Source organism: Passer montanus, unplaced genomic scaffold (genome assembly GCF_014805655.1).
Source record: "Passer montanus isolate IOZ18808 unplaced genomic scaffold, ASM1480565v1 scaffold38, whole genome shotgun sequence".
In the NCBI taxonomy this organism is placed as follows: Eukaryota; Metazoa; Chordata; class Aves; order Passeriformes; family Passeridae; genus Passer; species Passer montanus.
Genome location: NW_024368596.1, coordinates 8,193,355 through 8,264,017, shown reverse-complemented (window position 1 = coordinate 8,264,017; position 70,663 = coordinate 8,193,355). Strand labels below are relative to the sequence as shown.

General features: G+C 45.6%; 1 protein-coding gene across 3 annotated transcripts; it reads left to right on the top strand.

Annotated features, from left to right (window-relative positions):
* The first annotated feature begins 17,974 nt into the window (after positions 1-17,974).
* Positions 17,975-68,140, top strand: PLS3 (plastin 3). 3 transcript variants are annotated; one of them, XM_039717300.1, is made up of 16 exons: positions 17,975-18,035; positions 46,848-46,934; positions 54,205-54,368; positions 56,696-56,825; positions 57,259-57,391; positions 58,694-58,775; positions 59,427-59,592; positions 60,642-60,784; positions 62,134-62,229; positions 62,743-62,938; positions 63,579-63,657; positions 63,928-64,042; positions 64,162-64,295; positions 65,145-65,268; positions 65,840-65,964; positions 66,834-68,140. In XM_039717300.1, exons 2-16 carry the CDS (start codon positions 46,868-46,870, stop codon positions 66,964-66,966), a joined length of 1,887 nt encoding a protein of 628 aa, XP_039573234.1. In that variant the 5' UTR covers positions 17,975-18,035; positions 46,848-46,867; the 3' UTR covers positions 66,967-68,140. The 3 variants fall into 3 exon arrangements, with proteins under 3 accessions (XP_039573234.1, XP_039573235.1, XP_039573233.1); XM_039717301.1 differs by lacking the exon at positions 17,975-18,035 and adding an exon at positions 24,307-24,440; XM_039717299.1 differs by lacking the exon at positions 17,975-18,035 and adding an exon at positions 36,195-36,324.
* The last annotated feature ends 2,523 nt before the right edge of the window (positions 68,141-70,663 follow it).

Sequence of the window (70,663 nt, the reverse complement as noted above, 5' to 3'; positions counted from 1 at the left end):
AAGAACACAAGAGGAGAAAGAAGTGGGGAGGAAACATGAGATGGCATCCAGCAGGGTGGCTCAGCCTGTGAGGGCTGCCTGCACTGCTGGGGCTGCCTGCCTCCTGCTCTCCACCTGGAACACCTCTGGCAGTGTGGAGGGAAAGGCTGTGCAGGGAATGGGCAAGGAAAGGCATCTGGGGAACTGTTAGTCCAGCCTAGTTTGGTCAGCTGAGCTCAATTTAGTAACCTGTAATCATAGCACATCATGAATGACACAGGGCATCGCCCCATGAGCAGCTTGGCTTGTGCTCCCACCCCAGACTGGACAGGGTTTGGTCTCCTAAATTTATATGTTTGGTAAGGAAGGAAAGCTCACCCCCTGCCATCCTTCCACAGAGGCCTGAAAATGCAAATCCTATTTGCTTTTAGGGTATGAAAGGTTTTCCAGAGCAAGCCCTCAGGAGGGCTGTGATGTCTCCATCCCTAAATATGGCTCTGCAGTTGGACTCTGAGCCTGCATCCTTGGTCTGGCTGTTGTCACATTCTTTCTATCACACCATGCGGGCATTTCCAGGCAAACTCTGCCTAACTTGAAAAGTTCTTGCCTGCCTGGAGGTTATTATTTACAATGGCTGCTGCAGAAAGCTGGATGTGAAAGGCAATGCCCCAGGGAGCATCCTTCCTCAGCTGCTTTCTGCTCCGGGCTGCACACAACATCACCACAGCCACACGCCAGGGAACAACCTCGGGAGATGTCTGGAGATACCTGCATGGAAATGCCCTGTTCCCCCTGCATTTAGGTGCCCAAATGCAGCAGTCAGAGCTGCTTTTGGGCTCACATAGAGACACACAGCTCATATAGTGACAGATTCCCGAGGCTGCTCTGATTCCCTTCCATATATACCTGCATCCCTCTGCTCCCAATTTAGCAGGTCATCTACAGCCTGCTGCCTGGAGCAGGCAGGATACAGGAGCAGTCTGATTCTCAGCTTATCCCTCATTTGTCCAGCAGAAAACAAGAAGAATATTTTTATTTTATTTTTTTTTTTTTAGTTTCAAGAACTTTGAAAGAGACAATTCCTTTGCCCTTCACAGCAGCATGACTGTGACTCATGGCTGGGGAGCTGTAGCCAGAGCAGAAGCTGTCCTTTAGGACAGCCAACAGCACAGCTGAACTCCACAGCCAGGGCTTCTTGGAGCTTCTTGGCTCAACAGCAAATCCATAAGCAATGAATAATTATTTCTGCATCAGAATATGACGGCTATTATAATATTTTCATTGCACATTTTTCTTTTTTGAAGTCAGCAATGCTGACATATAAATGAAAACTTCTCTTCTGTTGGAGAAAGGATGGTGGTGTCCAGTGTCTCTGCACGTTTATCTGCCCCTGCCCCTTCCCCAGCTTCTTCCATGGTCGTTATTTCTGTGAGTTATCTGCTTGTGCCATTAAAAACTTCTGTTGAAGAAAGGATGGTGGTGTCCAGTGTCTCTGCACGTTTATCTGCCCCTGCCCCTTCCCCAGCTTCTTCCACAGTCGTTATTTCTGTGAGTTATCTGCTTGTGCCATTTGTCAGCAGGAAAGGTCGCAGGGTTTCCCTGCTGGGTGGGACCATGTGTGGGCTCCTGCAAACCCCTTCCCTGGTGTCCTTGTGGCACATATCTTATGAAGTAGTACAAAAATAGTCAGCAGACAACTCTTATAACACACTGGTCTCTTTTCAGAAAAACTCAAGATGTGTTTGAGAGGAAGAGATCCTCCTGTGAGCCTCCTCCCTTTGCAAAAACTGCTCCTTTGAATGACTTCCTGAAACATCCACGTGGCTCCAGGGAAAGTTCCATAATTCTGAATTAGAGACGCTTTGCTCTGCAATCAAGACTTCAAACATTGTCATTTAGCCGCCTTCTAAAATAGAGTATTTTAGTGTCTTTTGCTCTTCTCACAATAGCAGTAATGTGAGGAAATCTCACCAGCACAGCTGCTCTAAATAGTGACGTGTATGAAATAAAACAGACTTCTTGGGCCTGGTACATACATCCTGCTGCTCTAGATGATTTCTAAACACAGGACACAATGAGCATGGATTGACAGCTCATAAACTATTGAAAAGGGATGCTGGGCTATTTCGGAACAGTGTGCACTGTCTGAAGAAAATGAGAAAGAATAGACTTAACCCTGTGTTAATGAAAATGTACAAACAGCCCAAGCTCAGAAGGGCTCAGTGAATTCTTTAAGTGGGAGAAAAAGGAGACAATCTATGGCTCTGAATCTGGAGGAGGGTTCACTCTCTGCTCTTTTTTCACCCCCCATGGACCCCCTTTCCTGTGCAGTGGCTGTAGATGGCTGCAGAGTCTGCAGAGACTGACTGTGTGTGCTCCAGGCCCTGGACTCCTGCATGCCCCATATGCATAATCCCTAAAAATTAGAACATTAAACCCAGGGGATCAGCCCTGAGCCATTTCTGACAGGAGTTAATAGATGGCACAAGATCTGCTAAGGGACAGGGGCTAACAGGCTCATTTGTCATCCTGTCCAGAGCAGTTGTCTTCTTTGTCTTTGGGATATATTTCAGCATCTCAAATATTTTGCAAGCTGCTAGCCCAGACAACAGCACTAAATTCTTACAGACACCACTGTGGTGGCTTCACTCTGTGTCAAGAGGCCACATTGTGCTGCCACACTGTAAACCTGGCACTGGGGCACACGCTGGAGGGTTTTGTCCACATAAGCAAGAGCAACATGAGATATTCACTGACCTACTGAAATCAACAGATCTGCTGATACATTGGACACTGTAGGTGGGGACATCAGCTGTTTGTTTTTAGAAAGATAGAATCCACCAAGAAATAAAAGAGACTGTGAAAGTCTCTGATAAGGAAGAAACCCTTGTTATAGTGGCAAAGTCCTGGTTAGAAGATCATCTGAATCCAGATACCAGGATCAGCAAAACTAAAGAGAGTATTGGAACAGCATTTAATGATACTTCTCTATGTAGGGATTCAAAGAGACAGCACAGTGGAAAAATATGCATTTCCTTGAGATGTGCCAAGAAAACACTGTGCATATTCCTGGTGTGACTGTGCCAAGCACGAGGTGTGGGTACCTGCCTTGGGCACAGAGAGTCTTGGCAAGCCAGGGCACCTTCGATGATCAAATTGTCGGGAAGAGATTTCTCCATTCAGAGCAAGAGTTCACTCACTTCTTTCAATGTTTTGCCTCTCACCGGAATATTCCTGGCAGCAAACTTGTTTGTTTGGACATTTGTATAAGCTGAATCATAAAAAAGGAATCACAGCTGAAACAGGCTGCTGCTCAGTCCTTGTTCTGCAGCTCATTTTTAAAGAATGCCACTGATTTACTGTGATTGACATCCAAAATCCTACATATGAATCAGGCCTTTCCTTCTCAGGTACATGAGTTTGATTTTTCTGGCTATGCTGAGTAATGAGGAGGTTATTATTTAAATGGAAACAATAAGTACAAAGTAAAGAAAAGAAAGCAAAAGGGAGAGAGCCTCATGACTGCTGTGAGACCTTCAGCATTGGTAGCACAAAAGTTGTGTGGCCTTTCTGCAGAGTATTAGGCCAAGCAGTGCTGCTGGACCTCCAGTTTTCTCTGTCATGCTGTGGGAGACCTTTGCAGGGTTAGAGAGAAGGCAGCACTCACCAGCTCTCACCCCCAGCCCAGGGGGGTCCCTGTTGTGCTGTAAGACTGATGCTGGCTGCTGGTGATGCTCTGAGTAGGCTCTGGACAGGTTCCTGGTACTGTGGCCCACGTCCAAAGAACACAATGGCATCAGGCTACAATTGAACTGGAATCTACACCTACTGTCTGGCAGCATCAGGATGTGATACAGCAAAAACTGCAAACAGCTAATCTGTTTCGGTTTTGGTGCTATGGAGAGTGATGCTCCCCTGTATTTCTAGTCCAAAACCCAACCTGCATTACCAGGAAGATCCACCTTAAACAGCACAGGGTGCACCCTTATTTGTCTGCAGATGCATGTTGCTTGGGGATCAGATGCTTTGGTTACAAGAGAAGCCATGGTGCCTGCCTTCTATAGAGTGAAGGAGGGACACGGCAGAAAAGCTTCTCAGGCTGCACTGGGGGGAGCTGGGTGGCTGTTCTAGGGCTGTGTCACAGGTTTGTGCCGGTACTGGATGCTGAGGGCCAGCTGCCCAGCAGCAGTACAGGGGTGTGGGAGCTCCCCAGGGCATGGGAGCTGGCCCGTGGGCTGTGCTCCAGGATTGCTGTGTCAGACAGGGAGGAGGGACAGAGGTGATTTCTCCTCTCTGTCACCTCACTGCCATGTGCAGGAGTTTGCCCTCCCATGGAATGGTGTTGTTGAAACTGAAGGATAATGGTTCAAAGAACTTCTGGCATTTAGCATAAGGTAACTTAAAATCTTATCAGGATCAAAACGCCTCTGATACAAAAAGCCATTACAAAGTTGTTTTTAAGTTTTAACTTCCTTTGCCCTGCAGTGGATACAGTCCAAGGTAAAGTCCAAATTGAGAGTAGCTGAGGGACACATTTTTCCTAATGCTGACACTGCTTTTCTAACACATCTGAAGCTTTGCTGCAGGGTAGATGCTATCTCTGAAAGCTGCCAGTGCAGGGTGGGACGCCTTTCCCCACCAGGCACCATGATCCTTAGGATGAATGACTACCAGGGGTGATGCCCCTGGGAAGGGAAGGAGAAAAAGCCTGTTTGTGCCAGGATCTGCTGTGCTGGAGCTCTGTACACACTCATGCTTGCCCTTCTCATCCATACTCTACATAATCAACTCATGAATTTAAAACTGCTCTCCAAAACTCTTAATAACCAAAGATCCCTCTTAATTCAGTTGTTTGCTTCATGTTTTAGCTGTTGAAAAAAATATCTTTTTTTTTTTCAGAATGGGGGCAAAGTACTATACAATGAGTTCCAAGTGCTCCCAAAGAGGGATATGAAAAAACAAAAGTCTGCAGGCTGGGGGGTGTCCTGGCAGGGAGAGAGAAAGGAAAGGTGCCACTGTCACACCCTTTGTCCCTCACCACCTCCCTGGGGCTGAGCTGCTTTGCAAGTGCTAAAGGGCAAGTCCCACCTAAACACTCAGAGGGAGGTAAGGCCCCAGGTGTGTGTGGCACCATTCTACCCTAAAAAACATAGAAACCCAAAACCCCGGGCTCCCTTGCTTGGCATATCCTTGTTTCCTCCTGGTACCAAGAGCCTCTGAGCTGCTGAGCCTCTCTTGCTCCATGGCAAAGAGGCTCTGCTTTCTCATCCCTGCCTCCAGATCTGGATAGTCCAAAAGCTAAGCCAGAGGGGTTTATTGGGGATGAGCCCTTGCCAGATGCAAAGGTTGATGAACTCTGGCACCCACAGCTATTTGCAGGTGGGTGATTATATGTTGATAATAAATATGCCATCAGTTCAGGGCGGTCAGGAACTTGTTTCATTGTGAGCACACTCAGGCACAGGTACAGGCTTGAGCTGCCTCCTTCCTCTTAAGATCTATAATGATTTTTTTTTTCCACCTAGATAGTCTCAGAGTTGCTGCCCATGAGTAGTTCTGGCATCTCCCCTTCACAAAATGAGTACAAAAAGGCATTTGGGAAGAACAAAAAGTACTCAAGATTTGACAACAACTACTGCTGAAAAACATGTTTGATTCAACATGTTCTGGTTTTCCCTTTGTTTCACCTGAGGACCTCTGTAACTATTTGAATTTCCAATGAAAGATTTTTAAATGCATTTTTTCCATTACAAGTAACCTTAAGTATAAGGGGAGTTAAATATAGAGTTAGGAAACACAGGAATGTTCAGGTTGAATGAAATGCTTCTGATTGCTCAAGATTAAATATTTTTCTCCTCCCTGTCTTGCTAACCCAGACATGTTCTCTTTCTGGTTTGTTTTGACCTCTGAGCTGACAAATGCTCCCTCCTCTGTGCCTGCTCGAGGGTACAGTAGGTGCACCTTTAGTTAGATTCTTGTTTTTTTCCCCCGGCGTTCTCATTTGCCTTGAGCTCTTTGAATTACAAACCTTTATCTCTGCTTTCCAGCACATTTTCTGCCCTGCCAGCTGAGAAAAGGCAAGCTCAGCAGTGTGATGGTGGAGACAGCCACGCTGAGCCCTGTGGCAAGCTGGGCTGTGGCAGAGCAGGCTGATGGAGCTGTGGAAACCCATGGTCTCCTGAATGCCAGCACTGAGGTTTATTTTAGGAGAAAGGGAGCACACTTATACTTTCCCTTCATGGATTATTTTCCTTGTAAAAGAGCCAATTTGACCTTAGCAGGTCTTCTTGCACCTTGGGCAGAGCCAAGGCCATGGACCTGCATTACCTTTTATACCTTTCTTGTAAGTACTTGCATGGCAGGTGGGGTCACAGTCCTCCCTTATAATGAGTTTCACATCACCTACAAATCTGCTAGATCAGAGAACCTATTCTGCCAGCCTGACTGGGTGGGCAGCAGAGGAGGAGACCCCATCCCCATCCTCCCACATGGAGGGTGAGCATGGGAGCAGCTCCAGCTCATCCTCAGCAAGTGGGAGGCTGTCTTGCTGCACCAGTGGCTGCATGGGTGTCCCTTGCCGTATTGCAGACCAACTCTCACTCCTGAAAGCATCCTCAACTTGGAAAGACATCAGGGTTCAGAGGATTCTGAGCTCATAAAAGCATTTTGGAGATACATCCTGTCACAATAAGATTCCTTACTTTGTGGCTCACTTCCTGCCCTTTGATGGATTCCTGACATTTTTACTCCAGGATGGGTGGTTATGACACACTTAAAGCCTCTCTCCAGATCATCAGGGACAGCCAAAAGTGGCAGCAAAAAGATACAGCCCAGCAGGCTGATGTGTGGAAGTTTCAACATCTACATTTGTGGCTTGTCTAATTCTTACTCTCAATTCCTCATCAGGGAGTATTGCCACCCCTGATCCTCCTGCTATCCCTGATCCTCCTGGCAATGCCTCCTTAGGGTACACAAATGCCATGGAAGAGTCCTTGTTGACAAAACCATAAACACGGGCAGTTTTTCAGGAGAGCTGGTGTATTACACATTCAGCAGATAATTGTGCTGCTAGGACAGAGATAGCACAGGCAATAAAAAGTAAACAGAGAGTGTTTGCCCAGCAGCTTGTGCACTCACTGCAGGCTGTGGAGGAAGCAGGGAGCAGCTCAGATCAACTACTTCATGGTCAAGGCCAAGAAGCAGTAAAGGAGATCCTGGGGAGGATCTGCTGACAGCTGGGTTGATCTGCATTTGTGGTCCTTTACAGACAGCTGCAGCCTCTGGTCTCAGCCATCCTGCTAAAACAGGCTGTAGTCTGACCACGTGGGACTTCTCCCACTGCCTGTTTCCTTCCCACTGTGTGAGGAAAAGGGGAGAGAAGGCAAACAGTATCATGGACTGTCCCCAGCTGAATCATGATTTTCATACAGCAAGTGAGGGAGCACTACACTCTTGCATGAGTAAATTATGCTTTTAATAATAAATGAAAAATCAGTTTTGCATACACGTGGGTGTGCAAGAGGGCTGAGAGGAGCAGCCCCCCATGCAGCAGGTGATTCTGTAAGCCACCCTGGCTGTACAAGCAGCTGCCTGTGTCCAGGGCCAGCCCACCCAGCTGTTGTCCCAGCAGCTGTGTCATCCTAATCCCCTACCACGTGCCAGCATTCCCTTGGCATTCCCAGAGCTGCCAGCCATGGCTGCAGCTCCATGGCCAGAGCAGCTGGGGAAGGGTGGCCTCCAAGAAGTCTTTATTTTCATGCTGATCAAGATCAAAGTTTTTCTCTCCAGGGTTTGGCAGCAGTTCCCACTCTGGAGGAATGCTCACTTGGGAACTGAGTGGTCTGTCCTGGGGTGGGGGCAGTGGCCACACGACAAAGCAGAGCTGCAGGTGATGCCAAGGGCAAATCTGAAAGGGCAGCCTGGGACAGAGGTGCTGGCAAATCCATGGCCAGAAGGAAAAGCTGTCATTAAAATCATTAAAGGCCACGCAGATCACAGCATAGTTGTCACCCAGGGGCAGAAAACAGGGATTTATATTGCCACGACCCTCCTCTGCCCCTCAGTGATGCCACCACTGCTCCATAATCATGGTTCTGAGAATCCTCAGTGTGGATCAGCACCCATTCTGCTAGATGGCCCATGGCCAGGGGACATGATCATCACTATCCCAAATTATCTAAATACACTGAATAAAGAGTGAAAGGTGGCAGGCAGACACACAGTGGTGGATTCAAGGAGGTGGCACTGCTCAAGAAGAGGTCAAATTTTTAAAAATCATGCAAAATATTGCAAGTCTTAACAGAAAATATTGGGCTGTGCCAAGAAGAATATCCAACCCAGAGGTTGTAAGGACTAAGAAGCTGGGTGGCTTTAGCTAGGCTGGAACTTGATAAGGGAAGAATTAATAATTCTGTTTTGCTCACTTGGAGATTACTAACATGATGAGAAGAAGATGCCAGGGTCTCAAGCTGACATTTAAACCTGAGGAACTGTGAATGCACCAGAAAGCTGCATGGATGTGGAAAAACCTTCCTCCCAGCTGGGGATGTAAAACCATTACAGGCTTGTTTGAACTGCAGGGCAAAGGTTTTATTTACTGTGTGCTACACAGCACATCTTCCAGCTCCCAGGTCGGTGAGGCTGGTCCCCAGTGGGGAAGTTAGATTATTTTTCCCAGTTACAGGATGGGAAAATCACGGTTTGGCTGGCAAAACAAAACAGGAGAAGGATAAATTGTAGCTGGAGTGAAAATAAATAACTCATTTTGTATCAACTTGAAGATTTTCAACACCTGCGGCCTTCTTTAAGTATTTAACATCACATTCAAAAACAAGTGATGGTGCTTTGAAATATTGCACTTGAATCTGCGGTTAGAATTTGTATTCCCCGGGATTTGGGGTGATTTGCTGAGTTTGAGCTGACTCCACACTTTCTGTCATTCACCTGGAGCAGCCTCTTCCTGAAGGTCTCAGGAAGTTTTTGATGAAGTGCAGTCCATCAGGACCTCTCACAATGTGTGATTTCCACCTCTTTGTGAACAAATCTTTCAAGATAATCCTTGAGTAGTTGCATTAATACAGGAATTAAATCCACAGGTAACACAGATCTTTACAATCACTTGTAAACAAGGTCAGGTTTTTCAAGCTGCCTTTGTGGCTAGCAGACCTGAGAAAACCATCAGACAGTACTGATGTCATCAGCACCAGAAATGGTGTGTTTCAAAAGATAAAACAAATATGAGCCACTTAGCAGCTATGTGACAGAGAAAGTTACCCCAGATTTTCTTCCAGTACCAATTTGATGGACCATAAGCATATAATGATTGGAAAAAACTCTTTTCACAGATCAGGAGGGGATATTTAGTGGCTGAAAAATGTTTTTGTGTGTAAATGCCTTTGGCAGTGCTTCATTCTCAAATTTCTTATGAGATACATGTGTGAACAAAAAAACTAAGTCAATTGTAAAAGTGTTTGGGATAAAATCAAAACTAAAGCCAAATGTTGCTTGTCCTAGTTCTAGAAGAAAGCTTTTTATTCATAGCTGTCACAGCAGTTGATGTTGGTCTGGATGGAACATCAAAAATATGAAAAGCGAGGACAGATAATGCTAAAACAACAACAAAAAGCAGGAAGAAATCAAAACTCTTCCCACTGCCAAGCTGAAAATGAGGTGAGATCTCTGTGGGACAGATACATGTTGCTGTGTCCATCAGAGGAGTGCCCTGCTCTCTCTGGGCACTCGGTGCTGGCAGCTCTTAACCCTGATTTGTCTCCATGTGGAGCACAGGAGGTGCTGAGGTTGGAGCTGGGCTGCACCTCTCCTGCAAGAGTGGCCCATGGTGAAGTCTTGGACAACATAGCCCTTGTCAAAAAGCTGCATTTCTAAAGAAATAGAGCTTTGGGCTCTTCTGCTGGGGTGGCTGCTGAGGCAGGGACCCAAAAGAGGTCCCCTTAAACACTGAGGTGATAAAATGCCTGGGGCAGAGGGTTTGGGGAATGTCCTTGGCTGGGTGTGGCTGAGAGCAGGGGCACAGTGCCCTTCTGAGAACCAGTCTGTCCTTTCTCTACGGGTCAGTATGGCCAGGGCCTGGTCATTTCAGGTATCCTCCACAAGGGAGTCAAGGGCCTCTCACTGCTCCCATCTGCCACTCGTGAAAAGACTGTCAGTACCTGCTGCAGAAGCAGGAGGACAGGGAATGCCCTTGCTTGAGGACAACACAGCCTGTTTTCTAATTCTGCCTGCGCCCAGCCCACTAGAGAGCCTTTTTTCCCCCCACAAGAGTATTATTTTCTTCTGTTTTTAAGCCATGTCACAGCTCTGAATTCCCTTTGATACAGCACGCCCTATCAGCTCTAACAAAGGGAGCAAGAGGGGCTCCTGGGAGGAATTTCTGCCTGCAGCTGATGCTGAGAAACACTTTTTATAAGCTGTTTACTGTCCTTTTCCAGTAAATTACTTTTTTTATAGAGCACGTTGGTCAAAACCTGCGGACTGTTGTTGGGCTGGAATGTGAAATGCCAGGACAGTGTCCAGTTAAAAGTTCTGTGATGCAAATTACATGAATGCAGAAGATGAAGTTTGTGCTCACCCATCTCACTTGGCACAAATGTTCTTCAATGCTGTGAAAGCAAATATCCATGCAAAACACGTTTTGTTATGACTTCAGAAAAAATTATGTCCAAGTGAATTTTTAACTTTATGCATCTTCTTCATTGCTGAGCCCTCTCACCTCAGCCAGGGTGAGGTACAATGCTGCTCTGGCCAAAGAGGATTTTTTGGGGCACAGAAGGTTTCTGTGATCTCCTTTTACAGACTGTCCCAAGGCTGCACACTCCTCAGAGGGGCTGAAGCACTCCCTGCAGGACTGAGCTTGCTTTCAGAGGTGGGGACTGCTTTTGGAGAAAAGTTTTATGTTTTCTACAGTCCTCACCACAGTAGAGCTGTTGGTTTGTCCTCATCTCCTCCTGCCTAGCAGACATTAAACACTAGCTACAGACTACTGGCTGAAGTGGAGGCATATGGAAAAGGCTTTCTGCACTACTGGAAATAAATGTGGTAATGATTCCAGAATGCAGAGCAGAGGGAAATTGAGCTGGGCTCTTGACGCATGAAGGCCAATCATTTTACAACATGGAATTGCATTTTCTTGTTCTCTTTGAATAAAATACTCCTTGTTTTTAAAAGGAAGCTTGCAGGAGTTTTGATGCTGGTTAGTCATCAGAGGTGGGTATTTAGTGGGTTACCAGCCCAGAGCCCAATGCAAATGATTTCAGCAGCTGACAGTCACAGACTGCAGTGACCCAGCTATCTAATAACCTTGCCTAGAGTCAGGCACCAAGAGAAAAATTAATTTTAACACGTCTAGATCAGCAAAAACTAGAACAGCAAGAGCTAAGCACAGGGAGTACAGTGGTGGGGTCAGGAAGGCAAAAGCGTTGCTGCCAGCTGGATGTAACATTCCACACACTGCCTGGAGGACTGATCCATGCTCCTGTGCCAGGGGGATGGAGCTGAGCACCACTTATGGGGCTGGAAATGAGGTTAACACTCCATTGTACACCCAGCTTGCAGCTGCTCCATGCACTGTGGCTGCACCCTCTCTGCTGCTCGGGATCCTGCACAGATGGATGGGAAAGGAAAGAAATCCCAGTGTGACCAGCAATAAAGTTTGTTTTCCTGCAACAAACAGGAGTGGCAATAGCAAGAGATAAGGCTGGAAGTGCCTTGGAGAGGGTAACTGGCCATATCCTACAGCAGTAGACATGAACCTGACCCACCCTAGGCTGATTTTTGTTTGCCCTGTCTCTGTAATTCCTTATGTTCTTCTTTTCTACACAAGGAGTTCCTTTGCTTTCTGCCCCATCCCACACACAATTACCACAAAAGTCACATTACTTTCCAGCAGTTCTCTTTCCTGCTGTGTCTTTGGCAATGAAGTTTAGGGAATGCAAAGCACAGATATATAAATGTGGGGTAATACACCAGCACCAATCCATACACCCACATATCCTGAGGAGCCTGGTACCCACCAGAGCCTTCTGGTTTTGATCAGCAGGATCAGCCCTGCCCCAGCACTCAGCTACCTGGAGATGCAACTCAGGGCAAAGCAGCTTCCCTGGATCTGCTCAGATCAGGGCACCTGGCCTGATCTCTGCTCTGCAGAGCACAGCAGAAGCAAACAAAGCCTTGCAGTTGCTGGACCTGTTAAAGAAGCTGCTCCACTGAGTCTGTCCCAGCCACTGCATTGGGTTTCATGTGTCCTGGGCCCAAGTGGAGCTACATGGGGTGTTTGGTTTGGCAGGTGTGGTGCAGCCTGGCCTCAGAGCTGGGAACAGCCACAGCCTGGGCAAAGACTGCAAAGGAACTTCTGTGCTGGGCAGGGTGGGAGGGAGCGAGGGTGTCACAGCCACACCTCACACAGGGCCCTGCTCCTGTCACCCAGGGCTCAGCTCCTGCACAAACACACACACGGCTGCAGAGAGAGCATTGCTTTTAAGGAAAACTTTCTTTTTTTCCCTGGGTAAATACCCTTATCCAAAATCAGCGTAAGAGAATTCTGTGAGCCTTATCTTGTTCTGCAATTTTCCTGCCTTACACAGTCACTAATAGTTCCCTATTTATTAGCACTGGCACACATCCACACCATCTCCCAGGTCCTGGGCTTGCAGGAATGTAGACAGCCCTGCTTCACCATAGATTTTGGAAGCTGTGGGATAACTGAGTTTTGTAGGAACTGAAGGAACTTAGTGCAAACATGATTAAAGGAAGGAGGAGGCAAAAGTTAGAGCCACAAAAAGTAAGAAAAATCAAGGAGAAAGTCCAGAGAAAATGAGAACAAAATATTCACAGATATGTTACAGACTAGAAGGACTAAAAAGCCCAAATTAGTTAGAATCACAGAATAATTTAGGTTGTAGAAGACTTTTAATCAGCATTAACCCAGAATTGCCTGCATAAGCAGCTGTTGTGCTTCCTGCCTCCAGTCTTGCCCCAATGCAAAACCAACTGCATGGAGTACTGATCCCCAGTATTGGCCTATCTTGCCAAACCACCAGGCTTTTCTCCCTTCAAGCTCCTCCTAAAAACATAATTCCAGGATAAAGTTGTCCAGCTCTGAGCACATTGCCAGGATTTAATAATAAGAAGCTGCATGCAGAACATCAGGCCCTGGTAATAACCAGGTTACTGCACACTAGAGTGTCACCCAAGATAAAAAATGACCAGCTGTCAGTTACACGTGGCAGAGACTGCATTTTCCAGTTTGCTGCTAACTCTGCTTGGTTCTTCTGCCCTAAGCTACCTGCATCTGACCTTCTGCATCTCATGTTCTCTGGAAACATGATTTTCTTTGTAAGCAGTTGCTTGTACCTTAGCTACAAGAAAGGAAATGTGAATTCAGTAACTCCTCGGGATCTGATCTTGATGGGTTGATAAATCAAGTAAAGAGAAGAGACAAAACCACTTTTTCATTGTCATGCTTTTTTGGTTTTTGGTCTACAATGGTGAAGGAGGGGCATTCACCCTGTTGATATGAACTGCAAATAAAATCTTCAATCACACATTCTCCCATGGGCTTTGAAGGTCAGTGAGTCCTCTATAAGCTCAGCCCATACAAACTGCAATTGAAGGCTGTACAAAGGCATCACATGTGTAACTGGCTTGCCACTGATGAGTTGGAACTGAAGAGCTCTTGTAATGCTTCATGGGCAATCCCTGAAAAACTCTCCTTGACAAGGAAGAATACAGTTTTAAACAAATAAAACATGCACTGCCGGGTAGAGACAACATGAGACTCTGGGCAGCTCCTTTGCCAAAGCAAGAGCAGATTAAATACAAGGCACTGGTGGTTTCACAACACAGTCTAGAATCCATGGGGTGATATATTATCTGGCAGCCAGGACAGAGAGAGGGAAGGCAGCCTGCCCACAGCCTGGCAGGCTGTTAACTTTGGTGGATAATCTGCACCCATGTGAGGAGTCTCAGAGACTTCTGCAGATTTTGAATAGGGGGTCCCTGTGCTGGACAAACTTAGTGGATAAACTTACTGATACTTATCTCACAAAAGTTGTTTTTAAGTAGAGAAGTGCCCAGAATTATTCGAGTAAATGTTTCTAGTGGGAGGTAAATTCAATTTTCTGTAGTTCAAAATATTATGCAGATTTCCATCTGCTTTCTTGCAATGGAAAAAGAATAGTTCCAGATTATTAATCTATTCACAGTACCACTCAGTTGTTCTCTTTGCTTGATGACAAGTGTTTTTGACATTAATGTCCTAGTTCTTATATTCTGTTAATGTTGTGGGTAAGTATTTGTAGAAAACAAAACAAAAGTCTAGTTGAGAACAGATGCCCTAATTCTAATGGAAGAATTTCACACCAACTCCTTAAAGGCCTCTTCTGAACCCACATGAACTCCTACAGTGTGTTTTGCAGTTTCTCTCTCTCCCTGGCATACTGTGCATCACAGACAAAAGTTTTTAGTTGCCCTGCCAGGCTTCCTTTCCTCCCTCTTGATTGCCACCACCCTCCCTTACAGTGTGTGATGATCTTTATCTTAGGGCAGCTATCTTACCATGGGATATCATCATTGTTCAATAACCCACCCAAGAGCAACGAATTAACTTTTATACAATGGAAAAGCAGTGCAGGAGAAGCATTGCTAAGCTGCCAGATAAGAAGCTTACATTTCAACAGAGATAGTAAAAATTCATTTCTGTTCTCTAGGCACAGAGTCACACTAACATTAACCTGGCAGTGGGGCCCATCCAGCTTCCACTGCAATCAGTAACAAAGTCATACTGGACACAGGGCTAACCCTCCATCTGCCTGCTGATTGTTATGGCAATAAATTGCATTTATAGAAATCTGTATCTTACAAATTAAAAAAAATCCAACAGGCAGTCTCCTTCCATTGTGGCTCTGTAGCCAGGACGTTTTCTAACACCTGTTAAATTCACTGTACTCTGCTGAAGAAGAGAATTAATGAAGCATTGTTTAAATAAGTCTTCAAAAAGTATGGCCTATTTCCTTCCTCCTACGTTTCTATGTGCTAGTAGTTGATAAAGTCAGAATCTTCTGCCTGCATATTTTCTACAAGAATATTGCATTATAACTTCATTTAAAAGTCATACTAAATAACACTAGTCCTATTGTAAGTCAGGTTGGAAATACCTGTCTCCTGCCTGGCCCTAAGTCCTCTGTTCTCATGGCACTGTGTGGAAAGTCCCTCTGTGCAAACAGTGCTCTTTGTAATTGCCTGAACTTTAAATTTTTATTTTAAATTAAAAAAAAATTAAAGCCCTTTAAAAATGCCCCAAATACAATTTCAGGAATTGGCCAACACCAATATTCCAGATCCACCCTGTGCTTCAGTCTCTGTTTAAAATCTCCATGGGACATTTCTTAAGGGGACTGATTTTCCCCTGTGACCTTTGGCAAAATTTCACCTCTCACCAGTTACATCACCTGTGGATGCAGTGAAATAAGAATCCCACTGCCTGCTGTCAGGTGATCTTGAAAAAGTCAGTCCACTCTTTCACAAAGCCCTGAGAAAGGGAAACCAGTATCTGTGTTAGAGTGTTTTTAATCATAAATAATCACCCAAGAATGTGCAGTTGTGTGCTTTTGCAAGCAAGGTGATCATTAGTTATGTGTAAATGAAACTCCACATTTTGACATCTTACTCAGAATATAGTAACTACATGGAGTACATAATAAAAATATTAAACCAAGCTTGATGACTATATCAGGGTACTAAGCAGTGGTAGCTGAGTGAATGGATGCTACTATAGCTCAACTTTCTTTGTGCAAGAAGACACGGGGAAATCCTAATAAAGAGGCAACTGGTAAATGTTCAATATGTTTAATACTTTACTCCCTCATTTAGAGAACAAAGAGTTGCCTGTTTCACAGTACTGGTTTGGACAAAAGCAGGGCACGGAAATGTGTAATCTGCATTTTCTGAATAGTCAAGATTCACAAAGATGATTTCATGTCTCCTGTTGTTTTTTGTTGGCATGCTAGCAGAAGGGGACAAGAAGAAAACCAGTGTATAATTTTTTTTGCAAAAATCCAGAATCAGAAATATTCCCAGCTCTGTTGTGTTTGTAATGCAGTGTGAGGCATTGGTCTAATCTAAACACAGGACTACCACCACAGAGCGTAAAATTGAACTAATCTTTTAAATCAGTCTAAAATTACCACTCCTATCTCCAAGACCCAGCCTAACAAACTGATGAATATGTAAGAGTGTCTGATATCCAATGAGAAACCCAACTGTATGAAAAGAATAAAAGAATGATGGGAAGAGAGTCTGATTTTTCTCAGAGATCTACATTTGCTAATGTGATGAGGAAACTCCCACTGTGAGCCATGTCGCTTCCATCATGTGGGACAACTTTATGAGACCGTGTCATTTTGTAGCTTTGGAAAAAACACTGCAAAGTGAATTTTTCTGGCAGTTTTGACAACAAAATGTGTTTTGCCTTATGTTATAATGATCAGACTGACAGCCTTTCTGTAAATCATTCATATAAAAATTCATAACATAGGACTATGCAATTCATATCCAGAAATGTGCACCTGTAACATTGCCAACACAGAGAACTAAGTACTCATTGCAATCAATTTCACTGGGCAGTTCTAGTTAAATATGTCCTACATTTATTTAAGTTTGAAAGAGAAGAGAAAGAATGACCTAATGCTGGTGTGTGCCTTATCTATTAATAGTCTGTTAGGTAACTGTCACCTTTTGGCAAGCTTAATTTTTCTGATACTGGTGGAAATAGTTAAACAGCAAAATATGAGATGTGCTTTTACATTATACAAGAGCTAGCAGCTTCCATTAGTGCTTCTGGTTGTTATATGAATTTATTGCTTTGTGCTGTTCTCATGTCCAGGCATGGGAATGTCTCATCTTTCCAGCCTGGAAAGGGATTTTTGTGCCTGAATGCGTATATGCTTTTCTCCTAAAACAGAAGTCATTAATATCTGAACCCATATTTTCTCCTGCTGGTGGATGTGCCAGCATCGGCCAAGAGTGTGAAGTTTCCAGTTTGGGGAAACAACTTCCCCTTTTTCTGCCCAGGTCTGAAGTGCAGGTGTGGCCCCATCTCCTTCCCTCTGTTCACCTCCCTCTTCAAAAACAGCAGGTTTTTGCTTTTTCTTTCTCTGTTCAAGGCCTGTTTGCATTAACTTCTGCTCTCCACCACTTTTACGCAAAAGCGTCCCTAAGGCCCTTGATTTCCTGAACCCTTCTAGCAATTTTCTGTGTGAATATCTGCGTAGCAAATGTAGAAATTAGGACAGTTATGAGGTCACCTATCCCAAATTGGACAGCTGGAAGCTGCGTGGGGAAAGGCCATGGCAACGGTCCCTGTCCAGGAGCACAGAATAACAGGGTGCAAGGGCCAGGCACCCGCACTCCTGGCTCTGCTCGGTGGCAAGCTCCCTGCCCGGCTTGCCCACCAGCCTCAGCCTTCCCTGCACGTCCCCAGCACCAGCCCGCAGGGTTGTTCCTGGGGGGACACGGGGGGTTTGCGAGAGAAGCCCAGAGCTGCTCTGTCTGCGTGGCAGGGCTGAGGCAGCCGGGGCTGCCTGTGTGTGGGAGACAGGACACAGTCCTGCGGGGGAGGAGGGACAGCGCGGCAGGAGGGGATGCCTGTACAGAAGAAAGAACGCCTGCTTGGAGGAGAGTCGCACACAGGAGAAGAATCGGGGAGCCTTGCCGGGCAGAGCGAGGCGCGCTCGGGGTCGGGGATACACTCGGGGCACGAGGATGGATGCAGCACGGGGGATGAAGGCAGGGAGCAGCGCGGCGCGAAGCCACGGCAGAGCAGTCCGACGGCGGCGGCGGCGGGGCCGAGGACGGGGCGTGCCCCGGCGGGAGCCCGGGCTCTGCCCTGCCCTGAGTGACTCCGCGGCCGCCCACTCGCAGCGCGGGGCACCGTGATGTGCGGGCGGGCGGCCCAATGGGGCCGGGGCGGCGGGGCCGGGGCGCGCCGAGCGCGGGCAGCGGGCGGGGCCGGCGCGGCGGGACGGCTCGGAGCGGCACGGACGGTGAGTGCTCCCGGGGCTCCTCCGGCGCGCCTCCAACTCGGGCGAAGTTGCGGCGCTCGCCCCGCCGCCGGACGGGCTCCATCCCGCGCGGAGCATCCCGGCGGCGGCGGCGGCAGCGGGGGAACACCGACCGGCCCCGGCGGCTCCACCGGGCCCGGCCCGGCCCTAGCCGGGGCGGCGGTGCCGGCGGGACGCGTCCGCCGGGCGCGCTGCCGCCGCCGCGCCCCGCGGCGATGAAAAGGCACTTGTCTGATTCATCCCCCTGGAAAACTTCACCCCCGGGCTGAGCCGGGGCGGGCCCGGGCCGGGGATGCGCTGCCCGCTGTGCTGCGCCGGGATGTTGCCCCGGGGGCGGCGGGCTCGGTGGGAGCCGGGATGGAGCCCCCGGTGCGGCAGGCTCGGTGGGAGCCGGGATGTTGCCCCGGGGGCGGCAGGCTCGGTGGGAGCCGGGATGTTGCCCCCGGTGCGGCGGGCTCGGGGCTTTGTGCGGGTCGGTGGGAGCAGAGCCCGGCCGAGGGCAGGGGAGGTGCCGCTTCCCGCTGCGGGTTCCCGCAGAGCGGCGCTGGAAAGGGGCTCGGTTTGTATTTCGCTTTTATCTTTTGTGCAGGGTGGTATTCCCAAAGCGGAGAGTGTGAGGAAATGGGAACGACTTCTCATCTAATTGAAGCGGGGTGAAATAAAGTGAAGTCGTGGGACAGCTGTGTGGGTTTATTTTTATACATCTCTAATTTGGACTGGGAGAGGAAGTGTCACCCTACTCTTCCTAACAATGGCTTCTTGTTGGGAGCCTGGGAAGGGAAGAAGAGCAGGGAATTTTTCAGGATTTAAAGCTTCAAACTTTCCTTTGCTGGGGCACCCTGATGCTGTCTGGAAATATTGTAATGGATAACCCCAAGTCCCAGTGCTCACAGAGGTAACAGCTCTGCAGGCATGACTGTGCTCCAGTTGTAAGTTTTTCTGAGTAGAAATAGTGGTGAAACATGTGCATGGGAGCCGACCTCCAGTTAAAGCTTCCTCGGGACAGGCTGCGTGTGCCTGCTCTGTAAGAGCATCCGTACCTTCAAGCAGGGCATCACTTGGACTCGCTGATCTCTTAGGAGAGCTGCTGGTATAGATCTGAGCAAAATGCCATTGAATCAGCCTTTGAGGTTGTTATTGCTGTTACACAATTCCAGTGGAATGTGAGAGCTGGGCTTCCTGGTTTTGGTCAATCTGTAGAAGCGACTTATAAAAGATAATAGATATCTCAAGTAAATTGCTTTTGCATGACAACTTGGAGCCATTGTTCAGCCAGTAGCACTTGTGACTTCTCCCGTGAGCCTGGTAACCTGAGAAGCAAAACTCCTTAATGCTGGGGGACTTGGTCAGAGTAACTTTAAAGACAACAGCTGGAACCTGGGTATAAAGAGGGAATAGTTACCGAGATCAGCATGTGCTAGTGCTGTGCATAATGATGTATAGAAATTCAATCTGTTTTGAAAAGAAATCATGTGCAAAGAGGAGCTGCTGGTAGTTTGTGAGTGGAGAGCAGTGATTCAGGGGGATTAGTGGACACAAGGCAAGTCCCCTGGGTGCAATATTCTGCAGCTGATTCTGCCCTGGGGGTGTTTGATGGCCTTACTTTGAGTGTGTGCACACACAGAGACTTAAAATTCCAGATCTGTTTGTTTGCATTTAAATAACTCTTTAAAAAAAGAAACTAATAAAACAGTTTGTTAAATGAAACCTTTTCTAAACGCTGTTGTTATCATAGCCTGTTAATCTTGCCAACGGTTTAACAATTTGAGGATGTTGCTTGGTTGTAACCAAGCTCCTTTGAAGGAATTTTTTGCTTTTGAAAGATGAATTACTCATTCTTTGTCTGAGCTAAGAGATCATAATGTGATTATTAAACTCAGTTATTCAGTGCTAGATATAAAGAATTGTGTTTAATCAGGGTCTTTGTTCTCTTATCAAAGTTAATCTGATGAAGTTTCCCCTCCTGTAAAATACGCAAACATCTCCCTGACCCAAACTCCAGAAACCTATTTACCAGTTTTGGCTGGATGAGCATCACAGTGGAGGGGCTCTGGGGACTGATGACTTCATTAGGTATTTGGATAAATGCAGAGGAAGCCCTTCCCCTGGGGCTCCCTTGCTGACTCCTGCTCCGGGTTCCGATTGTTGTGAGATTAAGGTGGTGAGTGAAGGAATTGCAGTCTTGTTAAATGAGTTTGTGCTGAATCCACTCATGCGGGATCTTCTAGTAACTCTTTCCTGTGTTTACTTGGCTTTCGAGTGCAGTGACTCCAGTGGCTTTGGGGAATCGGAAATACAACAGCTCTGACTTCAGGGAAGCAGAGGAGAGCGCTGCTCACTGATTGATTGAAGGGATGCTGGGACAGTTCATTCAGTAGCTGTGCTAAGTGGTCTGTGTGCCTTGTGAACCACTTCATCTGCACTTTTTGTGTGGTAAAAATGCAAGTGCTCCACTTGGAGCTTCAGTGTGGCAGTTGCATTTTTGGCAACATATGGAGTGCCTTGGGAGAGGATAAATACTTTTCTTTTACATGATTGGCGGTGCATTTAGGGAGGGTGTGCCCATCACAGATACTGTAATGTGCTTCCTTATCTAAGCAGATGATGTGATCAGTAGCTCACCAGCACCTGAGGTTGTCTTGGTGGTCATATTTTAAGTAGTGCTAATTTATTTGGTGACGCCTCCCAACACACAGATAATGTTCTTGGTAATCTTATTTTACACAGCATTAAATAAAAGGTGGTGAAACACAAAGGGGCCGTGTTTTCAGCAGAGCCAAAGACCAAGTAAGTTCTGCTTTATATCAATACGAGGTATTTCTTGTTTGTGGTTCGGGTTTGTTTGTTTTTTTTTAAGTTACAATGTTTTGCATTTCTTTGCCTCATAAAACTGAGAGATGTGGATTGGAATTCTCTGAGGACGCTTGTCCCTTTTTAGATACAGGCCTGTTAGCTTGATTTTCTTGCCTGTGAATTGCCCGTGGCAGAGGAGGTGATGGAAAAGCAGCATCAAGCCTGCTTGGATTATTCCAGCACAGGTTTTGTCCAGACCCATCAGCGCCCTGCAAAGCACAGTCCCGGCTCTCCTGATGGTGTTCACAAGGGCAGCTCCTGACCTGCCGGGCTGGGAGGCAGTTTAACCCTGTGCAGGGATGTGGGGGTGCTTCTGATCACTCAGAGAGTGGGAAAGGAAGGAAATGCCAGCAGCTACAGTGTTGCTGTGCAGTTTGCAGAGGCTTGGACAGGTGAAATTTATGCCGCGGTTGTTTTTGTTTTTTTATCTGTGTACCGCCAAGTAGCACTAAGGAGCAAAAGAAACATGGTTTAAGTTGATGTTTTGTTCAGAATTTGAGTATTGCTTTGCCTCCACCTATATTAGAGCAGTAGTTGAGCATAAAAAAAACAGATTTTCATCTCTTCAGGCCAGCTGTTTAAACATGTGACTGACAAGCTATCAACCTGCCTGGTGCAATAACAGATATTAATTTTTAACTTTCTTTGAAGTTTCTTGTCAAAGTGGGAATAGCCACAACATTTTATGTTAATATTTATCAACCAACTAGTGGTCTTTGCATGCTCAGCACTTTTTGGACTAAATACTACTGTGCATTTAGTGATCTGTGTATCTTTTTGGACATTGAGCTCATGTCGTAATTTTAGTTGCTAATTATATCAAAAAAGCCAAACATGAATCCAGAAACCCCTACAGCAGATGTGTGAAAGGTGAATATTGAATTTTGAAAGTTTACCAAATAGCCTTAATGCATATGCAAAGCAAAACATTCCTGAATCTTTTTTTTCCAACATGTTGCAAAACTGAGACCAGCTCTTGTAACGGGGGTGATGCAAGGTTGAATTAAACCTTGAATTAATTTGTTGGGTTACTGTAACAAATGTCACATCACCTATCCCTGGCCCCCAAGCCCCTCGATAAGCATCTGTTGACATCTTTGCACGCACATTCCTGTTGGCACTTTGGGAATTGGATTATTGCACAAGCAGCAGTGGTTGTGTTTGTGGTGGGTAATGTCTTGGCAGAGCTCTGCCCGCAGCACTGCTGGTAGGGGAGAGAGGGCATGAGAGGACTGTTTACCCTGTGACCATCCCAGAGAGTTGCTCGGGCTCCTGTGCAGATTCAGCTGCCCCTGCTTGCACCATTTGCACTCTTTTCTAGCCCAGAGGTACCTGCTGCTCCTGCTGCTGGTGGGTGAGTAGGTGGGAGGTGTGAAAGCTGAAGGCAGCTGTCTGATGGTCCAGCATCTGGGCCCTGGGTGCTGTGGCTGGCAGAAATGATGCTCAGGGGGCATCCTGGAGGTCCCCTGGGCAGCAGCAGCTCAGCTGGCAGTGACTGGGCTGCTGTAATCAGCTGTGTGACTGACTGCTGCTCAGGAATGAGCTACTGTTGTGTCCCCTGCTCTGTACACAGGGGTTTGGGTGTGCCTGTGGGTGTACTGTCTCTCTTGGGTTTATTGAATTAAAAATGGGTATCTCCAGTGTGCAGGGAGTAAGTATGAGGTGGGTGAAGGAGCATTGGTTCAGCTTCAGCCTTACCAGCTGCCTACTTTGTGCTCTTCAATGCTGAAGTTGTAGGTGATGGGTCAAGCCTGTCCTGTCCTTGCTAGAGTTTCCTGCCTTGGATATCCTTCCTGCTTCTAGGTCAAGTTTTTCTGAAGGGGAGACTTGGATAGCACCTTTCCATGTGTTGTGAGATCCACTTGGAGCACTGCAGAATGCTCCATGAAGAGTCTTCTGGTTTGTGCAAATACCTCCCAAATGGAGGGCTGAGGGTGTAGATTTCCTCTGCTTTACCTGGGTGGCATTGCCACGCTGTGCCATCAGCATGGGGACAGGGGATCCTGGCTGTCAGAAATCCTCCTTCCTCATCTCACAGTGCAGCCCATCTCCCCTGGCACCCCTGGGCTGGGTGTGCTGTGACACTGGGGACATGCTGCTGAGGGAGGGTGATGGAGGCCCACTCTTTTAACTGTTGATTGAAGAGATGATTTGTTTATAGCCAAAAGATGGGACTGATGTGTTTGTGGCTGCAGAGCCCAGTTGGGGCAGCAGGCACTGTGTTTGGGATTTCAGGTGTTTGGTGTGTTCCTTGCCAGCCATGTAAGGAGCAACCTGTACCAGCTAAACAGGAAAATGTGGTAAATTGATGGAGCTGAAGACAGAAGTCCCCACCTAATAGGCCTGGAGAGTGGGGTGGGAGGAGAAGACATGCATATCTGTGCTCTGCTAGTGCCACACTGTTTGATTTGGAGATGATAGAGCTTTTCCTTGAGGTGGGCACATCTGACATCAGTGCTGACCACGACTGACATCAGTGCTGACCAGCAGCTGCCCTGTCATCAGGGCTGTTTGCTTGGCTGCTCTGCCTTCTCCCAGCAGAGCTGTTCCCATCAGGGGTGTGGACTTCCTTGGGCAGGGTGCTGAGGCGTGGTGGCCAGCCAGTCCACTCAGTTACTGTGGCATCCACTGGTCTCCTGGGAATCTAAAATATGTTGGCTTTTTTTGGTAATGCATTAAAAACGCCAAGGATGATAAGCAAGTCCTGTCTGGCCTGCTTGGAAGAATTATATCATGTGTGCACCTCTAACAGCTAGGGTTTCCTGTCTGGGTTTGTGGGTTCATGCCTGGGCTATTTAAAGCTAGTTTTGCACTGGGTTTGTGAGTGGCATGATGATGAAAAGGGGGCTTCCATGCCCTCAGGAGAGCTGCTGTCAGCAGAGATGGAGCTATCCACAGTCATTCTTTCCCTTTTGTTTGTTTTGCCAGCTGATTCCTGTTAGTTTGTCTCTACCTTTCAGCAGCTGGGCCACGAGGGTGACGACTGCCCATGAAATGCAGCGGCCTTGGCCAGTGGGCTGCTTGCTTTGGGTCCCCTTCCTTGTGTCCTCTGTGCTGGCAGCACTCTCCAGCACCCTGTGCTGCTGGGCAATGTGCACATCCCTGGGGGCAAATTGACTCCTGCACCATCCAGGCTGGCCCCATGGGCTGTGGTGGCCTGTGCACTAGTAACATTTGGGAGTTAGTATGGAAGAAATAAAATCATGATTGATTTGACATGTGTCTGAGGATGTGGGGAGCAGGATAACTGTCTGAAATAGGAAGCTCTGGTTAGGACTGCTGCAGATTGCTCATGTCAATCCATATGGGCCATATGCTTCTAACCAGTCTCCTTGTCTCATTTCCTTCTCTGAAATGCTTACAGCTGTTTTTCCTGCCGCTTCAGTAGGTTTTTTGTTCCTGTAAAAAGAGTGACAGCTCACAGATGCTGCTGGGAGTCCCCACTGAATAGCTGGAAGAGAGACTTTTACTGTGATCTTCAAGAGAAGATGAAGTGTAGTGTCTCTGCGGGAAGCCTAATTACTAATGTTTTAAGTAAGCTTTTTTGTTTTTTCTTTTGAAAGTTGACAATAGATTTAACTGTCTCATTGACTGTTTCCTCATCACATACTGCCCTTAGTGCTGTCCATGAGAGAGGAGGTAGCTGATGAGGTTACTTATGTGTAGAACAAGGAAGGATGAAGTGAAGTTGTCGATAATCATGTGTTGAGGTGTTCAACATCCAGTTTTGCTGCTATGCTTGTAATGTTTGGGTTAAACTTCACCATGTCTCTTAGATGTTGGCTTTTTTCCTAAAGAAGTGTGTGGCCAAAGTGATAGCAGTGCTTGAGGTTCATCATTGCTGGTCCTCCACTTAGCCCTGTGTACATCTCTTCATCCTGCCCTTCCTGCATTCTGCCAAGAGAATTGTTAAATAAGCAAAACTTGCCAGATTCCAGTCCTCTGCTTTGCCTTTTTTGCAGTCCCAACTGCACAAAACAGTGAGGTGTCCCAACAGCTGTTGTACTGGTGTCTGAGATAGGAAACCCTGTATGGGATCCTGGTGGTATGGCTACAGCTGGTGGCTGTTTTCCTGCCTCGTGCTCCCAAGGGTCTCACTGCTGTGGAAGGAGCCATGGATTGGCTTTTCCTCCTGTAAAAAAATATACTGGGGCTGTACTCTCCTCAGCCCGTGTTATAAATTATAAACTGCTGTGGGAAATGGAAAATAGAGTAATTCTGATTTGTGTTCTTTTAGAGCCCTGTTCTTTTGACCAAAATACACAGGATAAGTCTGGCCCTTCCCTCTATTCACTTTTCATAGCCTCCTTTGTTTTTAATTTATATATCTTTTTATTCTAAATTCCTCCCATCCCCAAAATAGAACACACATCAGCCTGCAAGCAAAGATTGCCAGGCATTGGTCTTGTGGATTATAGTGGCTTTTTGGCCTGGTTGGAGCCCCACCCTATGTAGGCTTGGATTAAAAATAGTCTTTCTTTTCATCAGGCTGAAAACTGTACACAAGACATCTATGTCTTGGTTTCTGGGGTATTGGCAGCCACAGGAAGCCCTTCAGCTATAAAATACCTCAGAAAATCTGTTTGCTGCTAATTAATGCAGAAGTGCTAAGGTGACCAGTGTTGGAAAGGTGTAGAGCCAGATGTCTGTCAGCCCTGTAGTTATAGATGTTGATCAAAGTTTAGCTGTGCTTCTTGAAGGACCTGAAACAATTGAAAACTCTAGTCCACAGCCTCTGCATTAGGCTGCCACTTTAGGAATGTCTCAGCTCGGGTGCTGCAGGGATGTCCAGTGGCCAGGAGACTGCCCCACAGCCTCCAGCTCACTCCTGTCTGTCCAGACCTGAGCAGCACAGTCCTCCCTCTTTGTATAAAACAGAAAAAACATTGAGGGAAAGAGGGGCTGACCAGTATCTGGTGTGGTGATCTCATTCCCTCACTGCCTCTTGGCAAAGCCAGGTCTCAAATCCAAGCTTAGGCAAGTCTGAGTGGCTGGCCATGGGAGGGCAGAGGGAAAATCTGAGTGTCTCCTTGCCCTGGGCATCTGTCCTCTGCCTCGTGAACCTCAAGTGTTGACTTCTTGTGCTGTTTCATTTGTGTTCCACTGTCCTTGCCATGCTTGGTGGGGCAGTGAGTCCTTTTCCAGGGTGGTAGGGAATGCTGCTGGCAGGCTCCATGAGGAAAGGCAGGATGCAGCTGACCCAGGATCTGGAAGCAGGCGGTGCTGCCTGGCAATTCCTCCAGCTCAGACACAGCCTTTATGGTTGTTTAGGGCAGGGCTGGGAATAAATGAGCAGGGGAGTGTGATGGGAGGAGGGCAGGGAGACTCTGCCCAGTGCCCGTTCCATGGCTGTTAATGACTGGCATGCTCTGTGTGCCTGGTTTACGTGACCTTGGTGATCAAAGGTCTCTCTGTAATCAGAGAAAATGCTGCCTTCTCTTCAGTTTTTGTAGACTCTGACTTGGCCTGTTCTGTTTCTGGTAATTCCATTCTAGAGTAGGCTGTAAAAAAAAACTTCAAAATGTGAAATATTGTATTGTCTCATAAAATCTTTGTAAACAGTCATGAAACTGTCTGTAGAAGGACACTAGAAGGATTTTATTTCTCCCAAAGCCTAGGGATGAGCTTTCAACCTTTGTCTAGCTCAGTTGAATGCTTTTTACTTTGAGAGTCAAGGGGCTATTTATTTATATCTCAAATTCTTAAAGTGGAAAAACTGACTCCTGTTAGGTCTTTACAAAATTTTTTTTTTTTCCCTAGAGGAAACCAAATTTTTATTGAAAATATGCTAGCTAGGCTGTTTTAAAAAATTGTATAAATACAGGAACTTACACAAGGCAAAGTGAGTTGCTGCCCACTGCAGGGTCAGGTGAAGACAACAAAAAACCTGCAAAACACCAACTTGGGGAAAAGCATAAAGAAGATCTGATAATCTGGTAGATGAGACAGGCTGAGTAACATCAGAAATGCTGCTGGCTTCTATCAGTGTTTGCCATACCAGCTGCAGAATGGGTCTGTGGCTCAGATGTTGTGGGTAATCCTGTCCCTGGCCTGTGTCCTGCTAGTTTTGTGCTTCTGCTGGAGTTTTGTGTGCTAGAACTGCTTCTCCTGCCTTGTGCCCAAATGATGGGGAGACTGTCTTGCTAGGGGAAAACAGAAATAATTGATTGCAAAGTTCTGGGGACATCCTCTTGGATTGCTACTGAAATTGTCTCTGAGGTGGTGGGAAAGGAAGCTATAGAAAAAATCTTCTTTGTTTTATCTTGCTTTTTTCCCCCTGAAGGTTGACATATGAGAAGTATTTCTATACTAGAAAGCAAATAGGACGGCATGTGATTCTGCATTATATCTGTGTGGCTTATTTTTTGCCAATATATTAGTGATTAAATTAGGGGCTCTTCAGAGTTGAACACACAAGATGTTTGAAATTCAGATTGAAGACCTTGGATAAAAGAAGTTTGTATCCTGTCTGGATTAGATGGAAGGTGATGTGCAGTGGGTTGTTCCTGAACAAGTTTGCACAGTCACCTGTGTGTCACTTTAATGTTCTTCCTTGCCTGTTGTGTTACCTGAAAACCAGAGCTGAATTTTTTTTTCTATGTGCTCATTCCCTTGAAGTCCATTTTTTGATCAGATTTGGGTTTTTTTTCTGTTTGTGTGGATCCAGATTTGCCTCAGTGATGGTGCATGTGGTACTGTCCCAGCCCTGGTAGCAGAAGCCCATTTACCAGGACCTCTGCTCCATGGATTCTGCTCAAAATAACAGGGAAGGGGAGTTGCTGATCTGCCTCTTCCACTCTCTTCTGCACTACAAGGTAGCAGAGTGTCTTGCTCTACTTTCACAAAGAGTAGGACTGAACTTGTCACCTTTGGCTCTGCCCTGCTGGGAAGGTCAGGAACTGGAGGAGGTCCCATGGGTTTTCACAGTCTCTGTTCCTGTTTTCATGGAAGATCTTGGTGCAGATGAAACTGCTGGGCAAGCACCAAAGTTCTCAGTCTGTCCAGTGCAGCACTAACCAAGTGGAAACTTGAATTCAAGCTACCCATCCCTGTAATTGGCATTCATATTTTGTGAAGCATTGCTCCAGCTGGGTCTGAAAGATCATAAATTCTGGCTCCTTGTTTGTGCTGCCATCGCAGTCTTGTGCTCCGTCCTGCTAATCAGCCAGGAAGGCTTTGTGGAGTGTTGTTTGGGTTTGGAACAGGGCTGTGGTTTTGAGATTCCAGGATGCTGAGTCTTGTCCCAGGGTCTGGCTTGGATGCTCTCCTGCCTTGGAGCCTCAGCCTGCTCACTAACATCTCGGTGCAGATATTCCAGCCCATCCCTGTTTTCCTTGGGCTGAACCAGTGTTTGCCTTCTGTCTGCCTTGGAGCTCTGCAGTGAGATGTTAGTGAGCAGGCTGATATTCCAGCCCATCCCTGTTTTCCTTGGGCTGAACCAGTGTTTGCCTTCTGCTATAACTGTTGAGCAGCTGCAGTGCTGTGGTGATATATACACATATATATTGTGCTATAAATCCTGTAGTTAAACATTTCCTTGACCCAGAACAGACCAAGGTGCTTGTTTCCAGCTGGTTATAGAAATAAAGGAAGTGAGTTCCAAAACAATATTGCAATTAAGCTGTTTTTTCCTGAATTTTGCACAAAATGTTTTGCCTCCAAGAATGGATTGTGAGGACTTTATTTTAGGGAATACATAGGGTGTTGTGGGTGTATATAAAGTTACCTTGTTGTGATTGGTATTGGGCAGGCATTTAGGAAGAAAGTTGGCCCTTGCTTTTAAGAACTGTTTCTGAGATAGCAACATTCTGAAGGTCAGTAGAGAACAAATGGAAATATATTTACAAAAGCATTCATATTTCTCGGTGCTCCTGGTAATAACAAGCAAGTTTTTGAATCCTCACTTAGATAGAAATCACCTTTCCATATGGAGAGAGGGGAAACCAGGCCTTCTGAGGACTGAAAATACTTTGAATAAGCAACCTTAATGTCTGAGCTAAACTTTAGCCTGTTCCTTTCTGCACTGTTTGGCTGAGGTTGGGACTAAGCTTTCCTTGGGGACATAGATGGGAGGTTCCTGTGCAATCCTGCTCCTGCCCTTCTTTTGCCCACCCCTTTGTAATGTTCTCGTTGATCTGATTTCCAGCTGGGCTCTTGCCACTGCATTATATAAACCAAATGCTCAAGCAAAGGCAGCACAGTCAGACTTCTTGCCGAAAACTTGAAAAATTGACATTGCTTCTGCCCAGCAAAGAAGGTCCCAAAAGTTACTGCAGCTGTGCTGGACAGATGGTGATGGCAGTGCCCAGCCTACATTAGTTAGATCCATCACTAATGGCAACAATTTTATTCCTCCCTCCCCTTCCTTCCCTTTCTCTAAGTAGTATAAATACTTTTCCTGGGTAATATAGGGTTGATTTAGTTGGTCCCTTTGCAACCCTGTGTTCTGAAGGTCTGTATAGAAAGAGTTTTGAAAGGCATGAAATGCAGTAAGATTCTGCCCTGTACAGTCCTTGAAACCTGCTGTTATGCAAGAGCCTTTACAACCAGTACCAGTCAATGATTCACTTCAGCAATTAAAGCTCTGTGCATTGGTTTGATATCACCTTGGCACACAGCAAGGCATTGCACTTTCTTTAGTGCATTGCCCTTTCACGTGTAACACTCACAGCTGATGTTCTTGCTCAGCATTTGGACCTCTTTGGTGTAATCCATGTTGAACCTTGTGGTGTCATTGCTCCCAGCTACAGATCTACCTCTTCTGCCTGAACTCCAAAGTTGCTTCATGCCTTCTATCAAATACCATGCCTTGTTTGGCTTTATGTAGGATCTGTAGATATTTGGTTTTTGGTTTTGTTTTGTTAACCTCTAGCATGAGGGTTTCTTTAATAGTAATTCATAAAGCATTAAACTGAACAACAACAACAGACTAGAGAATCAAGAAATCTGCTGTCAAAGCAAAGACTGGCTTCACAGCACAGAGACAGTCTGCTATTAGTAGCTGTTTTTTATGGTCTGGAAAATGTGAGATGGCTTCCTAATTAACAGTGTAATGAGCTGTGTGGTGAAGATTGTGCTTGAGGGACCTGAAGGCTATGGGTGACAGCTTAGAGTGTGTGTGTGAGTGGTAACCCAGCTCTACCCCACCTTTCTGCATATTTGAAAAGAGTGCAGTAGTTGTGGGAGCCCCAACTTTCTGTTGGGGTCTGAGATAAACAGAGCATTGGAGCGAAGCCAACAAGTGCATGAGCTAAATACCAGAGAAAGCTTCCAAGTCCCTTGAGATGAGATTTTGGACTAGTCCAACACAGATGAACTTGCAGGCCCCCTTGCACAATATGGTGAGCCACGTGCCCCTGGCAGGGTGTCCAGATGAGACACCAGTCCCTGCCTGGGCTGGGTGTGTGCTCCTGCCCGGCTGGGCAGTACCTGAAACCTTTCTGACAGCGGCAGCTCCCTGCAGATGTTGATGGGCTGTGTGGGACTGAGGAGCCACCCAGTGGCAATGTCCCCCAGCCTGCCCTGGCCAGGAGTGGGTGCAGCAGACTGGTCTGCACAGTGGTCAGCACTTGGCCAAGTGTCCCTTTGGTGGCTGGAGGAGGCTGTGACTGCAGAGGTGTAATCTCTTCTTGCATACAGGTGGAAGGTATTAAGCACTTCCTGACCTCTGGTTCTGCATGATTGCCAGCCTTGCTACAGTCCACAGGTCTATTTTTGAAGCCACATGTTTTTAACTGTTGTAGTTTTATTTTGAAGATGACTCCTATTTTATTAGTAATCCAATAGGATGCTCCTATAGCCAAGTCCCTGGTGGTGTTTGGCATTAGAGAGAGCTCTTGTTTTCAGTTGACTTTAAGTTTAAATGAGGTGCAGCGCTTGGCTTTGGTAGCAGTATTTATGTTTTAGTATTAAGAAAGTGAATCTTCTCAGGGGCAAAATCTGGCTCAAGTAGCTGAAAACTTTTTAAAGGTGTTGCTTCTGCTTAGGCTGAAGAGTATTTATCACTGATAGAAAGTTAAAAGACTTATGACAGACTTGTATGAAAATATGAACCTCTTCTAAACAAATCTGTACTCCTGTAATTTGCATTGTGCAGCCATTTACATTACAATTGGTTTTTTGGTGCTTCTTAAAGCTTTCTTTAGTGTATGTTAAAAGACCTTAGTTCAAAGAACTGTATTCCTATTAAATGGCAGCTCTTCCATATTAATACATTCCATGAGGATGCAGTCCACATGGATGCTGTATATGTCTCAGTTGTAGATGTGTCTAGATTGAATGTTTCTAAAAATGGATCATAATCCATCAGAATGGTTTTCCTGTTCAGAAATATTCTGTGAACAGTCACTTGTGCCCTGCAGTAGTGCAGCTCTAGTGTAAAATACTATTTCCTTGAGGGTGGATAGTTATCAGAGCATGTTCTCCAAGAGAGCAGAGGATTGCCTGAGTCATGTCAAAGACAGGGTTGGGTAATGGACAGAGCTGGCAGCTGAGATGAAAGATGAAAAAGTATGACTGTGTCTCCAAGACCCTCCTACAGACCCAGTGCCACTCTTTCTGCAGTGGCCTGGTCTGTGGGGTGCCTGAGCTGGTTCTGGCTGGGATGCTGTGCTGACATAACAGCATCCTCTGCCCACTGCCTCATCTTCCTTGTGCTGATGTCCACTGGACCCCTTGGCCAGGACTGAAATGCTGAGGAGAAGGAAAGGGACAGGATGGCCTTTGGATGATGTCAGCCCTGCCTGGGTGCAGGTTTAGTGTGCCAGGGCAATTCCTCTTCCCATGCTTCAGTAACAGCCATTAGGCTTCATCGGATGCTGTTGTGCTCACCCTAAGTGCTTTCTTTGGGGGGTGAGTGCTGCAAGGTGCCCTTTGTGATTGGTTAGGTGGAGCTGCAAAACTGGCTTAAAAATATTCTCTGCTCCAAGTTCCTTCCAGTGGCTTGTCCTTTGGCTCAAAGATGTGGCAGACAGGATGGGAAAGTGCCTCAGAACTGGTGATGCTCTGCTCAGGACTGGCTGGAGAAATCCCAAAGGCACTGCAGACTCCTGCAGTGGTTTCAGTGCTGGCTTCTGCCCTGGGAAGTGCAGCTCATGCTTTTCCAGTGGATGTGCAGAAAGGGTTTCCAGGTGATCTCTTAATTTGTTTCTCCCTTTACAAAAAAAAAAACAAAACAACCCATCCAGTGCTGGACTCCCCATGGCCCGTGATCTCCAGAGAATAACTTGTGCACTTTTTCCCCACTTATCCCCTCTCCACATCCACCTTTTTTTGTCTTTTGAATTTAATAAAGTGGGTGACTCAGTACTAAATATAAACCTCTTGCTTCCGGCATCATCTCCCTGTGGCGCATTTCCTGGAGCTGACATCAGTCGAAGCCTCCCGATTTCCTTATGAAACAGCAAGGCATAAAACATCCTTTGCGCGGTGATCTGGGCATTCTCGTGGACTTCTTTGGTGACTGCTTGGCTCCCTGATCTAAGCTGTGAATAATTAGCTGGTTAATTGCTAAGCTGAGCACTGGTGGAGCACAGGGTAAATCGGGCAAGTCCTCAGATCTGTTTTGCACTGCAAAATCACACTCAAGTTTGCAGGCGTTTTTTAAATAAAGACCAACTTTCAGTCCCTCCTGCATATGCAAGGTTTTTATTAAATAAGCATGAGCCTGACTAATGTCTTGCTTTCTTCCAGATGACAGGCTCGCTGACAGAGCAGCTCAGGAAGCTTTTAAGGGGGAAATCTAGCAAAGATGGACCTGTTTTTTCTTTAGAAAGACTGATAAACTGAGGAGTTAAGGTCAAATGCTTACTCCTCAGTTGTCACATCTTTCTATAGCTGTTTACATTGATGGGATATACACTGGCATTGGTTAGCACTGAGGGAGAAAGCAAAAAGTGCATAAATTTGTATCCAAAAAGCACAGGTGAGAGTCTTTCTATCTGTTCATAATTTCATTAAAATCCTTACATTTATAAGAGATTGTGGACAGAACTGGAGGAGGGGAACATCTTGCACATGGTAAATGGTCACTGATGTCAGTCCAAAATGGGCTGGTGGTGGCCACTTAGCTTTGCTGTCTGAAGCCCTGGCTCATAGAGTGTGGTGTTTTTTCTCTGGTGAAGCAGACTATTTAAGTTAAATGGTTTTAGTTAGGTACTCTTTTGAACTTCTCCCCCTTCCCTCTCTCTCTCTCTTTCTCTCTCTCTTGTTAATTTTTTTTGTAAGGAGAGGGGGTGTTCCCAAAAACCCCGGATTTGCAGCAGAGGCAGGAGACTGAGCCACCTTTGCAGCTCCTGAAGGCTTGCCAACGTCTGCTGATGCTCCTTTGGCTCTGGGATCTCCTGGGGCTGCTGTGGCCCAACCTTCCGCCCCTGGAGGTTTCTCTAGCATGGATGCTGGAGTGGACCAGCATGTTCTATATTTCCATGGCTGGTTGACAGTGGGGCTGGCTGCATCCCAGCAAACAGATATTTTAGATATTTCGCAGGAGCTAGAAGTGCCAACAGTTAAAGCCCATCCCAAAAATCACTGGGACAGATGTAACATGCCCAGGGACTTGTTCGTCACTGTGGATTTCATCACCAGTTATCTTGAGCAGCTTCCAACATCAGCATGGTATGTCTTGGTGTTAGTGAGGAAAACACTACTCCTGGAGTGGGCAGGAAAACTTGGTGTCCAGAAGCAGATGATTGTCCTCTTCTGGAATCACTGGGGAGAGCAGTGGGGCTGCACAGCCCACTGTAGCCAAAGGCCAGCACACTGGATGAACTCCCTCCCTCCCCTTTGCCACAGGGTCTGTTTTTGAGGGTTTGTGGTGAAAGATGACTCCTGAATTCACCCTTTCTGCTCCCCTGTCACCTGGAGGGCAGCAGCTGCCACTCCCACAGCCATCACTGAGTACCTTCTGGAGGGCAAACATGTATTAGTGGCCTCCCAGTGAAACTTGGCAGCTGGAGCTGTGGAGAAGATGTGTCCCCTTGCGCAATGATGTGCTGGGGGAATCCTGCCAGTGCTGGAAGTTCTCTTTGTGCATAAACCTATACCACAATGTTCCACGCCGGGGAGTAGATGTGTCACCTGAGCACCTCAGGCACCTTCTTCTTCCCTAAAAGGCTCTTGTTAAAGCGGGAAGAAGAGGAAAATACACTGATATAATTCCTATTTTGGAAGAGTGTGGGGAGTGGAGTGAGACCAGGCGTGTTGAGGAAGTCTGCTGGGAGTGCCCGGGAACTGTGCGTTCGCTGCCTGCGCTGGCCCCACCCTGGCGTGCCGGGTCGGGACATGACGTGGGGATGAGTGGTGCTGGCACCACTGAGCTGCTATTTTAGGTTTGCCTGTAATTGCAGGTTGGACCGCCAGGACTGGATTTGGAGTATTCACAGAGCAGAGTGCTCTTAAAGCTCTGGAAAAACTGGCTATCTCTGCTCCTTTGCAAATGTGGGAGATGGGTGTTTCACGTGCGCTGTGCGTGAATTGAGCTCCTTGTGGTGGAGCCACTGAGGACCTGGTGGCAGGGTAAGGATGTCCTCTCCATCTCAGTCAGAGGAAGTGGTTATACCTGATAGCCCTGTAGGATGCTTTACACTTACCTGAAAAAAGAAGAGTGGGTAAGCAGAGGTCTGAAGACCCATGGGCTGGTGGCTTTTAGGTGCCAGTCTGCTTCCTGCACACCTGCAGGTGCTGCCTTGCTGTTCCAGATGACACAGGCAAGTAGAGGAGGCTTTTCTTTTGCCCCTCAATAGCAGACATTGCTTGTGCAATGGCTCTGCCACTGATAGAAATTCACAACCTAGTTTGGGATCTGGGCTCTGGCATGCTCTCCCCTGGAGCTGTCAAGCCCCAAAGCTTCGCTAACCCTTACAGGATGGATTTGTGCTGTGCAGTAGACTCACATGTAGGATGGAAAGTGGAGACACTAAACTTCATGAGTTTTTTCATTTTTGTTGCCTGATTGCCCCTAGGCTTCAGAGGCTGGATGCAGTCCCTGGTTTTGGTCAGAGCAGCCAGCTGGGCTCCCTGCACCCAGAGGCTGATGTGATGCTGAAGCTGGCTGCTGGTGCAAGTCAGAGCAGAGCTGAAGTTGCTCTTCCCTAAACCCTGTCTGACGTGCACTCAGCCTGGTCTCCGTGGACTGCAGAAGTGTTTTTCCAATCTAACTTCTTTCTTTTTAAGTTGCAGCTGCAGTTCTGGGCATAAAACCCTCTATTTTGGTTTCCATGATGTTTACCGTCCTGAGGAAGCTGGCAGGCTGTGGGTTTGGGGTTAGGTTTTTTGTTTTGTTTTGTTTTTTTGGGGCGTGTTTTATACCTCTTTTGAAACTTCACAGCTGGAAGCTAAATTTTCAGGTAATACCCAAGAAATGGTACCAGGCAGTGACTCACTTTCCTGGCTGATGTAATTTTTAAAGAGAAAGAACAAAAAAAAAAACCACCCAGTGACTATAGTCACCATAATTTTTAGAACAGTCATGAGTTCTTCAGATTTTTTACTAATTCAAATATTGTGTTTATTAGTAAATGACACATTTTCCTTTTAGCTATAGAAATGCTGAAACATTATGGACTTAACAGGAACAGAAATCTCTGAAATATATGGTTATAGTTTGGAAAGCCAACTTAACCTTTCTGGTGATTGATTCTGCTCCTGTTCATTGCATCAGCAGAACACAGTACATGATGTTTCTGTTGCTTGTGTCTTCCTGGCTAGCAGCAGATGTCTGTTCCTGTTTCATCTAGAGCAGACAAGGATTAATTGCTGAGGTAATGCAATATATTACAGTATGGGCCAGCTTTGAACTCTGTATTTCATTTAATCTAATCTATTCAGACCATTTTAAAATTATTTTTTTTAGTTTTTGTTTTTGAGGAACTATGAGGTGAAATAGCAGGCAGCATCCTCCTTCAGTTCAGACTGAGGCCAAATAGGTCTGGATCCTTAGTGAGCTTCTGGTTGTTTCAAAGACATCCATAAAATAAGTATATAAAGCCAAATAAAAGCTGTGCTTTGCTGTCTGACTGGACACGCTGAGAACTAGCAAATCAAAATCCATTCGTTTTAAAGAGTAAAGAGCAGAGGGGGTTTTTGCTCAGTTTTGGTTTTGTGTTTTATTTTTTATTAATAAAAAAAAATAGTTTGCTTACCTAAAAGCTCTGTCTCTTACTGTTTCCTGGTCCCAAATGCCAAGCAACAAAAGCCCGGGAGCTGTTTTTTGGGGAGCATCCCCTCCGGGCGCTGCCGGGATGCTCGGGCCGCATCTCTGCGCGGCGTGACCGCATCCCTGGGAAGCGACCTCCCATCGCTGGGCGGGGAGGAAGGAAGGAATGCTGGCTGCCCAGCTCCGGGCTGGGGGCGTGGGAGACGCTTCAGAGCTCGGGCCGGGCCGGGGAGCGATCCTTCTTGTCTGGGAGGAGAGAGCAGGGTAAGGAATGCCGAGGAGGGCTGTGCAGAGACTGTCCCGCACAGACTTGTTCTGCTCTGCTTTTCCCTGCTAAAAGTCTTGTGGTTCCTCCCGCTGTGGTAGATGGAGGAAAGCAGCTGAGGGCAGAGGGAGTTCCAGGTGTTGGTGTGTGTGAGTTTGGGATTTATCAGCGCACCTGACGCCTGCAGACAGCGGCCAGGGCTGCCCCGGCTGGGCAAAGCCGGGGTTTCGTGTTTCAGGCGAGGGCTGAGGGCGTGTCAGCTCTAGGTTTGCTCCATCTCGGTCTGCAGCAGGCTTTTACAAAGCAGAACTGCTTAAACTTGCATGTTGAAGTGTTAAATATCCAAACCCCTGCCTTGTAGAAAGCGTGAGGAGCTCTGCGTGCTTTTGGGAAGCGGCTGTAGGCTGCTGGCTGTGGTGGCTGCTGGGCTTTTTGGGGTCTTTCCCCTGCAGGGGTTGGGCTCTGGGTGCTGCCTGGCATGGCATGAGGCATTACAGGCTGGCAGGATTTCATTTCCTAACAGAGGAGTTTATCTTGCTTGCTGTGGTTTCTGGCTATACCTGATGCTGGAAACCAATGTGGACCCTCTCTAAACACTTTAGTAGTCACTGCTAGCTTAAGACACTTGCATACCAGTACTTTTAAGTATTGAACTGAAATGCTGAATTTTTTGTTCTAAAAACTTCATTTGTCTGCAAACCTGTAAAACACTTCTACTATAGCTTTTTCACATCCTGATTTTGTTTGTAGTGAATGTATTGCTCTGAGGTTTTGCTAAGTTATGTTTTATTAAACTGATACTATATTATCTCTTAGCCTAAAGGCTAAGAAAAGATATTATTCTGCAAAGCATCTGTCTGCAAAGAATGATTTCCACAGCTGGAGGACTCTCACACCCTCCTGAAATTCAAAGTAGTGGTGAGGTTGCATGCTGTTTACAGTGCATACATCTCTTCAACCACAGCATCTGTCCTAGGGGTATTGGGCACTGGCTGAGCTGGGAAATGAAGGGAGAAGGAGGAGGAAGAAGAGACAAAGCAGCTTGAAGGGACCTAAGAAGAAGTTAGTGCTTGTCTCCAGGAGTGCCTGATGCACTTTCCTAGCCTTGATGCTGGATGCATTTACCTAACCTTGAAACATGCTAATGGGAGCGCATTTTGTGGAGGTTATTAATGCTTCTCCAAAGTCCAAGAGTCACAAACTAGAGCTGGCCTGATCCTGAACTGCTGACTGCTGTCTTTGGCTCCCTATCGCTCCTCCCCATATTAACTTAAATTATAGAGAAGTGTGGGGAACACCCTGCAGTTAGACTAAATGTGATTTCACTGTCACTGCAGCCTCCTGGGAGGCAAAGCTAGCAGCTTTCCTTCACTTCTGGCCATTTCACATTAATTTTTGAGATTAATGTTTCTGATTTTGTGAAGAGTAGATAGGATCTACACCATCTATTATACAGTAAATAAGTGGTGAATTCACTGAGAGATTTTTTCTACTTCATAAGCCACTAGGACAGCTATGTAGTGACACTGATTTATTGCAGTCTGATGTTGCTTTCTTGCTCTGAAACAAATTAATTTGACTTCTTTCCCTTTTTTCCAAGCACTTTCTAAATAAGATCACAGGCAACACGGGAAGGATGGAAAATGGTTTTTCTTTTATCAGTAGCTTTTTCTAGTTAGAGATCTGTTACTGAAATTCCTGGGGTTTAAGATGCTTTTGAAACATAATTACAACACTTAGGGTACGGTTTGTAGTTTCTAGTGTTTTGTTTCTTATATAAGAAAACATTAATTGACACATTTCTCTGGATGTTTATCATCTGGGCAGCCTGAATTTCAGCCTTGGCTGTGCTCTTTCCGGACAGCTCTGTTTACCTTCCACTGATAGAATGGTTTGCAAACTGCTTGGCCACAGCTGTACCTTCCAAAAGGTGGCACAGAACCCACCCTTCCAAAATTAATAGCCGAAACTCCCTGTTGTCCAGCTTGCCGGGGATCAGCACCATCATGCCGGGTGTTTGGCTTGCAGGAGCTTGTTTGCTGGTGTTGAATAAGCAGTGACTGTACTGTGATTTAATTTAGGGATCTGGTTGATTCCCCCGCCTGGGCGGGAGGGGAAGTTTAACAGACTGAGTAATGCTTCTTGCTTTATCGTGGCACACTGGGTATCAGTCCCTTTACCTGCCAAAGCACTACCTGAGAGCAGGGCTGGAGGTGCTGGGGGGATGGAGAGTGTTCTGGGCTGCATGGGCTTTGCAGGGCTTTATCCAGCTGCTCCTGAGCCAGGCTGCAGGCTCAGCTCTGCAGCCCACCTTGTAAGGAACTGGGCTCCTTTGGGGCTGAATATTGGGAAATCAAGGGACATGTGCTTAAAGCATGTTAAAGGTAACCTGCAGGTCTCAACAAGCAGGTCCCAATTGCTTCTGGGGAAGAATATTTGCACTGATTTGGCCTTATGAACCTCATTCCTTCTTGCTTATGCTGACAAGGACCCCACTGTCTTTTACACTGTTGCTCTGAGAGTCCCCTCATAAAATGAGGGATGATGAGTTTTTGCAGTGAATAGTAAGAGATTGGTCCTTTCTTTAGGGCATTTATGGTTAAGGTACAGAATAAGCAGAAGGAAGTGTTAATGCTGCTCCTTTTTTAGGGAACTATGCAAGAATAAGAATTACTATCAACATAAGAATTTCCTGAGAGGCTTGCATGACTTTTCTGTGCCAGAGCCAGGAATTTAAATGAAGCCTTCTGAGTTTCAGTCCATTAGCAACACCTGACCTCAGCCCCCCTCTCTTTTACCTTCTTGCACTTAAGTTTAAATAATCTCTGAATGTTGTTTGCTTTTGCAAGTTCCAGGTAGATGAGTGTTCAGCTCTTCCTTTCCTGAGACGTCTTGAAAGGATCACCTGTTCCATGTTGTAGTAGCTAGGTAATGAGAATATTGCTTTTTGGTTTCCACTGACATGAACAAACTATTTCAAAAGTTAGTTAAACCAATCTTGTGGGTTATGATTTGAAATGTTCTCTAACCCTGGAGTAGCTGCTCTACTAAAACTGGAGGTGTGTCAAAATGCAACACTTAGTAGGAGTATTTGTTGAAGAGGCTTTTAAGGATTGATTCATTGGTGCCTTGAGCAGTATTTTATCGGTTTTCTACTGTGCCCTGTAGATTATAAGTACTCTGTAGAGGTGTGTAATACATTTTGAGCAAGATCTGTGGGCTGTAGCTGTGAGCCTGCAGCATGATGGGGGTGTGGGAGTGCACTTGGTCTCCTCTGTGACCGACCGACCATCCATCCATCCATCCATCCAATCCACTTGGCTCTGGTCTTCCATGACAGGAGCCTTCAAAGAGTGTAAGGCCTGCAGAAAGCTTTTAGTGCTTCTCCCTTCCATTTGAGTCTCAAAGCAGTTTTGTGTTTCTGTTCAGCCTTCTTCTGGTAGATGAGAGTAACCAAGCATCCATCCACTCTGCTCCAGGATTGCATCTTACCCCTTAGTGTGCATCAGAGGCAGCTCTGGCTCAGAGGACAGGGATGTGTTGGGGGAAATTTCATTGAGGGCTGGGGAAGCTTTATTTTTTTCTTTCCACGGGCAATTGGAGTGGAAGCATTTGTGTTCTTCTGCCTTGTGCTTCCTTCCAGCCTCTGGGCAATTTGGTATCATGTGACCAAGCATCCTCAGCTGCTTGCTCTCTGTTTTCTCTTATGTGGAAGACAGAGGGATTAGTGTACTTGAATCCCTGTGAATTTCTGTTCATATCCCCAGCTTTCAGTATTTTGGATGCTGCTGTGGAGGATATGGCTCTCCTGGGCTTTTATCAAGGGGCTGATTCCTGTTTGATGCTGTGAGCAAGTTTGATGCTGATTTTGGGTTTTCTCTGGGTGCTGGCTGCAGTTCAGTTCTGATCATGCTGATGATTATCCAGGCCTGACCACACCCCAGAGAGCTTCCTTGGCTGTGCAGGGCTGTCAAAGGCATGTAAATTGACTGATGGCTCAGCAGTTGCTTTTACTAAGGATTTAAGATGATTGAAGCTAGTGCATCTGGTTTTGTCATGAAGGGAGAGAAAACACTTGGACCAGCATGCAGAAGGGGAAGGATCAGGTTGTCCAGGCTGTCAGTGGATGTTGGGGTGGTGGTTAAAATCTCTGCAGAAGGCATAGGAATGGTGATTTGCTGCATTTGTTCCTATACTGTTGGAGTGGCTCTGCCTCTCTGCAGCCCAGATTCCTGCTGGGCATCTACCCAAGTGCTGCTCAGAAAAATACCTGGCATCACTCTATGCAGGTCCAGCTGGGAGAAACTGAGCTTCTCACCTGGATTTGCTGGAGGAACATACTTGTCCAGAGGTGGATACCCCATTGAGACATGCCTCCAAATCCAGAGAGAACCTCTGGCAAGCTAAGAGCAGTGACTAATTCCAACATGTGTGTCTGCTCCTGATGGATTTGGCAGATTTTTCCCCTGCAGCAGTGGTGAGTTGTGCAACAACTGGAGCAAAGTTTCACAGTCCACTCCCAGGTGAACATGAGCATAGCAGGGAGCTTGCCTCTCCCAGCATGACAGTTTCAGGAGTCTGAAAGAATATGAAGCAAAACCTGCTGATGGGACTTCTGATGTTTTAGAGGCGCTTCTGAAACAGCAGCTGGAGGTAATCTAAATATGGAATTGGGATGAAGTGACCTGAAGGGTGCCTGTGCAGTGGGAATCTCTATCTGCAGCCCTGTGTCCTTTCCCTGTGATGCAGCTGGTGGGCCACGCAGCCAGCATGGATCAGTCAAAAGGTGAACTGTGTGTAAAGGCAGGAGCTGGAGGGAGCTGGTGTAAGGTGGTCAATTCAAATAGCCAGGCAAGCTTGAAGTAATTCAGAATGAAAGTTGAATTTATGCAGTTGGTCTTGGCTGTTGAGGTGAGTTTTTTGGTGCTTTGCATGGCCAAGAAAAGCTGAACTAAGAGAAATAAAGCTAGATTTGGGTAATGGCTTTGCAGATGTTAGAGTACAGTGGTGTTCAATAGTTAAAGCATTGCAGACCTGACAGTAGAGCTGTAGATTCACTGCTGGTGAGCCTGATGTGTATGGGGCTGGGAAGACTTTACTGAAGGGGAGATCCACAGATGAGAGATGAAGCCACTCAGCCAAATCTGGCGCCACAAAGCAATGCCTGCTCAAAGCTGTGTTTCTTCCTGAGGCAGGGAAAACAGCTCCCTGAGTGGATAGGAGCACCACAGTGATTGTGAGCTCAAGAACCACAATTGTGCAAAGGGCAACACCAAATTGATTTCAGAATCTGCATCATCCATGGTGGAGTCTCTCTGGATGGGGCAGCATCTCCTGATCTTACCTGGATGACATCTACCACCAAAGTGTGGTGAAGGTCTGGTTCCAGCCAGTGCCTCTGACCAGTGGCTGGCTGGAAGGTAATTGCCAATTAAAAGTTTGTGTTTCCATCAGCTTGGTGTTTGCCAATAACCACATCCAGGGTGTGGGTGCTGTCTTGTAGGAATCTGATGAGCAAAACACTGTGGTGAGCATTTGACGAGCACACAAACTGATTATGAGCAGGAGAGGATGGATTTTGTGATAGGTTTTCATTTACAGGCCATCAATCCCTCAGCTTTCCTGTCTCCCTCCAAAGCATTGGAGGCTCTTTACCTCAGAGGACTCATCGGACCAGCTCTGTGCACCATAATGTCCTCCTGTCACCGTCAGTTTTGGGACTGTTGTCTGTAAAACCCCAAAGGCTTTGCTTGGACTGGACCAGTAAAAGCAGCCATCAGAGCTGATGGTGGAGATGGGAGTGGTGTGTCTGTGTCCTCTCCTGCCTGCAAACATTTCCAAAGGCAGCCTGTGCCTGTGGAGGAGGGTTCCTGCAGTGTCAGGAGGTCTCTGCAGCTTCCAGTCACCTGGGAAGGGATGCAAAGAAAACTCAAGCTTGTGTCTCTTGCCACTGACTCTTCCCTCAGTGTCCTGAGGGTGGCTGCTCTGGGCTGTCCTGGCAGCTGGAGCTTGCAGAGCCCTTTTGGGATGGGCACAGTGCTGCTGGCTGCTTGCAGAAGGGGCTGGGGAGGGTGAAGAGGGGAGGGCACAGAGCCACCCCACTCTGTGATGCAGCTCTTTCTTGGCAGGCACCAGCCCTCCCTGCAGAACAGGGAGGAAAAGGAGGGTTAGGTGAGCCACAGGAAGCCTGGGGCTGGATCCTGTGTCAGCTGAATCACCAGGTTTCCTCCAGCTTGGCCAGGCAGCTGTGGCAGTGCCCAAGCCCGAGGGCTCTGGCACTTGCTGTGCTTGTGAGGGACCCGAGTGCCTGTCCCATTGCTGGAATAAGCTGTCCCACTGCTTATTCCAAAAGATATGTGCTGGGTTAGTGGTCACAGGTTTCCGTGTTCTTAATTAGCTAATGCTAACTGACTTGCCTGCTGATGTCAGGAGCTTTTGTCATGAAAAAAGAGCAGAACCAGAGGTTCCTCAGAAATGGGGAATGCATGCAGAGTGAGTCACTGCTCCAGACTAGGTCTAGCTCACTTTTTTTTTTAGATTTGGTGGAAATAGGAGATACTAATACCTTTTTGTTGACTCTTTAATGTGTCTTGCACTGGCCTGTTTGAGTAAACAAGTTGATATTATTAATCAGTCATTGTAGAGATATTAAAGTAAGGCAGGCCTGGAAGGGATGAAACACTCAGTTTTCAGAGTAACACAGAGCTGCTAAGAAAGTAAATTCTTCCATTTGGATCAGCAGCAAATTCCAGCTCTGTTTCTGTTGGAAGTGTTCAAGTGGCTGTCAGGAATTATTTGGTTGTCATGTGCTTTCAAATTTGAATTAATCTGCCAACTTTCAAGAAGTACAAATGTCTGAATATCCCCCCTTCATCAGTTTTCTACCAATCCTCTGTGTAGGATGCAGCTTCCAGGGCTTCCCCTCTTGGGGAAGAGTCTTGAGAACATTTTTCTCTGTGCTTCAGTGTTTTTAAGTTGCTGTCTGAGCAGTTAATCCACCCAAATATCCTGGTTAGCTTCTGGCACTTGTGCTGGAAGTGCTGAGTGCCTCAGCAGAGGCATCCCTGCAGTGACAGCCCCTGCAGTGGCCTGTCCCCAGGTGGCTCACAGCTGTCAAAACACACGCTGGGACAGCTTTCCTTGACCTGCCACTATTGCAGTTCTGCAAATAAACTAACCCCAGTTCGGTGACTGCAGTGTGTTCAGAACCTGTAAAATTTGTTTGCATGGGAATTTTATAGAGCCTGTGTCAGGGGAGGAATTGATATTCCAAAACCTTGTACTTAAGCAGCTCTGATCTGTATCCCAGGTAGTCCTCAGAGGACAGAAACAGGCTGCACTGTCTGCCAGCCACGCTCTTCCAGGAGCTGCCTTTGTGCACCCATGTGTGACAGAGCTGCCCTTGCTTTTCTTCTCTGGGTGAGGGATGAAGGCAGGATGAGGGATCTGGAGCAGTCATTGCTTCCTTGTACACTCTGTTTATCTGTGCATTGACCCATGGGCTGTCAGCCACCAGACTAAAACTTTTCTCTTGTTCTAGGGTGGATGTTTGAATGCCTCTGCCTGCCATACCCTGCTTGCAGCAGGAGTGGGTGTGACATGGCCAGGCGTGAGCGGCGTGGTGTGTCCCCACAGGGCTTCCAGTGAGGCAGCTGATGTGTGATCCCTGTGCCAGTGTGATAAAAGGGCCTTTTATGTCCCACAAGACAAAGCCTCTTGTTTAAAAATGCAGCTGAATGAAAAACACGATTCTGAATGCCCTAGACTCAGCTATTAAAAACAAACAAACATAAAAACCCCCACATAACAATAAAAAGAAGAGCTCCCCTGCCCCCCAGCCCAGAGTCCCAGTGATGCTGTAATACCTCTTCATTGCAGAAAAGCTCTGTACAATTGCTTTGGGAGCTGTTAACTCTGTGGCTCACTAACCTTTCCATAGACTGTTTTGTTATATCACCTTTCCCCTTCACAGACAGCCCTGACAAGGTCAGGTGTCTGCTTTTTCTCTGCTGGTTTGAATTCTCCCTCCCTCCTCTCAAGCAGAGAAACAGAAGGAAGAAGTGGTACTATAAAAAGTGAGAGTGAAACCTGTTTTATGGGCTGAGCTGAACAGTCTGGGGACTGGAAGGAAAATTTTTTTTTTTTTAAAGTCAAGACCCATACAAATGGGGGTCTATGGGTTTTTTAAAGTCAAGACCCATACAACCATGGGGCATACTAGAGCATAATTCTTACCTGATAAAGCAAACAGAGCAGCATTTTTAAAAAGTCAGCTTATGGTGGTGTTTGCTGCTTCTTTTGGTGTTAAAGGTGTTAGAGATAGTCAGCGGCAAATTAAATTCCAATTAAGTGGTTAGGTAATGATTCTTTAAGAAATTCCTTTTTAAGGGAAATCCTCATGGTTTGAAAATGAATTGGTGCAAATGAGAATTAGGAAGAGGGCAGAACTTGGCTGAATTTTCAGTCTGTAGCTCAGCCTCTCCTGCCTGGCAGCCCATGCCACCTGCCTGCATAGCCAAATCTGGCTCTGTTCTTGGTAGCATTCTCCAGGTGTTTCTGCCAGTTGTGAAATCCATCGCTTGTATCATGCAACAAGCCTGCTCAGAGCTGATTTTCTTGCTAAGCAACTCCTTTATCCCCTGGAAATAGCCAGGTTTTGGTGGCACTGAGGCTTGGCTGAGGCACCCCTGGGAGTGCTACAGGGAAGGGGCTGCTCCAGGAATGGAGACAGATCCCAGGTGGAACATCAAGCAAGACAGTCAGTGCTGCACACAGCATTCCTGCATCTTGCAGGGACCTGCATGGTGACATTGCCTTGGTCAATTAGCCTTTTTACTGTGAAACAGGAAAAAAAAAATACTTTTATGAAGATTTATTTTTTTATCTCTGTCAGTCCGATGCATCTTTGTCATGATTCTTCCTCTGCTCCATTTTTTCAACTTGAGCCCAATCAAGTTTGTTGTCTTGCTGTTGGTGGCTTTTACTGACTGTTCAACATCTTGTTGTGCCTGCTGATGCTGGGAGGTGGGGTCTGAAGTGCTTTTCTTCATGTTTCTGCAGTGATGCAACCCTTGTTGACTTTCTCTGCTGCGAGCACCTGTCTGAGCTGCTTTCCCAGGCTGCCACACCTGCCCATTGCTCTCATCTCTAACAACTTCATTCTTTCCAGACTGAGTGAAGTGTTACAGAAAATGAATATTTACAGCTACAGGCAAACTTGTGTGAGTGCTTGTGAAGGCAGCTGGGAGTCTCAGACAAAAGAAGGTTGCTAATCAGAGCACAGGTATTTGTTAAACTGAGCCTCTTGTTGCTTGAGCCTTGAGCCAGAGCCAGCCTGTTCAGGATCCTGCCTTCTGACAGTCTGTAAACCTCAATCCACCCCTCATCCTTTTGCTTACAAAGGAGGAGGCAGCTGTGTCTGTTCCCATAGGCAGAGGAGGAACCTTTTATTTCTCAGCTTCAGGATTGTAGTGAACAATGTGGGAGCTGGAAAATCCTGGGATGCAACTCTCATTTGGAGTCGCACCAAGCCTGCCTAAATCCCCATTACAGCCCCTGAGCTAGAGCTAGCAGTGGTGTTAGACTGTGCTTATCAGTGCCTGTGTTTCTGTTCCTTGTTGCATCAGTCACTGCTCTCTCATGGTCACAGTGCCACCGGGGCATCCGGTGCCCTGTCACGAACGTCTGGGATGGGGATGTGCGTAGGTGTCTGACTTTCTCCCATCCCTGTGGTGATACCTCCTGTCCAGGCTGGCTGGGTGGCACCTCCTCAGCTCTTGGAAAGGAGCATGATGGCAGATGGGTGGAGGAACTCTGTGCTTCATCCTCTCCCTTTCTTAACCCCAAGCAGATTTGATCCAAGTGGAGTTTCTGCGAACTCGCGGTTTCTCTGTTCCTCACGCCTGCTCTTGTGTGCTTGCTCATGGTGCTTCTGCCATTCAGGGAAACAGTGGCTATTGCAAACAGCCTGTTCCTTGCAGTTTTCTGGGAGTCTGTCTCTGGGGAAACAAGTAGGGGTTGATTCAAACAGCTTTCTTGCAGAAGAACAAACTATTTCCTTTCTGCAAACAGTACCAGGTATACTACTTTGTGCCAAAAGACCCTCTTCATATACTGTTCAGAATCTTTTATTTGGGTTTGGTAGCTGTGTGCTCTCCATTAATATTTTGACACTGGGTTCTGACTTTGTTCAAAGTTGTGGAAAATCTCTGGAGATGCGAGTTCTGACCTACAGAATACACTGACAGCAGGTACCTTAATATGTGCAGAACACCATACCTTAATATGTGCAGTCATAAAATAATATACAGAGCTAATTATTGACAAGGCTAATGGGCTTTTTGACTTGTTAAAGAGTGTATTTCCCATCTCTGAGTTTGACACATCTGTTTTCTTATGGAAAAATAAACGTAGTTCCAGGCACTGTGGTGACACTGGTACTGATTGTTGCTATGCTCCTGTTGGAAACTGTGTGTTGTTGAATGCAGCCTGGTTTCATACAGTGTTCTTTTTCTCTCTTTAGGTACTCCCTAAATTCATGAGATGGCCAGCACCATGCAAATCTCCAAAGATGAGCTGGAGGAACTCAAGGAGGCTTTTGCTAAAGTTGGTGAGTCACATCAAGGAGGGCACCTTGCTCCTGTCTGCTGCATATTGAATTGGATTATGCCACCCCTCTGATGAGTAGCAGTGCCAGCAGGATGTGGGCATTCTGCTGCTCTCATGATTGTCTTCGTGCCAAGGAGTCCCTTGGCAGCTTTGTTGCTTCTGGCTTGTCACTTTGGCCAAGGAGCACAAAGGCAGGGACTCAGTCTGGCTGTCAGGGAGCGCTGGCAGACAGCCTTGCTCTCTTGCTCCAGGGTGGGCTTTGTTGCTTCCTGATGGCAGAAGAAATATCCAAACAGGTTTTGCACTGCTTTGGCCTTGGCAGCACTTCAGGGCTTGCCCTGTGCTTGGTTCTGGCCGTGTTGGTTTGGCAGATTGGCTGAGCTGTGTGCATGGTCAGTGCAGGTGCATTTTGGGGCTTGCAAGCAAAACTGGTAATTTGTTTACCTGGCCTCATGGAGCAGCTTGTGGTGATGATCAATGCCTTGTGCTGAGCACACCTCCATTGCCCTCTGGTGGCTCCATCTCTGCTGAGCTCCAGGGGCTGCTCAGCCTCTCCAGGGGCTGCTCCTCCTGCCTCCCAGCTTTCCCCCTGTGCTGGCATCACAGGAGCCTCTGGCAGGCTGCTTCAGGAAGCTGAAATGGGCAAAAAACTGACATAATGGAAAAAATGGTTTTCTGTTGGTTTAGTTTCTTGATATGGCTTACTGAAGGGTCAGAGACCCAGCAGGGAGGGGTGGGATGGGCTCTGGAGCACAGACTGGGGGACTGAGGTCAGTGTGTGCAGCTGGGAACCACACCCGGGACTGGCACTGGCCAGGATCAAGTTGCACAGGCAGAGAGAGCCAGCATTTTGTTTTCCTAACTGGACATGGGCATCACTTGAGCACTGATTATATATATAAAATCATAGTTGCCTCTTATCTGTATTGGGTGGTACACCCTCTAGGGCAGGGCGGCTGCGAGAACTTTCATTTGTTCAGAATTTCCAGTCTGCAGAGAGAAATGTGAATTTCAGAGGCAACTGATTCTCATGGAGCACTAACTCCTGTTGGAACTTGGAGCAAGTTTGCATTTTAAGGAGTTCCCTCTCCTCTCTTGCTCTTCTCAAGACTTTTGCAGCAGGTAGAAGTGATCTGCCAGAGAGGGAGATGTTCCTTGGGGGGAAGCATAGTGTTTCTCTCTGTCTAATGTGCCTCAATAAGGCTGAGATGTAGGCAGCCTGTTCTGTCCTTGGATACATTTAAAATTATTAACCTCTCTGGAATGTGGTGGCTTTTTGTCATTAGTGTGGGGGAAATGATCAAGAGTAGTTTGGAAACACAGAGAAATGCAAGTCAAATCCTGGTTTGGTGTAGGAAACCAGCTCATCCTGCTCAGGATGTGGGTCCCTGTTTGGTTTTAAATTATAATGGCAGTGTTAGAACTTTAATATTAATGACAAATGTGCTAATTATCCTGGACATACCCACAAATGAGATAGGATCTGCTAGTTCTTTTCAACTGCCTTGTTTTGTGTCCTTTAGGCATGGTAGAGCCCGCAAGCATGTGGGACACACCTGTCAGGAGTGTCTTTAATGCTGTCATCCCCTTTATTCTTGCCTAAAGGAGCCATGTTTGCCCTGGGATACAGAACTGGTCACTGGCTGGGTGACTGCCTTTCACTGTGAACTTCTAATAGCATCTTCAGTGAATGTGAACAGAAACAGGACTGCTGTGTAAAATGAAGCCTGTTTTTCATATCCCTGCTATCTGAAAGATTTGGAGCACAGCTGAGAACCATGGTTATAGCAAAACTCAGCTGCTTGGCTTCTAGGATGTCATGAAGGAGATGTAGGGAGGAAGAAATGTTTCACAGGGTGATTTCTGCTCACCAAGATGTGCCCTGCTCCAGTGCACAGCTGGTTGGGCTCCTGGAGACCTGCTTTAACTCCAGCATGGGGCAAGGTGCTGCTCTGGATGGGTATGTTGGTGGGGCTTTAAAAGTGTGTGTTTGACCAGCTGTTCTGTCTGCAGCTGGACTGGACTGAGACATCTGGGGATGCTGGAAGGCAGTGAGGTGTGTGACTGTGTGTGTTTGACCAGCTGTTCTGTCTGCGACTGGACTGAGACATCTGGGGATGCTGGAAGGCAGTGAGGTGTGTGACTGTGTGTTCTGTCACCACTTCCATGCCACTTGAAGGTATTTCCTCTCTCCCATGCAACTGATGTGCTGTTGTCTGACAGCCGGCAAAAGGCATGAGTCCCACAGGCATCCTGCTGCTTATTAAAACAGTCACAGGTGAGAAGCCACTGTTGAAGGTCATCACCAAAGCCAGCTATAGCAAGACAAGCAGCTCCCACCATCCTACAGGCAGTTATCTTGGAACTGGTCCAGTGGTAAAGAGCAGTGGGGGGGGAAAAGCTTTGTAATGTTTGAAAACAGTAATTAGTGGGGCACTGGAACTGTCTAGGCTTTGAGTGACCCACAGGTTAGTGGGAGAAGAACAGGTTACTCCAGATCTCATTGGATCTCTGAATTTGTTCTGTGGAACAGGTGCCTGTGTGTGTGCTTGGCCAAACACGGGCACTTCAGAGGGGAGGCGTGGCAGAAAAAAAATCCACCAACTTGCTCTTGTTTATTTGTCTTCATTCTCCCTCCTTCTAAGATAAGCAGAGATAAGCATCTTTTCTGGAAACGTGAAGTACTCAAAAATCATAACTGGGCTGAACACTTTGTTCAGCACTGCAAGGTGGTAAAACAATGCTCCGAAACGTCTGCGTAGGGCAAACAGGGATCTGTGATCCTGGCGTGTCCTGCTGAGCATATGTCCTTAAAAGGAAACGTGTGGGTTACTTTCCCCTCTTGCATCCTGTTATTTTAAGCTATTTTAAGTACAGTCCTCGGGAGGAAGCTGAGCTGGAGCTTGAAGCAGCTTTTGGGATTCGTTGCGGCTTTGCTGCGCCACCTGTGCATGGCAGAGGTGCCGTGCCTTGCTGCCGTGACCTTTCCCAGCCCTAGCACGCTGGCATGCATGCATCTTTCAGTAGAAATAGGAAACTTCAGATGCGCTGTAGTTTCCTTTCCATCAGGCGGACTATAATGAATCCAGGCTGTAGCTTGTCTGTTAAAACAATTTTGCTTTCTTCCATTAGTAATCCTGGGCAGGCAGCCGAACGATTTCATTTGGGATAGCTTCTATTTTGACAGCCTCTTCAGCTGCTGAATACCAGCTCAGGTTTTGTTAGAGTTCTGTCTGAAGGCAGGGCCTGTTGCAGGACATCCAGCATGGCACCATATGGTGGGCCTGCAGTGATGCTGGAAATAGTTTTGGAACTGGCTGGTACTGCAGAGGTGGAGTTTTTTGGTGTTTTGTTTTTTTTTTGTTTTTTTTTTTAATGCTGCTTCTTTGTACATTTGATGCCAGAAGGGGAACAGAGACAGTAGGAAGGGAAGCAGCTGCCCTGTGGAATAAGGGTTGCAGGTTTATTTGTCAGATCAGGCTGGTTGACATGTTAAGAACAGGTCTATTTTCCATCTCATAGTCAATCACTACTTGACTCTTCTACCAAGCCAGAACCACAGGCCAGCACCACTTTATGGTAAAACCAGCAGTTTTAATACTCAGATCTGCCCTTCTGTGGCCAAGAAGCTAAAACTTGAAATGAGAGCATCTTCAGTGCAAAACTTGGTGTGTGGTCTTACAGTTAAACTAACAGACCTGATTTCCTTGTATTTCCCACTCCCAAGTGTCTGGCACATAGGTGCCCTTTTACTCTGTGAAGTAAATCAGTGATTAATTTTTTTCCCAGAATACTATGGCAGAGTAGCTCGTACAAGTGGGTGTTTGGGATATTGTTAAGGGTTGCAGGGTCCCGAGTCCTGAGAATTAAAGGTTTTGAGTGAGTTAGTGTGTCCTTCATACTTGATTTTGTGCTGTCTGTCTGAGCCCAGTTCAGCCTTTCCTGATGGGCAAAATCTTGCTTTGTGCCTTGCTGCTGACCTATGTGAGCTCCCTTGTGAGTGTGCATTTCAGTGGCTCTTTGTGTGGCAGAGCTATTTATTTATTTATTGTGAGCAAAGGTAAATCTTTGAGCTAAGCACACCTGGAAGACTGGGGAGATGCTGATTGCAGGAGTGAATGAAACCAAACTGGGCAGATGTTGACCTAGCTTGGAGTAAATTCCTCATACCTGCCCTGCAGGGCTTCATATGTAGAACCAAGATCTTAATAGGTTTCAGCATCCTTTTATCCATGTGTCTTTATTGGAGTTGCAGACTTTGGATCTCAGCTTCCTGATGTCTCACCTAAGAGGCTTCTGCCTCATTAAATACCATGTAAGGTTTTATCCCTTCTGCATCTGAATAGGCTCAGACAGGGCACCTGAAAGGCTGAAACAGAAACACTTTTGAGTGCTTAACCTAGATATGTCAAGGGGAAAACCTTTACCAAATCTGAATCAAAATTGGATCCTATCAAGGATATAATTTATATTTTGAAGTCTTATTTGTCTCTGTCCTTTTCCTGCTGCTTGCATCTACTTTAACATTTGGGTAGCTGTAAAACTTAGGTGGTGGATTGATTGGAAGAAGTGGTGAACAGATGTTTTTGGATGTACCTGCTTAATTTGGCAGCATGCTGAGGGATTTTGGTTGGTTCAGTCAGGCACAGGCAAAAGCAAGGGACTTGGCTGCAGGCTGAGGGTGAAAGCAAAGTTTTATTTTAGGGTCATAGGCCCTGGAGATTAGGAAATCCCTTCTTGACTTATTTTCCTCACTGGCTGTAAGGAGGGGAAAAGATGCATATTGTACAGTTAGATTCAGTAATAAAAATACTGTAATAGAAGAAGCTGTGATTTATCTAGAGGGGAAATAGTTTGCTCATGACATCTCAGGCTGGACTGTTAATAAATCTTTCCTTTGTAAGCTTGTATTATTTCAGAATGAAATTCTAAAATTGAGGGCCAGAGAGCAGCCTATTATTATTAATCATTGCCCCAAACCACTTTATTTCCTCAGCACTATTGTAAACACTGACTTTTCATGAAGTAGTTTAGTGTATTGATTATTCCACTGGAACTGATGCTCTTCCTTCGTCTGAGACACAGAGACTGGGGTGTAGGAGGGAGTACAGGTTTACTCTGGTTACTTCAGATACTTGCCACTGAGCAGTTTCACTTTCTTGCTCACTGATAAAAACAATTTTAAAATCCCATATTCCCATATGGATTTGGAAAATGAGGACAGTTGGAATGGTGGTGCAAACATGCTGCTGCTGTGAAACAAAACCTAAAAAGCACAGAATCCTCATTAAAACTAAATTGACCTCCACAATTTGGTAAAGAAAAAAACCAAACAAACAAACAAAAAAAACCAACAAAACTGGACCTTAGAGCTATTGCTGGGACACTGCTGTGAAACCTAAAATGCACAGAATCCTCATTAAAAGTAAATTGACCTCCACAATTTGGTAAAAAAAACCCAAAAAAACAAAAAAAAAACCCCAAACAAACAAACAAACAAACAAACAAACAAACAAACAAACAAACAAACAAACAAACAAACAAACAAACAAACAAACAAACAAACAAACAAACAAACAAACAAACAAACAAACAAACAAACAAACAAACAAACAAACAAACAAACAAACAAACAAACAAACAAACAAACAAACAAACAAACAAACAAACAAACAAACAAACAAACAAACAAACAAACAAACAAACAAACAAACAAACAAACAAACAAACAAACAAACAAACAAACAAACAAACAAACAAACAAACAAACAAACAAACAAACAAACAAACAAACAAACAAACAAACAAACAAACAAACAAACAAACAAACAAACAAACAAACAAAAAAAACCAACAAAACTGGACCTTAGAGCTATTCTGATTGTTTTCTTTATTCTTGAAAGTATCTCCCTTCCAGCATAAATACTGACCCCAGTGGCTGTGGTGAGATGCCCTCTTGAAGAAAACCAAATTTTGGGGCTGGTGCAGCTCTTCAGGCACTAAATTAACTTCCCTGGGCTGTCTGTAGTACTTGCCTACAGCAATGGGATTTCAGCATCCTGTTACTGAGCCAATAGCAGCACAACATGCCCTGAATCCCTGCCTCCCCAAAGATGGGGCTGGAGGGTCCTACTTATGTCTTGAGGTGTGAATCTGGGCTGTACAACCACTTCAAATGCTCTGTCTGGTAGCAGCACAACATGCCCTGGGGGCTGGAGGGTCCTACTTATGTCTTGAGGTGTGAATCTGGGCTGTACAACCACTTCAAATGCTCTGTCTGCTTGTGGACCCTGCTCTGCTGAAATCTGTGTGCCAGCTCTGCTGTGAGCAGCGCTCTGCTCATCCTGGCTAGCCTGTGCACAGTGCACAGTGATGGAAAACCTCACTTGCCTGAAGAAGGTCTGGGGATGCTGGATTTGCCATGTGTGGTTTAGCCTGGGGAAGGAGGCACCCAGCCCCTGCCTGTCCACAGTGATGGAAAACCTCACTTGCCTGAAGAAGGTCTGGGGATGCTGGATTTGCCATGTGTGGTCAGCAGATGTGATGATGTCCCCAAAGAGGCTGGGATCTGTTGTGTGCAAAGCTCCAGTGTCACACTAGATTCTTGTTTTCTTCCTCAGTCTAGTAGGTGACACTATCTCACTAAACACATGGTGCTGCTGTGGCTTGGTGATAGGCTGTGAAAGCAAATGTCCTGGCAGAGCATTCTTGGGCAGCAATAAATTATCTGCAGCTTGCTGTCAGTGTTAAATGGAGAATATCATTGACATGATAAAAATGCAACTGCAGAGCTGACTTGGTGCTTTTAGTTCAGAACATAAGAGGTGCTGTTTCATGACTATCTGTTTTTAACATGCAAAGGCTGTGGTATTTAGACATAAAAAGAGACATTCTGGAGATTGTTTATGAAAATACAGATGTTCTGTTGTGAAACTTTAACACCAGACTGGTCACATGTGCCCAGAGTCATCGTGGTCAGCCCTGTTTCAAAGCTGCTGCTGCCTAGAGCTGGAGGACTTGTGCTGGGGCACTCTCTGAGGATGTGCTGTGTGTTTTTACTGTGTGCCTTTGGTTCCTACGGGTGTCCTTTGAACAATGTACTCCTTGATATTTTTATGTGGCCATCCTGCTGTGTGCCCATGCCCTGCATGGATTCAGCAGGTCCCCATAAAACCCTTGGACATGGGAGGTCATGTTTTGGCTATTTGGGGTCAGTTCTGTCAGGTACAGGCACATTTCTAAAACCTCCTGCTGCCTCTTCTGTTCCTCAGACCTCAACAGCAATGGGTTCATCTGTGACTACGAGTTGCACGAGCTGTTCAAGGAGGCCAGCCTGCCTCTCCCTGGCTACAAAGTGAGAGAGATCATCCAGAAGCTCATGATCGATGGTGACAAGAATAAAGATGGGAAGATTAGCTTTGAAGAGTTCGTCTATGTAAGTGATATTTCTGAACTCCCAGGAGCCTGGGGGGCCCTTTTAGACAAAGCTAAGGAAGAGTAGAAGAGATCAAACCTGACTTCTCAGCCACTTACCCTAATCCTAATTTCCTTTTGACAAACTGATAATTCTAGCCATGTAAAAATCAGTTCTTTTTACAGGTATCTGTATATGATCAGTCTTTTGTGCTGTTATTGACAGCCTTTAGATTTGGACAGAGGAAAATACTGATAGCTTTTTGAATGAAAGCCAACTAACCAACCAACCAACCAAAAAGAATCCGTGTGGTTTTACTATGTGATAGCTTCACTGGAGGCCAAAATACTGTTTCCACATGATGTGACAACTGGAAAGAAAGGCTTGCAATGATCCAGGCTTACAGTATTTACTGGAAGCTATTCAGTTTTTCCAGGCACACAGATGAATGCTTGTTTTCCCTGTGTATCAGTATAATTTCCTTTCTCAGTTTAGTGGGACTACAAGTATTTGCTAAGAGTTGAAAGGGCATTTCAAGACACACTTGGATTTGTGTTAAGTGCTAATCTAGGAAAATTCAAATCTCTTGCCTTGAAAGGGAAAAACAGGGATAAGGTGATGGGACAAATTGGAGGATCAGTCTTTTTTAGTAGAAATAGGCCAGAATTTAAACATTTATTAATTTTTACAAAAATGCAAGACTTCTTCTATGTATGTTTTTCAACCTTTTGATGCTCTGATGACTGAATGCTGAAGGAGTAATTAAAGTATGTGCAGTACATTGAGGGAGCTGTTTTCATGCCAATCAGTTTTCTTGATATTTCTTAATTTGTCTTCACTTTCTGTTCCTTAATTGTTTTCAGACCCTCTGAACTTTTTGAGTTCGGAGTCAACTAGTAAGTTGGAGTTTGCAGTTTGTGAACACTTGCATGCTGGGTGCATGTTTCAACTGTTGGTTTGAGCTGGTCCATAACTCTTAACTTTGCACTAAGAAGGAAGAAATAAATCTCTTCTGTTGCTTTTGAAAGTACCACTGATTGAGTAAAGACAAAATGTCTTAAGGCAGCTGAGGTGTACATTAGCATCAATGCTTAGCTGTATGATTTTTACCAACTGAACTCTTGCTCTGAGCATTTTTGCTGGAGTTTATGGTACAAAGAATGACATGAGCTATCTTTACATTGGGACCAAGTGGCTTAGTGGTACCTCAGCATTAGAGCACATATTCTCAAGAAGATAGTAGTTAACCCAGGAAATTTTAAAGTAAATAGATCTAAAACAAAATCGTTGTGGTTAAAGCCAACCAACCAGAAATCCCCCAACTTTTGGGCTCTCAGATCTTCAGTCAGCTTTACCTGATCAACCTCTGCATGCCATCAGGAGATGATTTAACTGCACTGTATCATCATTTTGACTTGCCACCTTCCCTGTGGGATGGGGAAGGTAAGGTGTGACAACCTGCAGCCTGGCCCTGTAGTGACACCTCTGCAGCCTGGTGTCCTGTCCTTTTAGCAGGAGAAGTTTTCTTGCTTTACAGTGCTGTTTCATTGTCTTTTTCTGGGTGGAGTTTAGAGAACCTTTACACATTTCATTTGAGTTTTCAGCTTGGTTGAAACTAATTTAGTTTAGTTTTGAGGGAGTTACAGTAGGCTTTCCAGCCACTGAATGTGTTTTTTACTAATAGCTGCTCAGTTCTGTAGGGCCTTGGGGCCACTAACAGTAACATCCAATCTGTGCAAATGGCATGTGCAGCCTTCTGTGCTAAAACATCTCTTCTGCCCTCCAACAAGAGGGTGTTTCACCAGTTAGGTGAAGACTGCTATTGAAGAAGGTGGAATCTTGGAGCACTCATTGTTACACTTTATTACAGATTTGACTGTTATATGCTTAAAGAGAATTGTTGTTGTGTTGAGTTCTTTTGTGTGAACTAAAGTCACAGTCACATGAGCATCTGGCTTACACAGAAAGGTTAAAATTGCACCACAGCTTTGTCAAGTTTGGCCCTGCAGGACCTGCTGCATGTGTTACCTGTGCTCAGACTGCAAAGGTTTCATGGTTTTTTTTCTTGTGGTCTCCTGAAATCTACTTGTAAAGGTAAATAAATGCAAGATACTTCATGCCTAATGCTTCTGATTCAATAGGCACTTGCAGTGTGTGTTTGAGAAAGTGGGATGAGTCTGCCCACTGTCCATGTCAGATTGAATACCACTACACCCTTGCTGGGCCCTTCACATTTGCTGATTTTACTGTGAAGTTTGCTTTAAAGCTGAGAAGAAATAGCTCCTTGTGGTCCTTTTTATTTTATGAAGATGGATTTTTCTTGCCTAACAGAGCACTTTGAATTGTAGATTTTCCAAGAGGTGAAAAGCAGCGATATCGCCAAAACGTTCCGAAGAGCCATTAACAGGAAGGAGGGAATCTGTGCCATCGGGGGCACCTCGGAGCTCTCCAGCGAGGGGACCCAGCACTCCTACTCAGGTACCACTCTGGTCTCACTCTTCTCTTGGGTTTTTGGAGGTCCTGTGCCAAAACCAGCCCATTTCTACCTGCTGCCTGCTGTGCTCTAGTTCTCTGAGAGCTGAGTGATCTCACGTCAGGGTGAAAGCAGGAGAGAATTTATGTGCTGTACATTTAACAGTGTATAAGTTAAATGTGTTCTTATTTGCTTCATTAACTGTGCTTGCTGATGAAGTCCTTGTGTCACACTTGAGTATGATAAAGTTGTTAAGTAGCAAGTAAATAACAGGAATATTCTGGTAGTTGTGAGAGTCTTCTTTCTTTAAACTTTGTATGACTAAAATGTATGGTAATGAAATGAGGCTCTTATTTCCCTGGGCTATTATACTCTGCTTCTTTTGGGAAAACCTTTGTTATGAAAAACCTGCATTAAATTTATGATTGGTTATCTTAGAGGAAGAGAAATATGCCTTTGTAAACTGGATAAACAAAGCCCTGGAAAATGATCCTGACTGTCGGCACGTTATTCCAATGAACCCAAATACAGATGACCTGTTCAAAGCTGTGGGAGATGGCATTGTGCTATGGTAAGTCACGATGGCTCCTGAATTAAAGAAGTTAAAAATCAGGAAAATAACTTTCCAAAAATGTAGCTTGGGGAATTTTCATCCTGTTCTAGGCTGGTTTTGTGACTGGTGTGTGTGCATAACATGCTGCACATATAAAAAGAGGCTCAGTCTCTCAGGCTTTCACTGCCATTGTCTGATGCCTCAGCTTTGGTGCCAGCTGATATTTTCATCCAGTGCTTTTGTTTGGGCTTGAGATGGAGTTTGCTGAGGGGGCAGAAGGTGCTTTGTGGGAGCAGGAGTTGTCCTGGTGCACACTCTGCCTGGTGCTGGGGAGCTTGAGGAGAGGCACATGTGATGAATGACCCATTCTCTTGGATGTTTAGGCAGACAGTGTTCTCCATGGGAATGTTAGTGACCTTATTATGCATTAATCCAAAAATGGGTTTTCTGGGAGTCTTCTTGTTCTTTTTAATAACTGCACTAAGTAGGTTAGGTGACTTACTCTGTTACATGCTGAGAACAGAAGGCATCCAGGGCTGCTAAATACCAGCAACCTTCTGTGTATGAGGTTTTTGTTGGTTTTATGGGTTAGATTCAATTGTTTTAGTGTAAGTGAATTAATATAGTGGTGAACTGGATCAACCTGGAATTTCAGGATCTCTGTATCAATACACAAAGTAAGTTTAAGTGAGTTACCTCTTCTCTTTAACTGCTGTTATTTTTTAACTTTAGCTCGTGATGCATATTTTTAGTTTATTTATTTCCCAAGTTTCAAGTAATTCATGGCTTTAGGCAAAGACTGAACTGAGTAGGAAGTAGTTCATACTATAAAGTTTAAATTTGCCATTTTTGGTGTTGATTAAAAATTCATTGTGCTCACATACTCCCCACTGAGCTCTCCAAGTGTTTGTTCTTTTTTGGGGCAGGTTTTCTTGCCAGCAGTAGTAAACCTTTACAATAGGAGGAAGTTTGTTGTCTTACTAGAATGTGCAGTGGATGTCAGCAGAGCAATGAGTCTTCACTAGTTCAGGGACTACTCTGTGAATAATTCATGTGCTCTTTTTGCTCCAGCAGCTGAGATCAGTAGTGGCTGGGAACATGTTTAGAGTTTCAGGCTTAGCTATTAGTTACAAATACATTCTTGATAATGTAAATATTAACTTCTGATTTATGCAGTCTTGATTTTTATGGGAAAAAAATTATACAAAAACAAGCAGGCTAAAACAAATGTGCTGTGGTGAGTATTGTCACAGTGGATTGAGTTTTGTTCGGATTAAATACTAAGTGTTGTTCAAATATCACTGGTTTTCCTCCTAACAGCAAAATGATCAATCTTTCTGTTCCTGACACAATTGATGAAAGAGCAATTAATAAGAAGAAACTCACACCATTCATAATTCAGGTATAAGGCATTTCTGTATTTTATTTTCTGAAATTCATATTAATATAGAATTAATGAATGTGGCATGGTGGCTCAAGGCATTATTGTGGAATGTTGGAAAGGAGCAAATTTTATAGCTTCTGTTTAATTATTAAATGCAGTTTTGTACCATACATAATTGACAGTTCTGTGGGCATGGTTAAAAAATGCTGAATTAATGACAAAATGGGTAAAGTGGTGCAAATGTTGTACCCAAATTATATTGCTGTAGTGATTATGTACAGCACTGTCTTTTTTAAACAGTGTGATATTGGTGTTAACTATGAATCATTTCATACTGGAGCAGGTTGTTTTTGTGAGGATGCCCCTGTGTGTGTAAATTAGCACTTCTCTAGCCTTATTCCTGTTGGTGCCACTAGATGCAACTAACTCAGAGGCTGAAACTGAATACCAGAGGCTGAAATTAAACCCTGGTGCCTAGCTCAGTTCTTATTGATTCAGCCTGCCGCCACCACAGCTCCCTTAGAACTTCAGCTGGGAGTGTTTCCTCGGAGCTGGAGTTTCTGCTGAGTTGGAGCAAGGACAAGGGGGAGCCTCCACTCTGCTGGTGCTGGATGAAAGGGAAAGCAGCATCTCCCTGCCCTGTGTCTGACGGGGCTCTGCTGTTTGCAGGAGAACCTGAACCTGGCCCTGAATTCTGCGTCTGCCATCGGCTGCCATGTTGTCAACATCGGCGCGGAGGACTTGAGGGAAGGGAAGCCCCACCTGGTCCTTGGGCTGCTCTGGCAGGTCATTAAGATCGGCCTGTTCGCCGACATCGAGCTCAGCAGAAATGAAGGTAAACGAAATCCTGGCTGATCACTGCCACAGCATGAGCACGGCATGGCTGGCAGCCCCAGCCCTGCCTCCTGCCCCCCTCCTCTCTGCTGGAAGAAGGATCACCAGGGCATGTGCCAAGCTGAATGTTCTGCAGCCTGTTGGTAGCTGTGCAGGTGGGCAGTGCCATCCTGGTGATGTGCATCAGCCTTGGAGAGCTTGTAAATCAAGATTCACCTTGGCTTGAGCCTGGGCACACACTGCTTGGTGATGCCCTAGGCTGCTCCAGCTGCAGGCTGCTAATGGTGTTGGGGTGTGGCAAAAGCTGCTTGGATCCTTTTAGGATTATAGACTGCATAGCTTTCTCAAAAAAAAAAAATTAAAAAGGGGGCTTCAGCTCTGTGGTAGTTATTTGGTTCTAAAATCCTCCTTGCTACTGTCAGTGGAGCAGCTTGAGCTCTCACTTTGTCCTTGCTGGTGAGAGACTGATGCTGCAGATCTCTCCCTGTGCTCACTTGGTCCTGCATGACAGCCTCCAAAATTTAAACTTTTGAAATCATCTGAAGGGCTCTGATATTCCTGCATGTGCTATCAGAGCATCCAGATGGATGGAGGGGCTTCAGTGTCTTTTATTTAAGCTTCCTCATCACGAAGTGTTGACATTGTTTGGTTTAGATTGAAAATTCATGGCAGAGGAAGCACTGGCCAGCTGAAAGGGTGCTTATCTTGGCTCCTTTGGGTTTTTTTAATGGTGCTTATGAAAGTGCTTGGAAGCATTTTTCATTGAGATAGAAATACATTTGCATTTAGCTTCCTGTCATCAGCTTAAAAGACTGCACATAAAGTCCAGAGAATTTTGTTACATAAGAAAAGGGAAAATACTTTCTTACACATATATTTCTAGATCATTTATACTCCTCTCTGTGTAACAACCAACTCAGGAAAACTCTGCTAATACCCAGAATATTTTGACATAATCAGTAGTTGTTATTGTACCCCACTGAAATCTTGCTGCAGCTCGAATTCTGGCCTGCAGGTTTGACTCTCCCCTCACAATCCTTTTTCTTGTAGCACTGGCTGCCTTACTTCGTGATGGTGAAAATCTGGAGGACCTTATGAAACTATCCCCAGAGGAGCTGCTCCTAAGATGGGCCAACTTCCACCTGGAAAACGCAGGCTGGCACAAAATCAGTAACTTCAGCTCAGATATCAAGGTACCAAAGCTCTCCTGGTTTGCAGTGCCTGGGAAAAGACTGGGAGCTGGACAGGGATGTGTGTGCATGTGCAATGAGGCCCTTCATCCTCAGGCAGGATCTTTCTTGACCCTAACACACTGAGTGGTCTTACCAGGGGGGTTCTGGATGTTGTATTTGAGGTCCTGCAGTGCTGTTCTCTCTTGCCATTAGGGTGAGCCCAGTGTTGAACTGTTTGTTTCCACCAGTGCTGCTGTTGTGTGTTTTAATCAGCTATGAAACTGGTATTACTTATGTTTTCAAATGTCCTTAGTTCATACTTCAGAGATAACAGGGGGAAATGCTTCATTGGAGAGTGAGATTTCCACATACTCTTGGCACTGATGGCATTTCATCTAAATTGTCATGGGCTGGAGAGAGGAAGGGAAACAAGAGCTCTTATTCTTCACACTGGGTTTAGTAGGAATGGGAATGGGGACTCCTAAAGCTGCTTTTCACAGAGTGGGGGCAGTGGTGAGAAACGGAGGATGGTGACTGTGGGTCAGTGTGGGGCATCTGGACACTGGTCTCAGCAGTCTTCTGGAGCTTATTCACATGGCCAGCAGTTTCAAGCAGGAGAAAGATTATTGAAATAGAAAAAAAAAATTGATGATTGAGGTGTGTGAGGATCATAGATCTGACCTGTTGTGTGCATGGTCGCTCTTATTTCCATCTTCAAAATTACTTACAGTTTTGCTGACAGCTGTTGGCTTCTCTGGTGTATCCCCTGGGCTGCCATGATATGCTGAGGTTCTCCTTAATGCTGAGCACTAAAAGGCCATGTAGTTGATAAATAATCACTACAGCTCTTGGCTCCTCCTGGTGTGTGACTCTCTCTCCTCTAAGCTGTTCTAGCTAATGTGCAGGCACAGAAGAAAACATTCAGACATCTTATAATCAGCTTTCTGCTTAGAATTTGTCTTCACTGAGTCATTTTCATCACTGCTGTGGCAGTAGGAATGGCTTGTTTAGAGCTTAGAGTTGCCTTGGGGCATCTGGGGGCCATGAGTGAGAGCAGCATGGGGTCATTGCCTCCTCCAGCCACTGCAGAGGTGGCTGTGACACCAGAGCTTGTAGCAAAGGCAGCTTTCAAGCAGTCATACCACATAATTGTCATCTTAAATATTTCTAACATTTTCCCTTTGTTTCCTTTCCTGCTGCCTGGATTTCTACCATTGTGCTCTCTTTTAAGCTTACAGATTTTGGCAATTCAGTAAAGGTACATAAGCCAGTTATGCATGGTGGCTTGTTAAAAATGGGCTTGAAATGAATTGTTATGGTGTATTCAGTGCTGTACATGAGAGCTGAATTTTCTATTTCATTAATTTCAGGATTCCAGAGCCTATTTCCACCTCCTCAATCAAATTGCACCCAAAGGGCAGAAAGAAGGAGAGCCTCAGATTGATATTAACATGTCAGGTTTCAATGTAAGTATTCAGGCTGTCGTGTCCTCACCCTGCAGAATCATGAGCTCCCTGTACCCTGTCATTGCCCCATGACATCTGGGTAACCTGGCATCTTAATTTCTAGAGCGTGTACAGTGTCAGTGACCATGTGCACACCTCAGGTGTGTGCTCAATGAGTGCTTGCTGCCAGCCTGGTCACTACCCGCCAATTAACAGAGATGATTGAGAAATCCTCTGTGGGCTTGCTGCATTTGGGAGCATATTGACTTCTTTTGGACCGCTAAGTTCCAAAAGCATTAAAATTTGACAGCATGTAAGCTTGGAAAGCACCATGCTAAGAAAAACAGCAAGACAAGCGTGACAATGGCACAGCAGCAGGGGTTGGTGTGTGTGCCTCATCCCTTCGCTCGTTGGTGACCGATGCCAAGCGGGGACTTGTGACATTGCTCCAGACAGTGGTCAGGAGCTTCCCGTCTGCTTTGCGGTGCAGCCCAGCGTGTTCCATGACAGCTGTTGTCCTTTGCATCCCGGCAGGAGAAGGATGACCTGCGCAGGGCAGAGTACATGCTGCAGCAGGCCGACCGCCTCGGCTGCCGGCAGTTCGTCACGCCGGCCGATGTGGTCAGTGGCAACCCCAAACTGAACCTGGCCTTCGTTGCCAACCTGTTCAACAAGTACCCAGCACTTACCAAGCCTGAAAACCAGGACATCGACTGGACCCTTTTGGAAGGTGATGGCCCTTATCAGTCACAAAATTAGCAGGAGGGGACTGTCTAAAGTAAACAGTTGTCATTGGAGGCTGTGCCCTGCAGAGCTGTCTCTGTTAAAAGTAACACCTATGATTTGAGGCTTCAGTGCTGCAGTGGTTGTTTACTCATTTGGGGCAGATGAGAAGGGCACCTGGCAGCTTGTTCAGCTGCTCTGACCCTGTTGTGGAGCCTGAGCCTGTAGGCAATCTGCCAGCACTCCATCAACTCGCCATGCTGGAAAATTTGGTTTTGCCATTTCCTGTGATGGGCAAGAAAACCTCAGAAATGCAGTGAGATGTCAATGGGAATGCTAATTGTTGGCACAGCTGTGACAGCAGTTAGCCAACACCCATGTGAAAGACTTTTCTGCTCCTTTTTCTTGCAGAAAGTGCAAAAGGCTCTTCTGAGGCCTGAGGAAATCAAAATGACATCCAAAACTAGATAGCAGGGTCACCCTCTTCCTTTGAAAGAAATGATAGTAGGAAAAAAAAAAATACTCTTTCTCTGCTTAAAACCTCCTGGTGAGCTCTGCTGCTCAAAGCTCCCTGCCTTGCAGGGTGGAAATCCCTGCTCAGCTTTGAACCTGCAGAATTTGCAATGAACCTGTTTTCCATCATGTAGGAGAGACGCGTGAGGAGCGGACCTTCCGCAACTGGATGAACTCCCTGGGTGTGAACCCCCACGTAAATCACCTCTATGGGTAAGCTTCAGGCTCTTTGGAGATCCCGATCTTTTTTTCTCTTTTTATTGTTGTTGTTGAAATTGCAGACACCTGTAAAGAATAGTAATTATTCCTGATGTGACAAAGTCAGAGTGCACTCAAATCTCGAAGCATTAGACTTAATTGAACACCTGTAAAGAATAGTAATTATTCTTTACACAAATAAAGTATTATACACAAAATGATGTGACAAAGTCAGAGTGCACTCAAATCTCGAAGCATTAGACTTAATTGTGTTTTCCATTCTAGTGATCTCCAAGATGCACTGGTAATACTACAATTATATGAGAAGATCAAAGTTCCTGTTGACTGGAATAAGGTTAACAAGCCTCCCTACCCTAAACTTGGAGCAAATATGAAAAAGGTAAACATGTCAAAAGACTTTAAAGGAAGCCATGGACACTAAAACTTCCTGTTTGAGACTTCCAGTCAATTGTGTGTGTTTGTGACTGATTTTGCTGTTTAAACTCTTGTCCTGTGTAGCTGGAAAACTGTAATTATGCTGTAGACTTGGGAAAGCATCCAGCTAAATTCTCCCTGGTTGGCATTGGAGGGCAAGATCTGAATGATGGAAACCCAACGCTGACACTGGCCTTGGTCTGGCAGTTGATGAGAAGGTAGGACCCCTCTCAAACACGTGAAACTTGAGAATGGAGTACAGAATTTGGGAAGTTTCTTCCACGAGAGCATTGCAGTACTGGAACAGGTCACCCAGAATGATTGTAAAACCTCTGTCCTTTGGGGGGTGGCTGAGACACACCTGGACAAAACTGTGATAGAGCTGCATGTGAGAGGCCAGAGCAGACACCTCTGGACAGCCTGTTGGTGGACCTGTGATCATCCTGTGACAAGGATCACCTCTCTCACCTGCTCAAGTCTGGTCCACAATCAGAAACCCTGAGCAGTAACATTACACAGCTTTTATGTTCTGATTTTTAATTGGAAATTGAGAGGGAAATGTTCTGGGGCTGCTTTATAGACCTCTTTTGCATTGGAATGGAGGAAAGAAGAAACTGAATAACAGATGAAATTTATCTTCCTGTTATCTAGTTCTGAAGAACTGTAAGATGATGCAAATATATGTTTGCAAAAAAGGTATGTGGTAGTTCCTAATTTGACATTAGAGGTCTGAATGCCAGCTCCTGAGGTAATCCACACCTTTTAGGTAATGTGTTACCCCTGTGGAGCAAATGCTCAATGATAAAACAGTTTAACAAGTGTCCTGAGTCCAGGCCATTTTTTGAGCTCCTATTAATGCACCTGAAATGCTAGACAAACTAATGCTTTAACAAAAATCACACTTCAGATAAGATACATGGTTCTTTCTTTTTGCTAACAGAGTTTTGAAAGACCCAGAGCTGAGACTGTGTAAAGACTTTCCAAGCTGCCATGGCTCATGTTGCATCCTGGCTGCATGGCTTTGTCCTGGCTCTGTGCCTAATCTTGTTCTCTCTGCTGGCTCTCAGGTACACGCTGAATGTCCTCGAGGACCTGGGTGATGGTCAGAAAGCCAACGATGACATCATAGTCAGCTGGGTAAACCAGACCCTGAAAGAAGCTGGCAAGTCCACCTCCATCCAGAACTTCAAGGTACAGGTTCCCTTCTTGCCTACAAAAGGAGACGAGTGCCCAAAAATTTTTCCTCGCCTTGAGGAGAACAGCAGGGGCATCTTAGAAAGGAGTTTAAACAGGACAGGATTCAGACTTCTGGGAACAGAGTGGAACAAGACAGGAGAATGTTTAGGGCTGCCCATAGTGGGAAATAGTAGCTGAGGAGTGGGGGTGGGCAGGATCTGGGGCAGAAGTGGGAGGTGAGATGCTGGCAAGCAAAGGGGCTGGAGCTCCTGTGCATTTGGAGGTGAGCATTGTGCCTTGGGCTGTGCTCAGCAGGGCACAGCTGCTGCCTGCACAATGATGACTTCTTTGGATTTCCAGAGCACTTGCAGTAAATTGGAGAATTAGTATTGTACTATCACCAAAGGTGAGGCAGCAGCTTGGTTTTCCCTCTGGTCCACCTGGGAATAGTCACTAACACTGCTGCTTTGAAAAGGCTCCTTCAAAACTTCTTTGGCTGCATGTTGCAGAGCAGCTGAATTGAGGTGAGAATTATGCTTTCAGGATTGGACACTCATCTTTACTTCTCTGTCCCTGTGTTCTCTAGGACAAGACTATCAGCACAAGCTTGGCAGTTGTGGATTTAATCGATGCCATCCAGCCTGGCTGTATCAACTATGACCTAGTAAAGACTGGTCACCTATCAGAAGATGACAAGCAAAACAACGCTAAGTGAGTTTGCTCTCTCAAAAGCTGTGCTGCATTGAAAGGGTGCACAATCAGTGTGCTGGCCTGAAGCTGCAGGTGTTTTGACCAGTTTATTGCTGTGGTTTGCAGTCTCTTTTAGCACAGTACTTTTTACACAGGCAGCACTTGGTGAAGCCGAGTTGCTGTCCTTGCCCGTGACGCTGGAGGGAGCAGTTGGCTGAACTCTGGCTTGCTGAGAGAAATGCAGAACGGCTCCAGCAGTTCTTACCAGTGATAACTCTATTTCTCACCTGTTTGTTCAGGCATTTGAAGTGTTCTTACCAGTGATACTCTATTTCTCACCTGTTGGTTCAGGCATTTGAAGTGTTCAGCTGGTGGCTCGGAGTTTTGAAATTGAGCCCTTGTATGTCTTGTGTCTTGTTGAATCATCACAGATTGTCAAGTTTAAAGCATGCATATTAAAACATGCCTTTGAAATGTGTGTTCTGTGGCTGTTCTGCAGTGGCAGAATGACAGCAAAATTTGTGGCAGATAATAGTCTCACTTTGTTATTCATAAGGAGCAAACAGAAAAGGAAGCGTTACATGATTAATCCTTCGTTGTATATGCTATTAGCTCTAACAAATATTAATTAAGATTCCTTAACTGTCAGTAAAGTGGACTTGACATTCAAAGGTCAATTTGCACATTAAAAACACTTTACTGTGTAAAAGGAAAACAGCAAAAAATAAGAAAAATTTGTGAAACAAAAGGATGTGGTGTGAATAAATTGTCCCACATCTTGAATCTTAATAAAGAATAAGTGAAATTGTGTTGCATGGGGCAGGATTTGACTTGCCATGTACTGGTAGCAGTCTCATTGCTGACCATCTTATCTTTTCCATGGTGATTAGGTATGCTGTGTCCATGGCAAGAAGAATTGGTGCCAGAGTTTATGCTCTTCCAGAGGATCTTGTGGAGGTGAAGCCAAAGATGGTCATGACCGTGTTCGCCTGCTTGATGGGCAGAGGAATGAAGCGAGTATAAAAGGGATGAGCCACGTAAAGAAAAAAAAACAAAATGCAGCAAAAACCCAACCTGCCACCCTGGGTGCATGAGTAGCAGATCGGCTGTGACCACGTTGAAATGCTGTTGGCCTTGGAACTGTTGAAGTTCAAAGGACTTTGTTTTGCTTTGCAAGACAAATTTATTAAAATTCTCAGGGGGAGGAGTTATAGCAGACGTGCTCTTTTCCCAAAGGAAAGTTTAACTTATCAAGAGCTCACAGAAATGCATTCATAGCAGACCTGCATCTTGCAATATTGCTCTGGAGCTGTTTTCACTCCATTATTTCTCAGATACTTGACGTGTGGTTTTATACCCTTGAGGGCTATAAGGTGGTTGGTATAAGTTGTAATGGAAACAAATCTAATTTCTGTCTGCAGTCCACTTTAATTTCTGTCATACAGTCCAAGCATATTTTAGGTTTGACCACATCCTTAATTTTGCAAATAAATCTACAGTACAAGTTGGGACCTGCAGGCCAGCTCGCAATGCTAATGAGAAATGTGTAATTAGGAAGATGTACTTCCTCTGGTATTCTTTGTACATGGTGCTTTTTTGTACATCTAACTATTTTGATTACTTTACAAATAAAGCATGGCAGTTTTTTCTCTTGCTGCTTATAAAAAGGGGTTTTTTTTGCTTTGTTTGTTTATTTTTTAAGGTTATACTACATATGATAATACCACCATCCTTGGACCTCTTGCAGTAACATATGATCATGTTGCTGATGGCACGGTTACACCTGAGAATGGAAGTGAATGCATTTTTGTATGCATCTTGGTTCAGTTCTGTGCACCTAGAAAATAATTTTTACAAAAATCTGCATGAAAACTATAACTTTTTTATTTAAAATGCTGTTAGATACAAAACCATACTACATTGTGGAGAGGTTTTGTGCAGGGAAGAGGCAAATGGTATAAACAGCAGGGTTCAATAAAGTGAACAGCAAATGTGCTGGAATATAAAATTATTTTTAGAGATAAATGGAAGGAAGCATTGTCGCCAAAGAAGGAAGATGCTGTATCCATAGGATTTCATATTCTCTTGCTTTGGCAAGCTGTTTGCTATATTTTGAGATCATATTGCTATTCCAAGCTATTCAAAGTGATGTAATATGGTGGCAAAGCATCAGTTGAAATAAAAACATTTAAATACACGCTTCTCTCCTTATTTGCACTGACCAGCATGGCAGCCTGGTTGAGTTGCAGCTGGTGCTTCTGGGCTGCAGTGCCACACACAATCTTCATCTTTAGTGGCCTGATGTAAATCTGATACAGGGTACTGGTCCTTCAGAGCGTGGTGAGGGGTTGGTGCTGCTGGGAGCACAGCAGGGAAAGGTCCCTTAAAAGCAAAGTTTGAAGCAGCAGCTTCTGTGTTGTTGTGCCTTGGGGGCTTCATTTGTATGAGGGCTAATTGAGTGAAAGGGGATTAATTTTCCTGTGTGTAGGAGATGAAAAAAGGGCAGGTGAAAAGGAGGAATTTGGCAGGCAGCTGAAGAGGGGCTGGGGCACCAGGGAGGAGATGAGCAGGAGCTCTGCCATCTGCAGGGGTGAGGGCAGGGGCTGTGGTGGCACCGGCTGGGAGTGCTCCCTGCTCTGGGTGTGGGGTGTCAGAAAATCCCCCAGTGATTCCCTGCATGAAGCCTTGTGCAGAGCTGGCTGGAAACTTACCACTGGTGTACAATTTTTTTACAAGAGAAGTATGTTAGCAAAGCTTCCCACAGGAAATTGCATGTTTTCACTCAAGATGGAGCGATGTACCCTAAGTAGAGTCACAGCCATCCCACTGAAACTCTGTTCTGATGATTTATGGCACTGGCTGGGGGTGTGGTGTAATTAAGGTCAAAATTCTTGGACTTTGGAAGTGGCCATGTGCATCTGTTCTGTCCTGCCTCTTTTGCCTCGGGTACCAGGTTAAAGGGGAGAAATGGGTACTTTGACAATTACAGAATGGGAAAGCTTTTCCTTGTGCTGGATGTATTTAAGAAAGAAAAGTTTGGGGTGCAGGCAAAGCAGATCTGTCACACTGAAGGTCCAGTGCAGGACAATCAGGACAAACCCAGTACTTTCCCTCCAGTAAGCACTCTTAAGCAGGTTTTCAAATAGTTTGTTTTGTCAAACACACCTAAAATTTTCAACAGGAGATGTAAACTTAAGCACATTTCCTTCTTCTGCAACTCTTCTTGCTCTTTAATATTAAAGTATTTGTTAGTATTTGTACTTTGTTTTGCTTCTTCAATTACATGCTTTTTTCTTTCCATTTTTTTTTAGCAGTGTCACCTTTGTTCATATTGAATTTTTTTTTTAAACAGTTGCATTTGCTGCTGCCCTTGTGGGTGCACGTTGCACTTACCCTTCATCTTAAGGTCCTCCTTCAAATGTCTTTGCCAGCCCAGACTGCCTCCTCAGGGTCTTTGTTTTCTGGCCTTCTTCTGGTATTCCTTGCAAGTTTCATTTTTTGTGGATTAAAAATGTGGCCACACGTTCTCCCTGAGCATACTGTGTATGACTTGTTAAATATTTCTATGATTTTTTATTATAGCGCAGAGGAAGCAATTTAGTTGTGTTCCTGTTACTGTTTAATGAGGTGATGGTGTAAAAGTGGAAGGAATATTTTCTCAAAGTGTTCAGAGAAGGCAAGGTTCTCGTCCATATAAATTTTTCACTAATTTGTATTATTCAATGGAAAAAATGGAATCTTTCAGGGACTTAAGAAATTGCTGAGCTGGACTTTGCTTGCTTTTTTGCTTCTGCCTTTTTCTATTGCAGCTTGATAGGGAGTAATGCAAAAGCAAGAAACTAGCTGGAGTATTTTTCCACCACTTCACAAAGTATGTGAAGCTAGAAAAGTGAAGATGATGAAACAGCACAAACAATGTAAGCAAAAATTTATTGTACTGACCTTTAAATGCTTTGCACAAACCTAATCACAAATATAACGAGGATGCAGCATGTGAGGCCCCACTTCATCCCTTCCATGGTGTAACAGCAAAGGTTGGTCCTGCTTTGCACTCCATGGAGGTTTCCCATGTCAGACTGTGCAGGTTTGTGTGTTTTCAGCCCTAAGCAAGGGTTTAGTTCTCTCTTACCTCTTATCAGCTTGGGATAATTCCTCTAAGGACAGGGACAAATGTGGTGTGTCTGGCACACATTCCTTTGCTTCCTTCTGTGAGCACCCAGTAAACACTGGATAAGGGCTTTTAATATACCTGCACAAATGGAAAATTCCATTTGGGAGGACAGAGGAGCTGACCTGTGTCTCCCAGCAGCTGAAGGGAGGCAGACTGGGGATGTGGCACTGGAATTGTGCTGTGACAGACCTCTTTGACTGCATGCAGGGAAACACAAGCAGTACAGACCATCCCTGAGACAAGTGACCTCATTGCAGGGGTAAATGCAGAACACATTGGCTGGGGTTCAGTGCTGTGAGGAGCAGCTGAGTGATAAAATGTTTTACATGGTGGTGGTTTTGCCCACACCTCCAACACAACATTCCAACAGCAGAGATGCCCATGTGCCTGCTGTGGGAGGGTGCCATGTGCTCACAGCAATGCTGATGGACTGGGCCTTTTCTAAGGACTCCAGACGTCCTGGAGCACATGCAGTTTATTCCTATTTCAGCAGTATTCACAGTATGCCCAGTATGGGCTGGGCACAGGAAGGCAGCCCCTCCCAGGGGG

Coding starts and splice junctions, on each gene's coding strand:
- PLS3 (XM_039717300.1), top strand. CDS start 46,868: ATGGCCAGCACCATGCAAATCTCCAAAGATGAGCTGGAGGAACTCAAG. Junction 54,369..56,695: donor GCTTTGAAGAGTTCGTCTAT/GTAAGTGATATT, acceptor TTTGAATTGTAG/ATTTTCCAAGAGGTGAAAAG. Junction 62,230..62,742: donor TTAACATGTCAGGTTTCAAT/GTAAGTATTCAG, acceptor GCATCCCGGCAG/GAGAAGGATGACCTGCGCAG.